Below are 72,089 nucleotides of genomic sequence, written 5' to 3' on the forward strand. Positions count from 1 at the left end.
AGCTAAGGAGAATTATAAAGAGTTGCTCTACTTGCTCTTTATATAACCAAACACCGCTACCTTCAGGGAGTAACCTTAAGGGTACTCAAAGGAATGAAATCTGGAAGATGGATGTGTTCCATTTTGCAGAATTTGGAAAATTAAAATATGTAATCACACCATTGACACTTATTCAGGCTTTCAGTGGGCAACTGCTGTAAGCTCAGAAAACGCTGATTCAGTAATCACACATTTATTAGAAGTTATGGCCATCATGGTTATATCTGCACAAATAAAGACAGATAATGGTCCAACTTATGTCTCTAGGAAAATGAAATGGATTTTTGCTTATTTTACCTTATTCAGTGGGGCAGTCACATCTTGCTTCTTCTGTGGCTGGGACAGGACTGCAGAGGAATAGGCTTCCTTCTTCCCAGAATTACCTGTTCTCCTTGACCCACCTCTACTTCCTGGCTGGTTATCCTGTCTATACTTTCTGCCTGGCTACTGACCAATCAGATTTATTTAAAATATTATAGACAGAATACAGTCCATTGTCCCAAACTACTTCCCTTCCTCTTTTTTTTAAAACAACAACAACAACACCAAAAAAAAAACCAAGAACTCTGAATCTTGTATCTTTTGTTTAGCTTTTCTCCTGACCAATAGCCATAACAACTTGTAACCAACATTCTAAACAAAGGAAAATATCCATAGTCCATTTTTTGGGAATGTGGTCATAGTTTTCCAGGCTGCTTCCTGCTGGTTGGGCGCATTATAATCCTATGCGGACCTAAAGAAAATTTAGAATTATGATCAAGTCCTCACTGGAGTATCTTGTAAGGCTTGATCATCTCAGGAAGCATCGTTTTTTTTCTTTTTTTTTTTTCGAGACAGGGTTTCTCTGTGGTTTTGGAGCCTGTCCTGGAACTAGCTCTTGTAGACCAGGCTGATCTTGAAGTCACAGAGATCCGCCTGCCTCTGCCTCCCAAGTGCTGGGATTAAAGGCGTGCGCCACCACCGTCCGGCTCAGGAAGCATCTTGAATCTGTTCTGGATGTAGAACTCAGACTTCTGAGCCATCTGTTCTTACTGAAGACTTCTCAGGTGGTCTTCCTTGAACAATCCTGATTTTTTCCAAATTACTGTCTCATATAATTGGAAACAATTTCCAAGCAGTTGATAGGTGGGTTTTCCCCCCAAGTTCTTATTTGAAATTCTGGCCAGAATGTCATGAGAAGGTGCACCATTTCAGCAGCTGGCATTCCCTCCCCCCCCAAAAAAGAAGCTGTCTTATACTAGTGCTCTCTGCATCACAATGTCATCTCAACTAGGTAGAACTGTTGCTGTGGGGACCCAGCAACAACTGGAATCTGGTAAATTCAACGATTACTGCAGAAAAGGATCTATAGAAAAATTTATGGTTCATCATGAAAAACGTAAACATCATTCATATAAACATACATTCAATGAAGAATATGACATAGACAAAAAAGGCATGGAGAAAGTAAAAAATTTTCCTAAAGTCTTTCTTCTGTTCCATACCAGATGGCACCTTATCTGAAACAGAAACTCTGAATGTTCCTTTTAACATTATGCTTAGATTTAGAGAAGTACAGAGCCAGTATAAAATGTACAGGATCCAGTTATTGGAGCATCACATACAATTTGGGGAAGAATACATGAAGTCTTCGTTATAATGTTAAGTCTATCACTTTTGTTATAGTCGCTATTTATCTCTCCCAAAAAATTAGCACCAGCCCTTTGTCATGGTCCATTGTCTTCCCATAACTTTTTTATTTCATCAGTATTGAAAGGCACTATAATTTCTGCTTTCTCTATACCTGTTAGTTGACAAAGTCTCAATTTACCTATTAGAATTAATTCAGGGACTTTTTCCACATAAGTTTTTAATTTTTAAATTGATTTATGTGGTAAAAATATGCATTCTAGAATAATATCTTCCCTCTGTATTAAAATTCATGTAGAAGAAATTCTGGAAGTCAAGATGACTAGAATACAACTAAGATTTGGATTCACCCTATCCACATGTGCCTTCTGTAATTTTTCCTCAACTATTGTTAATTACTTTTCTGCTTCAGCTGTAAATTCTCTGGGAGTATTCGAATCTTTCTCAACAACTAAGGTTTTCTTTAAATGAATTATTAGATCAGGTGTTATCCCAACAGCTGGTCGTAGACTAGACATGTCTCCTAACAATCTTTGAAAGTCATTAAGAATCTGTAATCAGTCTCTCCGAAATTGTGCCTTCTGTGTTCTGATTTTCTGTAAACCTATTCTGTAATATAGATAATTAACAGAATCTCCTTTTTGAATCTTTTCAGGAGCATTTTGCAATCCCCACTTAGGCAAGACTTTCTTTACCTCTTCAAACATCCTTTCTAGAGTATCTATATTGAATCAGATAACAAAATTTATCCATGTAATGGTAGATTGTTGACTTAGGAAATTGCTTACAAATTACTTCCAATAGCTGGCTAACAAAGTATTGGCACAGGGTAGGGCTATTGAGCATTCCCTATGGAAGGATAGTCCATTTATATCTTCTAGTAGGCTGAGAATTATTATAAGTAGGCACTGTGAAGGCAAACTTTATTCTTTTCTTGTAAAGTTATAATGAAGAAACAATCCTTTAAATCAATAACTATTAGAGGCCATCCCTTTGGTAACAGAGAAGGCAGAAGAATTCCAGATTGTAGAGGGCCCATAGGTTGAATAATCTCATTGATAGCCCCTAGAACTGTCAACATTCTCCATTTTCCAGATTTCTTTTTAACAACAAATACAGGAGAATTCCAAGAGCTACTAGATTCTTCCATATGTTGAACATCGAGTTGCTCTTGTACCAGGTGTTCTAAAGCCTGCAACTTTTCCTCAGCTAGAGGCCACTGCTTAACCCATATTGGTTTCTCAGGTAACCATTTTAAAGGTAGAGCTGTTGGTACCTATGACGATTTATCAATTGCTTTGTGTTCTTGTAAAGCCCAAATGGCTGTTGTCCATCATCCCTAGTATTTTCTAATATTTTCTTCAGCAGAGGGCTGTTTTCTAGGACAGGGATCTTTAAGATTTCCCCTTAAATAAATACCTTTTTTAAAATTATAATTCCAAACTGGTGTGGGATTGTTTTGTGACTTATGTCTATACCATCCCTTGGCATAAGAGGAAGTGGTGCAGCTCTCCTGCTCTCATACTCACAGACCTGGCTACCTGCCCCCTGCCAACAGGGTAAGTTTTACTGTGCTGCACAGGTAATCTGTTGTTCCCACTCTGACATGTGCATGAACCATAGAGCCACTAATGTCTGCACAGACATCAGGAGTCTGTGCTGATACCTAGGGTCAAGTTACTGTCCAAAGGTTGAGTCTCTGTTGGGGCCATGTAGATCTGTGTAGTCTGTGCTGCCAACCAGGGCCGTTGTGTCGACTAGGCCTAGATTGCTGCCAGGGGTCATGTCTGGGTCTATTACCCTGCCATGGCTGACATTGTGTTGCTTTCCTGGATTCATTTGTCCACCAAAAGCAGTGAGGATAGGGCTGTAGAGTTGGCACTACCCCTCACTGACTGTACCAGTCTGGAGAGCAGGCCTTGTACCTCCTCAGGGTAGCACAGTAGAGCTGTCCCTCCTCGTGCGGGTGTGTGTGAGCAGACCCTGAAGACTGAGTGAGAGAGCTAGCCCCACAATCTGCCACATGGTGGTGTGGGCAAGGGAAAGATACCCCCTTGATCCTCACTCCTCACTGATCAGTACAGATCCCAGCTGTGACTGGATGATGGATTCATAGTCCTTTGCAGCAGCCTGGGCTCAGGCATCACCATGAACCTGGTTGGCAGTGCAGGTCAGTTAAAATGGCATGGACCCAATAGCAGCATGGCCCTTGAAGCCTCATATGTCTCTAGGTGTGAGCCCAGATCCTCGGCATCCACACTAATTTTTGACTTTTATGTCTTCACTACAAGCTAAGTTACATTAATTTTAAAAGGCATAAATGTTTTTATTTGACATCTCTATTTCAAACAGCACATTTGAAAGCAATCAATTAAAGTTAAGTTTAAGATTAAATGGATTTTTAGTGTTTATTTGATCCTGAATTAATCAAAGGTAAAGAAAATATGAACTATAGAAGAATCTCTGAAGACTACAAGCCATGTATGTTTTTTGTTATATTATTTTTGTGAAATATACCATTGCTAATAGAGACCTTTAAAATGAATGTTATGGGCAGTAAGCAAAAGATAAGTTATTACATTGTTTGAGAATTGTGCTTTATAATTCATAGTTAAGTGAGTGGAAGAAATTAATTTTAATATTTAAGTATGGCCTTTCATTAGTACATTTTTTTATGATTAATTCGCATGGTAATTAAAATTCTACTCCTCATTTATATCCCAGATGAACTTTAAGGGAATGTTTTTCATGTTCCTGTAGAATATTCTGTCAAATCTTTCATTCTGATCCACAGTCAAGTGATGCTTCCAGTCTCCAATGGTTCCTAATGGGAGAAGCACAGGATAGCACCTACATAAGTCGCAGTATCGGGACGCAGTTCACTCAAATCACTCTACTCACTACAGCTCACACTGCACATCACTGAGTTCTCAGGAAGGTTGGCTTGATTATCTCTCCTCTCATCACAGAAGAAACCTAAGAGTGGCAACATAACAAATAGATATCACTAGCTACTACCACTGAGTTGTGGCCAATATTTAGAAAGAAAAAAAATACCTAAAAAGTTTTAAAAAATATTAGAATTTTAAAAGCATTTTTACTATGCGCCAATCATTATACTAGAAAAACCTTATACTTCCACAGTGTATTTTGAACACAGTCCTTGGAGTTATATGCTGTTTGGTTTTCATTTTTAAACTGAAAAAAAAAAAATGAGACCCAGAGATTTTTAGCAAGTCCAGTCAAGGTGACACAGAGCTTCAGAGCAGTTATCATTGTGGTTTTACTAGATAGGAATTTGCAATGATCACTATGATAGTTAAAATAAAAATAGCCGTTTGGTTTTCTTAGTTGTCTGAGAGGATGATATTATTGTTTGCATTTGGGAAGGATAATGAGCTATCATGGGTAAGACATTTAGACTTGTTGAGGAGTGAGATGTGAGAATTGATGTTAAGTGGCAGAAAAGACACAATAAAACAGTTTCTGAAAATACAAAAACCCAGCCATATTAAAATATAAGCTAATACTCACAGTAATGATAAGTAAAAAGGGCATCAAGAGGGAAATACTCATTCTTAACCAATATCTTTGTGCATAAAATGAGATCATAAGACGTTTACTGCCTGTTTACTGAATTCAAGTCAGATAAAGTTATTAAGACACCACTATAACTTTTTTTAATTCTTTTTTAATTAAAATTTCCAACTGCTCCCCGTTTCCCATTTCCCTCCCCCTCCTCCCATATATTGCCCCCTCCCCCACTCCCCTCCCCCATCCCCACTCCTCTTCTCCTCCCCCCAGTCCATTCCCCCTCCCTCTCGATACTGAAGAGCAGTCCAATTTCCCTGCCCTACAGGAAGACCAAGGTCCTCCCACTTCCATCCAGGCCCAGGAAGGTGAGCATCCAATCAGGCTAAGCTCCCACAAAGCCAGTTCATGTGTTAGGATCGAAACCTAGTGCCATTGTCCTTGGCTTCTCATCAGCCTTCATTGTCCGCCATGTTCAGAGAGTCCAGTTTCAACCCATGCTTATTCAGTCCCAGTCCAGCTGGCCTTGGAGAGCTCCCAATAGATCAGTTCCACTGTCACAGTGGGTGGGTGCACGCCTCGTGGTCCTGATTTCCTTGCTCATGTTCTCCCTCCTTCTGTTCCTCATTTGGACCTTAAGAGCTCAGACCGTTGCTCCAAATTGGGTCTCTGTCTCTCTCTCGATCTATCGCCAGATGAAAGTTCCTGTGCCATTCTCCTTGGCCTCTCATCAGCTCTCATTGTCCGCCACATTCAGAGAGTCCGGTTTTATCCCATGTTTTTTCAGTAGCAGTCCAGCTGGCCTTGGTGAGCTCCCAATAGATCGGCCCCACTGTCTCAGTGGTTGGGTGCACCCCTCATGGTCCTGACTTCCTTGTTCATGTTCTGTCTCCTTCTGCTCATCATTATAACCTTGGGAGCTCAGTCCGGTGCTCCAGTGTGGGTCTCTGTCTCTATCTCCATCCATCGCTAGATGAAGGTTCTATGGCGATATGCAAGATATTCATCAGTATGATTATAGGATAGGTTCATTTCAGGTTCCCTATCCTCAGGTGCCCCAATGAACTAACTGGGGACATTGCCCTGGGCATCTGGTAGCCATTCCAAGTTCAAGTCTCTTGCCAACCCTTAGGTGGCTCCCTTACCTAAGGTATGAGTTTCCCTGCTCCCCTATCCAACCTTCCTTTATCCCCAATCACCCTGATTCCCCCAGTTCCCCTCATCTTCTCCTTCACACTTTTCTCTCCCCATCACCCCTCATCCCCATCCCACCCCACCCCCAAGATTCCAATTTTTTGCCCATCAATCTTGTCTATTTCCCATAGCTGGGAGGATATCTATATGCTTTTCCTTGGGTTTACCCTCTTGTTTAGCTTCTTTAGGATCACAAATTATAGACTCAGTGGCCCCTATCCATGGCTAGAAACCAATTATGAGTGAGTACATCCCGTGTTCTTCTTTTTGGGTCTGGGTTACCTCACTCAGGATCGTATTTTCTATTTCCATCCATTTGCATGCAAAATTCGAGAAGTCATTGTTTTTTACCGCAGAGTAGTACTCTAATGTGTATATATTCCACACTTTCTTCATCCATTCTTCCATTGAAGGGCATCTAGGTTGCTTCCAGGTTCTGGCTATTACAAATAATGCTGCTATGAACATAGTTGGACAAATGCTTTTGTCATACGATAGGGCATCTCTTGGGTATATTCCCAAGAGTGCTATTGCTGGGTCCAGGGGTAGGTTGATCCCAATTTTTCTGAGAAACCGCCACACTGATTTCCAAAGTGGTTGCTCAAGTTTGCAGTCCCACCAGCAATGGATGAGGGTACCCCTTTCTCCACAACCTCTCCAGCAAAGGCTATCCTTGGTGTTTTTGATTTTAGCCATTCTGACAGGTGTAAGATGATATCTCAAAGTTGTTTTGATTTGCATTTCTCTGATCGCTAAGGAGGTTGAGCATGACCTTAAGTATCTTTTGGCCATTTTAACTTCTTCTGGTGAGAATTCTCTGTTCAGTTCAGTGCCCCATTTTTTAATTGGGTTAATTATCCTTTTAAAGTCTAGTTTCTTGAGTTCTTTATATATTTTGGAGATCAGACCTTTGTCTGTAGCGGGGTTGGTGAAGATCTTCTCCCAGTCAGTAGGCTGCCTTTTTGTCTTAATGACAGTGTCCTTTGCTTTACAGAAGCTTCTCAGTTTCAGGAGGTCCCATTTATTCAATGTTGCCCTTAATGTCTGTGCTGCTGGGGTTATACATAGGAAGCGATCTCCTGTGCCCATATCTTGTAGGGTACTTCCCATTTTCTCTTCTATTGGGTTGAGTGTGTTCAGATTGATATTGAGGTCTTTGATCCATTTGGACTTGAGTTTTGTGCATGGTGATAGATATGGGTCTATTTTCATTCTTCTACAGGTTGACATCCAATTGTGCCAGCACCATTTGTTGAAGATGCTTTCTTTCTTCCATTGTATACTTTTAGCTCCTTTATCAAAAATCAGTTGTTCATAGGTTTGTGGGTTAAAATCCGGGTCTTCAATACGATTCCATTGGTCGACTTCTCTGTTTTTATGCCAGTACCATGCTGTTTTCATTACTGTAGCTCTGTAACCACTATAACTTCTATGCTGATAAAAATCTCACACATGGAGGCAGAGGCAGGCGGATCCCTGTGAGTTCGAGACCAGCCTGGTCTACAAGAGCTAGTTCCAGGATAGGCTCCAAAACCACAGAGAAACCCTGTCTCGAAAAACCAAAAAAAAAAAAAAAAAAAAAAAATCTCACACATGAGGAAGCGGAATTTTAAAATTTGTCTTCAATATGAACAGACAGTAAGTTTACTTGTCCATTAATCCTCTTTAATTCTAGCTTTCAGGAAGGCGTATGTTGTAGAGATAGGAGGATTATGAATATAAGGTAACCGTATTTGCTTAGAGTACACTGAGAAACAAACATTCTCTCTCTCTCTCTCTCTCTCTCTCTCTCTCTCTCTCTCTCAGAAACACACAACACACACACAAATCCAACAAAACAAAACAAAAAATCCCCCCAAAAACCAATAGCATAAGATAAATTAGAGTCCTAACTTCTAACATATCTATTGCCTAGGACAAGACTTCTGACACTCTTTAAAAAATGTGTTGTGTGGACTGAAGGGAAGAAAAGGCATATTTATTTAGTAAGTGAAATTATCAGATTTTTTTTTCTAAAACTACTACAAACACTTCAAGTCTCTTGTCAACTAAAATGCCTGATGCTTCCAAATGTCATCACCTGGAGAAATACTTTAAAAACACATATTATTTCTCCAAAGTACTCCAGGGAACACTCAAAAATTTTTTGCTACTACAGACTAGTAAATTTTACCTTTGCGGAGAAATGTTCCCTGATCATTTCTTGTCCAATTATTCTTTTTTATAACTTCGTCAATATTTGCTTGTGCGTCAGATTTCATGTACTGAAATGTAGCTTGTCTCACAACAGCATCCACATCTTTGTCACTCAGTTCTTTCTCCAGAAAACTGCAGATTTTAAGCACTGAGCCACGTAAGTCCTGAAAAAGTCATGGGTTCAGAAGTTACTGACCTTTTAATGGAGGTGTGAGTTACAGCCCAGTGTGTAACATAAACAGGTAGGATTTACTTTTGGAATGCAAAGATTTCTCAACACATGAAATAATCATAGAAACATGGTGAAGTAAAACTGAAATTATTATTTATTGTCATTGATACAGAATAAACCATTAATAAAACACAGCTCTCTTGAGACTTTGTAGCCTAAGCTGGCCTGGAATTCAGTATTAGTCTAGGTTGCTCTCAAAGTTAGGATGATCTTCCTTTCATAATGTCCCATGGGCTGGGATTAGGGGTAGGAGCTACTACACCCATCTCAATATAATTGTTAAATAAAAGCATCAATTAATGAGTAGAAGAATCCAAGTAACTACATGCAAATCACTGTGCATTCAATATTTTTGGCTAGAAACATAGTTGGTTGAGAAGAATATGATCATTATTATCTGATGTCTGCAATCCACCAGATAGTAGTACTTCCATTTAACACATTACTGGAAAATAATAGGCAGATTATTTAGTCAAGAAAGAGAAACATAACATCTAAATTATAGGTAAAGAAGTAAAAACTTCTCTGTAAAATGGACAGCAATATGACCTCATATGTAACATAAAAACTAGGGAAAGCAAAGCATCTGCTACAACAGTGAGATTTTACAAATCTGTAATATATAAATCAAATCAACACACAAATATTTGTTTAAATTATAAATACTAGTGATGAGTAATGCTGAAGTAAGATAAAAATACATGAACTTTGAAGTGGTAGGAGTAAAATCCTTAAGAATAAATGTAGAAAAGTTTAGAGACAGGTCCATTGAAACCAACAAAACATCAATGAAAGAAAAAGAAACAGAAAAACACCATCATCCTACACTCATGAACTGGAGTACAGTTATTATTTATTTATTTATTATTGATTTGTTTATTTATTTATTTAGCTTTTTTTTAAAGACAGGATTTCTCTGAAGTTTTGGAGCCTGTCTTGAATCTCGCCCTGTAGACCAGGCTGGCCTTGAACTCACAGAGATACCTTGCCTCTGCCTCCTGAGTACTGGGATTAAAGTATGCGCCACCACTGCCCAACTGAGGACAGTTATTTTAAAGAAGCTATACAAACCAATCCACAAATTCTATGTAGTCTATAACAAAATTGCTGGGTTTTTTTTTTGAAAGAGAAAAAAGAAAATAAAGGAAGAAAAGAAAATCTGTGCAAACGTCATATGAAATTTTGACACCTCATAGGAGCTAGTTATCTTCTTCAACCATGTGTTTCCTAAGGATTGCAGTTAGCTTATCAGAAATGGCAGGAAACCCCTTTACCTACTGAACCATCTCTACCCACAAAGAAGTATTTTAATGTCTTGGTGGTTCTAACAGTGTGGTAATGACTTGAATACACAAATGAACCATTAGGACAGAATAGACGTCCCTGAAATAATCTCTAGATAATAATGCTAAAAAGGTTTTTTGATATTACTGCCAAAACTGTTAAATGAAAAAGGTTATTCATTTTAAAAAATGTTCTAGGATAAATCAGATGTCCATATGAAAAAGAACAAAGCTGAATTCTCACCTTACAGTGTATTTCAAACCAATGAAAATTGGCCAAAAATAAAAACAAGGGCCTAAAACTACGATGCTCTTAGAGAGACTTAAAGGGAATGATTTACAGCATAGGATTTCTCAGTGGTGTGTGTAATATGTCCCTACAAGTACAAACAGCCAGAAAAAATGCTTATTAAATTGATTATACTAAATTTACTTACACCTATGTAAAAGGGGACAGATTCAATGAAGTGAAAAGTTCACATATAGAATGGGAACAGTATTTGTGTCATTTATCTGATACAGCATTACCCTCAGAAATCAACAACAACAAAATCAACCTAACTAAAACTTTATATAAACTATCCTCAAAGGAAGTCTAGAACAATTAAACACAGGAGAAAACTGTTCTGTATCACTACTCATTTGGGAAGTGGAAACCGACAAGAAGAGCACACATCTTGTGTCCTATTATGATGACTATTTTTTTTTTTTTTTTTTTTTTTTTTTTGCTTTTTCGAGACAGGGTTTCTCTGTGGTTTTGGAGCCTGTCCTGGAACTAGCTCTTGTAGACCAGGCTGGTCTCGAACTCACAGAGATCCGCCTGCCTCTGCCTCCCGAGTGCTGGGATTAAAGGCGTGCGCCACCACCGCCCGGCTTGATGACTATTTCTTAACAAATTAAAGAAAATCATAAGCGCTGGTGCTGCTTGTAGTAAAAGAGCGGGCTGCGTTCCTGGAACTCAGTTAGCTTATATCCCGAAATAACAACACACAGATTGTATTCATTTAAACACTGCCTGGCCCATTAGTTTTAGCCTCTTCTTGTCTAATTCTTACTTCTTGATTCAACCCATTTCTAACAATCTGTATTCACCATGAGGCCGTGGCTTATTGGGAAAGATTCAGCATGTCTGATCTGGTGGCTGGTTTCATTGCGACTCTCTCTGACTCTCTTTTCTTCCTCCCAGAATTCTGTTCTGTCTTTCCTGCCTACCTGAGTTCACCCTATTAACTAGGCCAAGGCACTCTTTATTTAATCAATGAAAGTAACACATAGTCAGAAGATCCTTGTACACCAGCCGCTGGTAAAATATAAAGTAGTTCATTTGTGAATGGAAACCTATGATGTTTGCTTCACAAAACAAAAGCAGGATCACTGTATGATCCAGCAACTCCACTTCTGGCTTTCACTTCTGATTCCAAACAATTGAAACCAAAATCTTTGAAGGATTTGTACATCTATATTTACAACATCAGTATGCATAACAGCTAAAATGTGGAATCAAGCCAAACTTATATAGATTATAGAACATAAATACAATGGGATGTGCAGACAGAGAGAAGGAATTCTGATATATGATGCAATAAGCCTTGATGTCATTGAGGACATCACAGTAAGTAAAGTAATCAATAAAAATACAACTGCATTTCTCCACTCATGCAAAGTACTAAGCTTAAAGAAATTAATACAGGAAGAAAATAGCATGGTAATTTTCAGGACAGAGAAATGAATAATAATGAGTCATGATTTAATAATCCTAGGGTTCAGCTTGCCAAAAGGAAACTGGATAGTGGAAGTAACAAATCGTTACATAATAAGTCATGATGGTCAAATGGCACATTTCATGTAATAGATTATAAATCATAATTAAGTGTGCAATTGGGGTTAATAACCTGAGTATGAATGTAGTAGTTGCTTATGAAAGATTAATTTTTCCCAGAGAAGTTGCAACATTCTTCATCATGAAGAAGCACTTCCCCCAATTCACGAACAAAAATAATAAATAAGAATGAACACATGGGTTTCCTTTGTAGATGTAAAAATAAATATTCATTAAGAGAAGCTTGAAATTCCTTTCATATTTAATGAAAGCTGAGCTTTTGAGTAGTCTATACATTTAATACAAAAAAAATCAGAGATGGGTTTGCCGCTGGGGACCAGATGGTTTAGTACCCTGCTAAGATGACTTGAGTGTGTTAGTCTCCATCTTTGTCTGTGGTCATTCGTGTAAGGAACTTAGAGTGTTGTGGTGAATAAAATAATAGGATCCTAATACTAAGTGATTACACAAATGGCTTTGATGCACAATGACTGACCACAAAACCAAGAACAGAAAGAACACGAAAAAAAAAATGCAGCTGAAAGAGAGAAAAGATAAGAGAATTCTAGATGCTGCCAATAATGGAATTATTGGAAATAATTTTAGCATAATATTATATTCAAGGAAGTAAAAGACAAAAACTTAAACTGCCTGAACCTAATACTATAAATGAAAAAGAATTTAGAACAGACTGTCTTTAATTTAAAAAAAATGTAAATCTCAGTGAATAATTTTAGTACAAGCTTCAACTCAGATGAACTCAGCAAAATCAAACTTGGAGTCAGGGGTAGGAGCAAATTAACTCTCAGAATAATACAGAATGGAAAGACAAAGATGTTGGCCCCTGTATGAAGAACTATGCCTGTCTTTGGTAAGGTGACGCACAACTTTAATTCCAGGATTTAGGAGGCAGAAGCAGCTGGATCTCTGTAAGTTCAAGGCTACATTGGTCTAAATAAAGAGTTTTAGACAAGCTAGAATTACATACTGAGATGTTATCTCAATAAAAGTAACAAATTAACAAAAACAACATAGGGACTTTTGTATGTGATACAGGCCATTAGACTCCTGTGACGTTCATGTTTTTTATTTTTTTTCTTTTAAAGGATAGTTTCTCAGCAAAAGAGACATTTCCTCAATGCCCCACCTTTCTCTGTTCATAATTCTAAGGCACATTTTATGAAAGAGCAAACTGTTTTTCATATAAATCTAGGAACCCCTCTCTGATTTCCCCCATATTCAGTCTTCAGTGACTACTACATGAGGCATATAATACAGAATTGAATTTTTTACTGTAGACTTTGATCATTTGGAACATACAAAGAAAAAATAAAAACAAATAGGAAGGAAAAATTAAGTCCCTCACATCCCTTGAGGATTTGCCATTAAGTGGATTCTAATGCCTTTTCAGGTAAATTAAAATATCTAGATTCTTTTGCTTGTTTGATTTTACATTTTAAAGGAAAATACATGTGAAAAAAACAAGCATTCTCTTCAAGAGTTATTAGGACATGGATCATAATTTTGCCTTGTATTTAGGTAACTGAAATATGTAGGTTATTTTAGAACCTAATGTATCTCCTTCTAGTAGTAAGCCTCATCTTTTCTCCAATGACTATCCTCATCAATGAGGATGACTTTTTGCTATATCCATACTTTTGTGTCATAAATAGGAATCTTTTAACACAGTCTCATTCTGTCTATTACTCTGTTCTTGAGAAAGGAAAACAGAAATGTTCTGTATAGTCATGAAGTTCCTAGGGATGGCACTTCTAAGTCAATGAATAACCAAACTCATCTGAAATGAATTGGTTTATTGTCTTAGTGTGATAATCAGTGGAGAAGCAAGCATGAAGATTTAGACAAAAATTTCAAAGTTATTTCACAGCAATGGACAAGGAAGACACAAAAATGATTTTAACTTTGTTGCAAATATAAATACTTGAGTATATTGGGAGTTTTCTCTCTCTTAAAAATATTAATTTCAGTTATAATTATGGCATGATGTGTGAGAATTGTCAGTGGGTAAATCCTCATCTTTAACTGGTCTACTTACATTTACCATTTTCAGTTTTAAACTCTTGATAGAGAATGATATTCCAAAGACACTAATTTTGTACCATTGCTGTGGGATTTTTTTATAACTCTTAATGTCTCTTCACTACTTTGGGATTACAGAAATAATCATAAGCATGACCCACAAATCTTGCGCAGTTCTGACTTCAGTCTCACATAATAGTTTCTTGTCTCTCTGCGCCACACCTTCAATGTTCAAGTCCATTCCTTACTTGGTTCTAAGTATTGTATTTGTTCATAAAAATTCCATCTTGTGTTTTGCTTTTAGCCATTTCTTTTTTGTTAATTCATATGTATTAACTTGTAAATCCCATGTTCCTTTTACCCCACAGAAAAGCCATTATCTTCACTTATAGTAGAGACTTTATATGAATACTAACATTTTATTTGGTATTTCTTTAGTAACTAAACTTTCTAGTCTAAAATCTCTAAAAGTTTAAAAATCATAGTGTGTAGCTGCGTGTGTGTGTGTGTGTGTGTGTGTGCATGCATCCATGTGAGCATGCAATATGTTTGCTGCAAGACTGGAACTAGTGCCATGGTGCATGGGTGGAGCTCAGAAGACAAATTTATGGAGTTATTTCTGGCCTTCCAACTTTATGGAGGTTATGATGATTTAATTTGAGTTTCAGACTCACATTGGAAGTCCCTTTACACACTTTGCCATGCCTCCAACCAACACACACAAAAATTTTTTTTAATTTGGGTATTTGCTTTTTGACTATTTGCCTTCTTTGTTAGTGCATAAACTCTATAAAAAGGTAAGTCCTTGTTTACTCTTGTTTTGAAGCATGGCACAGAGAAGTAATTAACTTATTTTTGTCAATCAATATGTCAACAAGAACCTGAATCCTGTGAATTTTATCTCATTTTCTTTGATTTATACAGCATGTTAAGGTACTGTTTACTTGTGAACATTCAAAAATATTCTATAGATTCATCTTCAAGATGCTCCAAGATTATTTTTCAAAACGGGAAAACTTGTTCCATTGGTTAAATTATGGTGTGGCTATAATTGTCCACATTTTATAGGAGTTACATGCCTCACTGTTGTTTGCTGGCCTTTAGTAGTGACTATAGCCTCCCTGAGTATATAGCCAAAGGAAATGAAGTCACCATTCAAAATCTTACTGTAAGTGGCGTAAATAACCAGGCTAGCTTAATATGAAACAGCAATTCTTACTGTTATCTAGTGTTATTCCTATACATCTTCAACATGTACTTGGTCTAGTGTCCATCAACAGATGGAGGAATAAAGAATTTATGATATATTATGTATACAGTATATAAAATAGATGATTATTCAGAAATAAAAATAAAATGTAATTCTGTCATCTACAGTAAAATGTATGAAGTTCAGGACATCAGGTTAAGTTAATAAGCCAGACAATGAGGCAAATTTCTTGTGTTCTCTTATTTGTTAAAACTAAAAAGTCAAACTTAAAGTAGAATTGTGTTTAATAGTGATTGGAGAGGGTATTGGGGAAAGAAAGAATGACAATGCAAGAAGCATGGCAAGATAAGATCAACATATACACTAATCATGGGCAGGACTATAGCATCAGTTACCACTAATGGATGTAACTAACATGTAATAATAAAGTTTTTAATTATAAATCCTTTGGCGCTATGAAGTTTTGGGGTTGCATTTGATACAGGTGGTTGCATAAGAAGGGATCACAAACAATGAGTTTACATGGAGAATAGAGTACGGGGGAGTCCAGTGAATGAGACGGAGGCTGGACATTAGGAATCATCTCCAACAAAAAGCCCAAAAAAGAATAAAAGTATGAAGATAACAGGCAGAATGTATTTCCAACCAAGAGAAGTGTGGTATAAAAGAAATCATTTAAAAATACAACTACCTCATCTTACCTTCTTCATATCTTCATAGCTCAGAAACATAATATTGAAGTCATGTCTGTGTTCATACCAGCCTCTTATGTGGTCAAACCAATTGCTTCCTACTACTGGGAAGAAAAGTAACAAGTAAGAATGCCAAGCTGTGTGTCCATGTAGTGGACAAAAAACTCTGTGTCTCCTTTTCCGGCTTGAAACTTTTAGAAACAAAACAGAGGGCCTGACATGGATATTCATATCCCTATATAAAATGGTAGTGGTTTGATGGAACAATTACCTGACATTCATAGAAACCCATCTATATACTGTTTCTACAGGAGTATAAAAGAAATAATTGAGAAAAAAAGGGCCTGAGGCTGTAGGTGGCTTTAAGGCACACTGGTTCTTTTTACTACTTCTCCACAGAGGTCACATGACTTTGTTTTTTTTTTTCTTATTCACTGTCTGCAGTGGTGCAGAATCTGAATATCATCTTACAAGCAAGATAATGCTCTTGTATCCTATAAAGATTTGTCACAAATGTTGGTTCAATACAATGCTTATTGGCCAATATCCAGCCCGGAAGTATAGGTAGGGTGACCACACTAGGAGAATTCTAGGAAGAGGAAAGGCAGAGATAGTCATCATACAGAGGAAGCAAGATGAAAATTCTGCAATCAGAAAAGGTAACAAATCATGTAGTTAAACATATAGAAGAATTATGGATAAATTTAAGTTGTAAGAGCTAGTTAATAATAAGTCTGAGCTAATAGGACAAACTGTTTATGTAATTAGTATAAGCCTCTGTGGTTTTTTTTTGGGGGGGGGGGCAGACTGAATGAGTATGTGCCCATGTGAGACAGAAACTTCTGCCTTAGTGATGAGCCTCTTGCCTTAATTAATCCACCTATGTAGTAGAATGTACAGTTCCAGAGCTTCATTATAAAGCCATACACAGGCTCATGCAAAACATACAACAACCCTTAGCATTTTATCTGACAGAATGGATTATATTACCTTTGCCACTAGTTGGAAGGAATTGATAGAATATCTGTAAACCAAAATATTTCCTACGTGACATGGCTTCCTAATCCTGACTCCTCAAATGGTGCATAAAGATAGAATACCCAGATGTTAGCACATAGAGGTGACATACAATTGTCACTAGAAGTAAGTTTTTTGTGTTTTGTTTTCATTGTTCTGGTATTTTTTTCTTATTCTTTTCAAAAAGAAATGCCATGCTCCATACTTTATGTTCTGTAAGTCTAATAATTTGGTTTACTGGTCCCTTGTGTGTAATTAATTTCATTCTGGGTCGATGAATTAATACTTACCTCTTCCATCTAGAAATGCTTGCATAAATGTTTCAAATGTATTTGAGGCTGCAGATCTACCCAAGAAATTTGAATAATGAAAGTAGGATGTCAAAACATCTTTAGGATTTCTGTAGATATAAAGAATCTGCAGATAGAATTATGGAATTATTTCTTTAAGCAAATCTTGGTTATGCTTATAAGTTTTTAAATACAATTTTATGGTATTCGATAGTGACAACAAGCATAATTATTTCTTCTAGTCTTTGAGCTGTAGAAGTCAAATAGCTATTTATTTATATTTTAGTATTACATAGAGTACTATAATAAACAACCTTTCTCTATGGCATTTCATATTTAAGGATGTAGTTCAAAAAGTGTTCAAGAGCATGATGTGTACACCCACTGAAACAGTCTACCTGATCTAATGGGAGCTCAGCAACTTCAGCTGGACCTGGAAGGAACAAGCATAGATACAAACCAGTCCCTCTGAATGTGGGTGACTGTCTGTGGGACCACTGGCAGAGGCATCAGGATTTATCCCTACTGCTTGTCCTGACTTTTTGGGAACCTATTCTTATTAAATGGATAACTTGCTCAGCCTAGATATGGTGGGAGGGCCTTGGACCTTCCCAAAATCAATGTGCTTTACCCTCTGTGAAGAGTGGTTGAGGGAGGTAGAGTGCAGGGCTATGTGGAGGGGATGTGAGGTGAAGAGGATCTAGTAACTTGGATTGGTATGTATAATGAAAATCAATAGCTTGTTTTTTTTAAAGAAATAAAAATTTATTAAAAAGAATGTATCTGAATTCTCAAAAAGCAATATTATTTGTAATGTTCATAAATATTTGAACAATAATTTGACTTATGTGATTACAATATATAAAATTTTTAATTAAAAATTTAAAAGTAAAATTCATTACACATGAGGGTCAATTGATAGATATTATGTGATAGCAAAAAAGATAAATCTTAAAATAAAAAACTAATAATCATAATGAAATAACTGGTAATCTATTTATAACCTTCAAATAAAAATGAGCTTTTCCTTCATATCTTTCAGAAAAATAATGTAAACATGAGTAAAGAGCGTAAGTAGGATAAAAACTCACACATCGAAGCAATAATCTGTGGGTGTCTGTCCACAACATTAGCACCTGGGCATCTAGGGCAGGAGGAAGAGCCTATGCCAGCTTTGGCTACATGAAATACTATCATAAGGGAAATAAAGTAAGGAAGTGAGGGAAAGAATAAGAAAGGAAAACCAAAACCCAGAGAACATATCTCTAGGCTTAATGCAAGGAAAAAATTTTCAAATGTGAATTTATTTAAAAGAAAAATAGGACAGGTCCCAGAAACCCCACCTGCACCAGAAGAAACAGGTGAGTATCAGATATCCTGGCTGGAAAGCCCTGCTCTCTAGGCCCTATACCCTGCACTTCTGCGAACCACAGAACCCCCAGCAATCAGGCAGCAGCTCTCTCTCTTCTCAACCATCTCCTACTGCAGGATCCACTGCCTGACCTACACATAAAGGAACAGCAACTCCTGGAACCACAGGCCCAAACTAAACCCAGAGGAAGAGGGCCGAACTGCACCAGAGGAAGAGCAACCACCAGAGCTACAGAACCCACTTGTGCCAATTAGAGGGAAAGATAGGTAGACAGCAGTGTAAGAATACATACAGCAACATAAAGAGCAACATGGCATCACCAGAAATGAGTGGTTCTACAACAACCAGGTCTGAATATCCCAACACACAGATGAAGCAGAAGAAAATCACCCTAAATATAACTTTCTGAAAATGATAGAGGCCCTTAAAGAGGAAATGAAAAGTTCCCTTAAAGAAATGGAGGAAAAAGAAAACAAAAAACTGGAAGAAATCTATAAGTCCTTTAAAAAAAAAAAAGTCAAGAATACCATGAAAACACAACCAGACAAGTGAAAGAAACAGTCCAAGACTTGAAAATTCAAAGAGAGGCCATACAGAAAACACAAACTGAGGGAATTCTGGATGTGGAAAAGCAGTGTAAATGAACAGGAACTACAGGTGCAAGCTTAACCAATAGGATGAAAGAGATGGAAGAGGGAATCTCAGGCGCTGAAGACACAATAAAGGAAATTGATTCATAGGTCAAAGAAAATGTTAAATCTAACAAATTCTTAGCAACCCCCCCACAAAATTCCCTTTGTCATGTATTCATCAAAACACTAAACATACAGAATTAAGAAATATACTAAGACCTGCAAAGGAAAAAGGACAAGTATCATAAAAAGGTTGAACTATCAAAATTACTCCAGACTTCTCAATAAAAATTCTGAAAGCAAAGAGGTCCTTGGCAGATGTTATGCAAACACTAAGAGATCATGGATGCCAGCCCAGGCTACTATACCCAGCAAAGTTTTCAATCACCATAGGTAGAGAAAACAAGGTATTCCATGACAAAATCAGATGTAAACAATACTTAGCCTCAAGTCCAGCCTTCCAGAAAGTACTAGAAGAAAAACTCCAACCAAAAGAAGCTAGCTGCACCCACAAAAAACACAGGTAACAGGTAACCTCATATCAGCAAGCCCCAAAGAAGGGAAGCACACAAACACTACCACCACCACCACCAAAACCAAACAGGACAGCAATTAACAATCACTGGTCATTAATATCTCTTAATAGTAATGGTCTCAATTCACTTACGAAAAGAGACAGGCTATCAAAATGGATACAAAAACAGGACCCATCCTTCTGTTGTATAAAAGAAGCACACCTCAACCTCAAAAACAGTGATTCTCTCAGAGTAAGGGTTAGGAAAGGATTTTCCAAACAAATGGACCAAAGAAATAAGTGGGTGTAACTATCCTAATATCTAACAAAATAGATTTTAAACTAAAATTAATCAAAAGACATGGAGAAGAACATTTAGCTCATGTCAGGCTAGTGTGAGCTCAGGGACTGTTGACTGACAGGTGAGAAACCTGCAAGGGACTGAACTAGATCCTCTACATGTGGGGGACAGTTATGTGGCTTGATCTGTTGGAGGGGGCCCTGGCAGTAGCAACAGGGCCTATTCCAGGTACATGAACCTGCTTTTTGGAGTCTGTTCCCTATAGTGGGATACCTTACTCAGCCTTGATATCAGGGGAGAGGCTTGCTCCTGCCTCTAGTTAGTATTCCAGACATGTTGATTTCTGAAGAAAGGCCTTACTCCCTCTGAGAAGTGGATGGAGAATGAAGATGGGATAAGTGGAGGACAGGGAAAGAGGATAGAGGGGGAACTGGTGTTTGTATATAAGGATGAAAAGTAATTTTTCAATAAAAATATAAAAAAATAGCAAGAAAAAACAGTTTGATGACACTAAAATTAAGAATGTTGCTGATAAAAACACTCATGAAAGAAGCAATGAGGATGAGCTAAAATAGATTCATATCTAGAAGTGATAGAAGGCAAACTGAACAGAAGAATGTAATTAAATATTAGGGTAATGAGAGACTCTTTTCACATAATCAAACATAATGATGGCCAATAAACATCCAACATTGGCACTCCCATTATGAGGATGAAGATGCAAATTAACATACATTTGAGACACCTTTTCTTAGCTGCCATGTTGATAAACATCTAAAAGTCTGATATGTCACGTTACTAGGGAAACACTACGAAGTCATCTATTGTGCATTTCTGCAAGGAATGACAAAAACACTTTCTTCAGAATTACTGCACCACCTTTGTAAGTGGAGTACTCTGGTCACTGCGGCTCTGCAGCTCTATTCATTGGTGTGAGTTCTAGGGAAGCTGGTGGAAGAGTACTAGGAGACACACTCAAGAATGTTCATAGCAGCTGCATCACAGTGGCAAAATATTGGAATAGACTAATTATTCAGTACTTAAAGAAGGCATTTCATGGGTACAGTAAGTCACTAAATTCTATGACATACTTTGACTTTTTTGTTCTTGAAAACTTTTGGCACCAAATAATACGGGAGGTGGGTAGAAAAGATACGAGGCGATGGCCTTTTGGCAAAGTCCACATTATGAATATTGTACTCAAAGAATAGTGCTCTGTCTGTGATTTGGATGTATTTAGTGTTGTTCCTGTGGCCCTCAAAATAAATCAGGTTGAGGATCTGTTGTGTCCAGATGGTACCTGTAAGAACAAATAACAATCCCGTTTTCAGTGCTGAAGTAGGTTTTTAATAATGAATACCAACAGTAATGTATCCGTTTTACAAATAATTTGGAGCTCTCTTTTCCTTTAGCACCCCAGGGATGCTTGGACATGCCCCCTTTTCATTTTGCTTTGTCTGTTTTAAACACTCGAGTCAGTAAGGCTGAACTCTACAACTCTTTGTTCCCTTTCTCCCTTACAAAGATGATAGTGATAATCCAGATGATTCTTGTAGTGTCTGTGTGTTCTATGCTTCATGTTGAGTGCTTTCATTAATATCTAACTACTATTGACATATAACATTTGCAGATATTAACAGGTAAAATGCAGTATTACTACATGTGGATACATACAGTGTGGTCAGATCACACCAGGGATAGTGACATTTCTGTATTGCTGACAGTTTTTTTCCTGTTTGGAGCCTTCTAGCTCATTTCTTAATTTTCATAAGATATATAGAAGATTACAGAATGCCACTTTATGTCTGTTTATGGGCAATTCTGACTCATTTCGGAAATCACTTCATTATTTGCTTATATTTTAGAACTGAAAAAACCTAATAGAATTAATGTTTCCATTTTCTACTCCTTATCTTGCTTTATACTCTCAAATACTTCTTGCCATATTCCTAGTAATTGGACATAGCACACCTGTAGAAAGAGGAAACCAAAGATTTCAGTGTTATTGACATTTGGTCTCTGGACTATTAGATCATCATACAATGGAAGTATTTGGGAAATACATGCAAAATTTCAATTCTATTCCTTTTAAGAATGGATCCCATGTGATCAAATACTGTCGTGCTTAGGTTTAGCCTTAATTACTAATGGATATCCCAGATAATTCATTGGTGGCAGTGTAGATTTGATTAACCCTTAATAATTAATGGCTATTCCAGACAATTCCCTGGTAGTGGTATATATTGGATCAACCAGTCACTACTCCCAGTGAGGAGTGATGGTGCACCATATGAAGCAGAGCCTGAAATCTTGAAAGAGCTGATCATGCCAAGACATCCCAGACTCCAGGGCTTCTGACAATGAATGTGTCAATATCCTGTGTGTCACAATATGAACACTCATCGCCTATTTCAGTCTTTCTGAGGACTTCCAGAAGCACCCAGCATCTCATCAGCATCTGAGTTATTTAGTTATTATCTACAGTGAACCAGTGACTGCCTTACAGGTTCCTCTAAGTTTTGTAGGACATTAAACATCACAAAGACAGAAAGCAAAGTAGGATTTGATATCAACAAAAATATTTTTGCTAAGCATCCTTATTTACTGAAATGTTCAAGTATGGATACAAAAGCTTGTTATTATTTACATGGACAGTGGGGGTGGTGTTATGAATCTTAACACCTATAGCTTTACTATATAGTCTGTGTTAACCACTGAAATAACTTACACTAACACATAAGTTCCACCTTCTGCTGAAGAAGAAGTACCTTTACAAAAGGAACTTCAGTTCATCTTCATGTGCAACAGAAAACAGGAGTCAAATGGGAGTGCTTGTGCTTGCTTGTCCTGATTAGCTTCACAAACCTCAAGGCTTCTACACTTCCAGGAAGCCTCACTGTTTTAAGATTTTTTTTTTTTTACTATTTTTAAGAATTTTAAGTACATTACAGCTGTCTTGGTAATTTTGTCAACAGAATTGCATGCATTGGAAATTTAATCATTGTCTGAGATAAAGTCTCTACATAATAAAGCACGTATCTTTTGCAGAAAAGGTTTTTCATTATCAGACCTGTTCAACAGGCTAAGGAAACATGTCATCATTTACCAACAAGCTGCTGCTGGCTTCATATTTGTTTCCCACACTCCAGCATTTTTCCACAATAAATTACAATATATACATGGCAAGTGTTTTTATCCATAGAGACTTGTGATTTATTTACTTTTTGACCATACATTGTTCTAAACTATAGGTTGCTGTGATTACAGATACTGATGTGTGATGGAATTTAGGATATGCATGGAGACAAATCATTGGACTTGTATGAGGGGTTATCTAGATTAGGTTCATTGAGTTGAACTGCAGATCTAAGTTGACAAGGTACCTTCAGCAGCCATTGGGACTTCTCCAACATGATGATTTATTCTGGTGCAGCAGTGAGAAAAGAAACTAATATTGTTGAAATGACAGTGTGTGGAAAGTAGAATATTTATGCACTTATTATCAAACCAATATACAGGGTGGTGATGGAGCCCAACTTTAATCCCAGCACTTGGGAGTCAGAGGCAGATGGATCTCTGTGAGTTTGAGGTCAGCCTTGTCTACAGCAATAAGTTCCAGGACAGGATCCTAAGTGACAGAAAAACCCTGTCTTGAAAAAACAAACTAAATAAACAAACAAAAAACAAAACGAAAACAAAATCTATAAGGCCTATTTGTGCCACTCACCAGATTTCGGGTATGTGACTATGAAGACATCATCATCTCTAATTTCCTGATTGTCGATGTTTTCCACTATGTTCATTTTAACTAAAGACCTTTCAAAGTTATAGCCTTTGAAGTTAAGTAAATGTTCACCTTTATTGTCCATATTTATTTACCTAGAAGAAAAATTTATAAAATTTTCTTAATTATCATAGTATTTTTCAATAATAAATAATGCTTTTCAGTGGTCAACATGTACGAAGCACGACAAAAATGTCCCTCACATATTAATATTTTCTACAATAATCAATTACATATCCTATATTATTTAAATTTACAATAATCTTATGTTACTACATTTTTATTATCACTGTATAATATATGAAGAAACAAACATAGAAGGAAGCAAGAAGTTAGTAAGATTTTTCTATAATTTCAGATGTTCTATTAACAAGCAGATGAGGAAATTAGGGTACAGAGAATGCAACCAAGTTTTTCAAGGTTGTCCAGTTGATCAACTTACAAAAAAGACAGCAAACAATTGGGACAGAGTACGTGTTTGTAACTGAAGAGTTTTTTTGTATAATAATTTTTTATTCCTTATTTAGGGGCTGTATTATACAAGCCCATCTTTTTTTTTTTTTTTTTTTTTTTTTTTTGGTTTTTCGAGACAGGGTTTCTCTGTGGCTTTGGAGCCTTTCCTGGAACTAGCTCTTGTAGACCAGGCTGGTCTTGCGCTCACATAGATTCACCCGCCTCTGCCTCCCAAGTGCTGGTATTAAAGGCGTGCGCCACCATCGCCCGGCTCCATCTTTCTATATTGTATGGCAGCCATAATTCTGAGCAACCTTCAGAGCACAATTTGTACCTGTCACATGGAAGGTGGTCACCTAGCCTTTTGAGAAAACCAGACCTTATCCTAAACAAAGGGTTAGGATATGCTAATGTCACTCTGAGACTTCTATGGTAATTTAAAAGGTTGCCTGGGAAGAGGTGGTAATTCAGTCTATGTGAGAGAGCAGCAATAGTTGCAGATGTGACCTAACTCATTCTCCCCTGCTATGCATGAGACAGAATGCTAATGAACTTCCCCCTCAGTTTACCTTTTGATATGAAAGTTGTTTGAATAATAAATACGGGTGACCTTGAGGATTTGAATGAACCCTGAGACTCCCTCCTGATATTACCATTTGAACTGTTCATTTATTCCCATGCCTCCACTTTGGTTCAAGAAATAGTTTATATTTGGGCTGGACTCTGACATAGTGGTATCCAATGTGGGGCTGATCGTGGAAACCTAAAGATCACTGAAGAAGTGACTAGACATATGGAGGAGAACATGAGTATCCAGTGAGAAAATTTCACCACAGGTAATGAATGAGTAATGAGCACTCAGAAATGAAGAATAAAATATAAAGAAGCATAGAGTAAAACAGGAAAAAAAAATAGGAATAAAAAATTTGTAAATCTATTGAACTATGGGTGAAGAAAGAAGCATTCAAATAGCTATATAGTTGATTGGAGCTATATTAAAGGATAAGAAGAGCAAGAGTACAGCAACATCAGATACAAGAATTTTTAGAATTTATAGAGCAGCTATGCCCTTGGTTTTCTGAGTACAGGACTTTAGAAAGAAGTTGGGATAAAGATTCAACAATATTAGTGTAATTGTGGACCAGAAAGCTTCCCTATAGATACACTTTATTTCTGGATCCTAATACAGGAAAAGTTGGACTAAAATCCTGTACAGCAGGAGATACTTCCCTCTGAGTCAGTTAGAAGGGAGACAATACTCTCTGCACCACTAGAAGAGTTGCAAGATGCTGTTACAGAACTGAGTGTTTACAATCAGTCAGAGCCTAGTGAATTAGAGAACTATGAAGAGGAATCTTCATCTTCCTCATTAATAACCAGCAATGCTGAGAGACAGGGAAATGATAATGAGGCTCGAAGGAGCTAAAAGGCTTGATAAAGTTTGTAACCTCACTATAGCAGAGACTAGAAATTCTGTGGATCCAGGATTCTTGCCAGAAGAGTAATTCTCTTCCTAGCATAATAACTGGTTTAGATTCATCTATGGTACAAAGAGCTCTAAAGGTTAGGCAAATTCCTTATACTAGTAATGAATCTCCTTTATAAGCTTGTATCAGAGATGCTACTAACAGAGGGTAAGAGATGCAAGAAATTCAATTGTTTTTCATAATAGAACAAAGAGACGCTTAAGGAAATTTTCTTAGGATACACACTCCCATTTAAGTTACTCATCATTTAAGTTACTCAAACAATTTAAAACTGAATGATACTAGTATCCAATGGCCCGTTTTACCCAGATGCTATTAGAAAATATAGTAAATGACACTCTGAAGCCAGGGGATTGGAAGAAGATAGCCAAAGCTTGCATGTCAGAAGGAGACTATTGTTGAAAACCAAATATGCGGAGCAATGTCAGGCCACAGCTGAGAGAAACAGAGCTCAGCAGAATCCTATTTCCTATTAAATGCCTTCAGGTGAGAGACCTTATACAGGGGCAGATCAGCAGTTAGACTTGATGTGGTAGCATATGTTCAAATTTGTGTAGCAGCCAAGAAGGCCTGGAATAAACTTCCATTGTGAGAAGAACAGACTCAGAAGTTGTCTAGTGTGAGATAGGGACCAGATGAATTATTTCCAGAATAACACAGGCATCTATTAAGTTGATTGGAGACACAGAAGCAGGCTTGGTAATAATCAAACAACTAGCCTTTGAGAACACTAATGCTGTATGTAAGGCTACTCTAAGAACTTTTAGAAAGCAGGATATCATAAGACATTATATCTGAATTTGCACAGATATTGGCCAATTGTATACACAGGAAATGGCCATAGCTGCTGTGTTGCAGAGAAAGACAAATAATGACATCCTTTCCCAGAAGAGAGATCTAGGTCTAGGAAGAATGCAAGCTACAAGACTTCCTGGAAACTGTTTTGGATGTGGTCTGATGGAGTATCAGGACAGACAATATCCTGATAGGAGAGTAATCATGAGCACAGAACGAGATCTAGGATTATGCAGGATATGCAGGGGAGAAAAACATTGAACTAGTGAGTGCATATCTAAAAGAGACAATCTAGGAAATTCTCTTTCAGGAAATGGATTCAGGGGCCAGCCTTGGGACCTGAGACAAAATTATGGGGCAATCCAACAACCTGTTCATCCACAAGGAAATTCATTTAGGACCTTTTTAGAGCAACCCCAGGAAACACGGGACTTCACCTCTGTTCTTCCATATGCACTGGTCTGAACCTGAATTGGGGATGCAAGCTCTCCTTACTGTTGTTTATGGGCCCTTACCAAAGGGCACTCTAGGGCTGTTACTAGGAAAAAGTTGCACATTTATGCAAGGAATTATTGTTGCTCCTAGAGTCATTGGTGCTGATTTTGAGGGAGAGATCAAGATGGTAACTCACTCACCAAGTGGAGTTTCTGTAGTAAAAACAGGTAAGAGGCTTGCAAAATTAATTCTACTTCCTGCTATGCAAATCAAAAATCAGATAAGGAAATATAAGAGAGGAAAAGATGGATTTGTTTCATCTGACCCCAATGGTCCTCAAAGATGACAACTCACTTAGTTTACAAACGGAAAAACAATATCTGGTCTTCTATATCCTGGCACAGAAATTTCAGTTATAATTACTGGCCAGTGGCCTTCTAACAGAGACTATGACACATCTACAGGGAATTGGTCAGACTTGAAATCTTGATCAAAGTAGTAATGAGCTGCAATGGAAGGATGGAGACTGCCATGAAGGAACTTTCCAGCCATATATTTTTCCTCATTAACCAGTAAATTTATGGGGCCGAGATATTATGTCCAGAATGGGGGAATATTTACATTCCTCCAGCAAGCTGTTACAAATCAAATGTTTCAATAAGGATTATTACCTAATCAAGGTCTAGGCAAGGAAAATGTGGAAAGGACTGATCCTATCATACCAGACAGTAGACCTCCTAGGGCAAGATTAGAGATTTATTTTTAGGAGAGTTCACTGAAAAACCTGCACTCAATGCAGATCTAGACCAGGATTTACAGAAACAGGTCAAGGCCTGTAACTTAGGCCAAATTAGGCCTAAGACAACAAACTGCAAGGGAGCAGAACAAAGTCCAAGAGCATTGAACTATCTCCAGGATCATGGAGTAATCAATGGGGTAGCTAGAACTGTGGCACTAGCTCTACCATAAGGAACAACCATCTCAGTTTTAGATTTACTGACACATAGAAGCTTAATCAACAAAATCTCCAGTAGCCCCAATCACACCCATTAAAGGAAAAGATGAGTAGAAAAGGTAAGAACACATACAACACCACAAAGAGCAACACCAGTAAAACCTAAAGACCCTACAACAACAAGACTTGAACAACCAACTATAGATGGAGCAGAAGAAAATGACCTAAAAATAACTTCAGGAGAATGTTTGAAACTATGAAAGAGGAAATGAGAAATTCCCTCAATGAAATGGAGGAAAAGACAAACGAAAAATGGAAGATATCAGCAAATCCCATAAAGAAAACCAAGAAAAAACAATCAAACATATGAGAGATACTACTCAAGACTTGAAAATTGAAATAGAGACAATAAAGAAAACAGAAGCTGAGCGAATTATAGAAAAAGAAATCATGAGAAAATGATCTGGAACCACAAATGCAAGCATGAGTAGCAGAATACAAGAGATGGAAGAGAGAATCTCAAGCACCGAAGATACAATAAAGGAAATAGACTCATCAGTTAAAGGAAACATTAAATCTAAGAAAAGCTTAACCCAAAATATCCAGACCCAGGTGTCTGGAAAAATGATGTGCCTATATGGTTAAATCAGTGACCTCAGATCGAAGAAAAATTAAAGCTGCCCAACAGTGCAGAAACAGCTGAATAAGTCGTTAAAAAGAAATCAGGAAAGTGGAGCTTGATTCAGGATTTAAGGGAGGTAATGCAACCATGCAGCCAATGGCAGCATTACAAGGACTGCCTCCTTCTACAACAATAACAAAAGGCACCCATAAAAATATTTTATACTTAAAAGATTGTTTATAAACCATACATTTAGCACCACAAGACTGCAAAAGATTTGCTTTTGGTATCTACTCAGTTAATTTAGGAGAGCCAATGAAAAGATATCAATGGAGTGTCTTACTTCAGGGTAAAGCAAACAGTGCCACCTATGTCAGAAGTTTGTAGCTCAGTCTGTACAAAATGTTAGACATCCATTTCCACAGATTTATATTGTCCATTATATGGATGACATCCTGCTTGCCCATAGAGATGAAGGAGTTTTACTGGAGACATATGAACTACTACAACAGAGCCTTAGTCATGCAGGCTTAGTTATTGCTCCAGAGAAAGTGCAGAAGCACCCACCTTTCCAGTATTTAGGTCATATGTTTTATCCCCAAAAATAAGACTCAAAAATGAGAAATTAAGAAGGATAGTTTAAAGACACTAAATGACTTTCAAAAGTTGCTAGGAATATTGATTATAGCCAAACATGGCAGGCACGCATTTTACCCACAAAACTAGCTCCTACAGTGCTTTTAGGGCAAAACAAGCCACTCTTATGGATGCACCTTCTGTATCACCACTAAATCTTCATTTTGAAGCAGTAGTATGCTTAGCACAGAAAAGCAGAATAGAATCTAGGAAATATTTTGGCAAGGAAATGACTGCAATCAATGTTCCTTACACTAAGCAATAAATTGAGTGGTTATTTCAAAATATTAATTCTCGGGCAATTGCATTTGCTCAATTTCAATGGCAGATTAATAATCATTTCCCATCTGACCATTACTGCACTTTACCCAACTGCATTCATTCCTTTTTCCTAAAATGGGAGCAAAAGATCCTACAAAGGATGCTTTGTTAATTTTCACTGATGGCTCTTCTAATGGGATGATTGCTTATATGACTAATGATAAAGGACATGCAGTGCAGACAGAACCAGCTTCAGCTCAAATAGTCAAGCTGTGAGCTGTGGCTTTAGTGTTTCAAAATTTTGCAAATGAGGTGTTTAATTTATATACTGACAGCCATTATATTTCAAATGCACTTCAGGTGGTAGAGACTGTTTCTTATATCGGGACTAGCAATAAACAAGTTAGGATGCTGTTCCAACAGATTCAAGAGTCCATACAACAAAGAAACTGCTTACCTGAACAAGTAGGACCCACAGAGAAATGACTGCTGAACTTGCCTAAAGGTGACACAGTCTGCAGGGGTTCCTGCTTCATGAAGAAAGAGACTGACAAAATGCCAATATATGTGGAACTGTCTTTGAAATTTCCTGATTCATGGAAAAGTTTGTTGGATACTATATGTCTGAAGGCTGAAGATGGATGCCCCAATGATACATAAGAACTTTGGGTGACTTTCCAGGCAGCACACACATAACTATCATTTTTAAGATAGCCGATTGACTTTTGCTTAAGGAAGGTCAAGATTGCAATAGTAGAGGTGACAGGGTGGAGAACGGGGCTGTTATGACTGGTTGTCAGAGCTACTTGTCATTCTGGTACGTTCTTGGGTGACACAGCATCTTGTGGCCTTTGCACTTCTTGTGGTCCTTTTCTGGCTCACTGCTCTCATTATCCATCCCTTTCCTTCTTACAATCTTTATTCACTTGGTACAATATTAAGCCTTCCCAGACTGCACTTATTTAAAACTGCAAGTGTGTGTGTGTGTGTTCTAAACACAGAGATGTCAACTCAGAGACTGTGAATGTATATATAGTAATAACTGTGTATAGATATGACATATTAACTGATATTTATACTTTGACTAGGTCACATTTGAACAATTGCTGGAATTGAAGAATTGAAGAGAGGAAAGCCCGGACATTGTGTTTACTAACATTTGCTCCTAGATGTCCTTCCCAAGAAATACAGAGACTGTCAAAGGAAGACATAGAGGCTGGTAGTCTCAGGCAGCTATGGAAATCTGTGGGAAATCTTAAACATAAGCAGTACCAGATAGTAGCAGTAGAGGGCGGTCTTTCACCAGGGACAAAGTTGTAAGTATCTCAGTATCAGGTGAAGTTGCTTAAAATATTTAGTTAAAATAAGCTGTTCTCTTAGTCTCCTCATAACTCATTCTATTTCATGAAATGGCAAATATATTTGGCTTTGATATCACTGGATTTGTGGAATGGCTATTTTTAAATTTAGATAGTTCCTAAATGTCTTTCAGTAGCATAATTCATTTTCATAAAATATTTAAATTTGTAGTTTTAAATTTTGATGTCAGGTAAGTGATCAGTAACAATAATGTGGTTAAAAAACTAGCTGCAACTAACTCAGGTGGTCTTACTATTTAGTATATTGGATTTTGGTGCTATATCCTATCCTTTGGCCTTCTGAGTACACTCTGCTCTAGAAAATCTCTTGCTTTATCATTTATAATTAAATGAAGAGCTCCAAATTACTGAAGAATTTCTAGGCATTAGAAAACCTCCACTGAGGTTAAGCTGCCCTGGCATCATAGCACACTAAGCCTATACAATGCATGAGATACCAGAATCTTAAGATTTTATTTTTTATTTTAATTTCTAATTCTATGTATTTGTGTGTGTGTGAGTGTAGTATTGTACATGGAGTGCAGCACTCATGGAAGCCAGAAGAGGGCATAGATGCCATGGAGCTTCAGTAGCAGATGGTTGTGAGCTGCTGGATGGTTGTGTCCTGGGAAATTCATTTGGGCCTCCTGCAAAAGCACTGTGTCCTCATAACCACTGAGCAAATCTGCAGCCCTGGTGTGGGAATTCTATGAAAAAACTAAAAAAAGTACTTATTTGAGAACTTCATATTTGTTTCCCTCTAAAGATGAGACAGAAAACTCGAGAGGGACATAAGAAAGGACAGATTCAAGGAAAACGACTCAGATTTAAAACAAAAGCTGGAAAATCTCAGATACTTAATGGGAAATAAAAAGATAGGGATTGTTTGCTAGGTTACTCAATTTAAGTATGCTTTAAAAGATTACTTTACGATGTATTTAATCCCCAATTATTTTTAACTTATTTTTAACCTATTTTAATTATTTTTAACTTATTTTTAATCCTCTTACTAGTTTGGTCATATAAATGTACAATTCATTTTAATTCTTGTTATGGGTTCCGATGCTTCCTTTCCAGTACACAGTGACTTTTGAGAGTACAGTGGTAATCAGGTATTGACTGGGCTCCAGGTGAACAACATTGCTAACTGACTTTTATGTTTCCAGTTTTAGAAAGTGATTCAGTGTTTCTGTTAGAATATTAAACATGTCTTTTCTGCTCTTTACTTTTGACTTTGTTTTTTTTTGGGGGGGGGATTGGAGGGGTGGTTTGTTAGATCATAGCTGTGCATTTAAAAATTACAGCTGTCCTAAGGACTTTACATATACCAATGTATATAACATCACTGTAACGTAGATGGTTATTGTTCCCCTGTTTCTAATGAGGATGCTTACAGTGAGTAGTGAAGTCAGATCTGTAATGTAACAGTTCATCCAGCTCTTGGCCCTCTGTAGCCTCTTGAAGTAATCTGACTGATACTCCAGCCCTAGTTCTCATACTTTTTAAGGAGTTTTACTAATTTTTTTTAAGAGTTCATACATGTATACTATGCATTCTGATTATTGTCACTACCTTCACCTTTTCTGATCCTCCGCACACACCTATCAACCCACTTTTACTTATTTTTTTTTTTTTTTTGGAATTGAGACAGGTCTTCTTATAGTGCATCCCTGCCTGACCTGGAACTCATTATATGGACCAGACTAGCCTCAGAAATCACAGATTTAGGCCTGCCTTTACCCCATTACATTCTTAGTTTTTATTTGGTTATTCCAGTACTCTGAATTTTATTTAACCTAATTTATTTAGTTTAGATTAGTTTAATATGCTTTTGTTTGAGAACCAAATTTGGAAGCAGCACAAACAATGAAAGTTTCTGTAGTAATTGGAGCAGCAGGCCGCTTCCCACCACCCAGCTCCCGCACTGCTAGCTTTACCCAAAATTGCAACAAACAAATTGTATTCTTTTAAACACTGCTTGGCCCATTAGTTTTAACCTCTTATTGGCTAGTTCTTACATATTGATCTAACCCATTTCTGATATTCTGTGTAGCCCCACGAGGTGGCTTATCAGGGAGATCTTAACCTGCATCTGTGTCCAGTGGGAGAATCTTCGCGACTGCCTGACTCAGCTTCTTTCTCCCAGCATTCTGTTCTGTTTACTCCACCCACCTAAAGGTTGGCCTATCAAATGGGCCAAGGCAGTTTTTTATTAATTAACCAATGAAAGCAACAGATTAGAAAGAAATCACTCCCACATCAAGTTTCCTTTTTTCTTTTAATATCATTAACTCTATGAAAATTTTTATATATGTATACAATGAATTTTGACCATGTTTTCCTCCTCTATTCCCCTTAACTCCCCCCAGATCCTTTACCATCATGTTCTCATCATGTCCTTTTTAATTTTTTTCCCATAACCCATAGAGTTTAATTTTTGTCTTGTATATTTCTGGATATAAGAGCAGCCACTGGAGCATGGTCAACTTACCAAGTGACACACCCTTAAGAAACTGACACTCCCTCATCCAAAAGTCAGATACAGTAGCTCCTCAGTCAGGTGTGGTACAGCTGGAATACTAACTCATAATAAACAAGGGTTTTCTTCTTGTTGTTGTTTTTGCTTTTGAGACAGGGTCCTTCTCTGTAGTTTTGGCTATCCTGGAACTCACTATGTAGAACACTCTGGCCTCAAACTCACAGGGATCCACCTGCTTTTGCCTACTGAGTGGTGGGATTCTTTGCTCATAGCTCTGTCTTTCTTTTCACTTCTTCTTTGGCCCCCTGGTGTTCCTCAAACCTCCTCCCATCTATATCATTATGAGTCAGCATTTTTACATTTGATAGAGTCCATCAGAGAATAACATTTTGTTTCACTCTGTTTTGCCTTTATCTAGAATTATCTTTGTGACTTGACTTGAAAATATATATTAGTCATTTTTTTACATTTTAGATCATAATTGTCCATCAGGACTTTTCATTGTTATCTTGAAAAAAATCCAGGTTTTGTTTTCTACATTGAAATGATGATAAGAGAAAGGGTTGACACAATGGCTCAGTTGTCAAAGATACTTGCTGCCAAGGCTGAAAAACTCTAACTTCAGGAAACACCTCTTACAAAGAGAACTGAACTCTATAGCACACACACACATACATATGCATGCACAGATAAAACAATAAATCTAATTTTTTAAAAAAGATAACATAATATATGTAATTAATTTCTAGGTTATAATTCATAGCCTGTTTTCTTCTTGATGCTTTTTCACGGCCAGGAAACAGGCTTCTCAAGTGTTTACAGCAGAAAAGATTTTTGCATGAAATATTTCAGTGATTTTGCATTTATACATTTTTCTTTTTTTGAGTTCTTTATTATTATTATTTCCACCTCCTCCCCTCCTCCCATTTCCCTCCCCCATCTGCCTACTTTCCCTACCCCTCCCTGTCCAGTCCAAAGAGCAGTTAGGGTTCCCTGGCCTGTGTGAAGTCCAAGATCCTCCCCCCTCCATCCAACGTCTAGGAGGGTGAGGTTTTTCTGATATTGAACTCCGATAAGGTTGAAGAATTTGATTTCACTTAAGTCCTTGGTATAAAAGGCCTTAGTACTTTATTGTCTGTAATTAGTTGAATAAAACAACTTCTTTGCATTGTTGATTTTGATTTCTTGTCCTTGTCTCAAACTTGTTTTATAGTTTACAAACTAATGGAGTGGGCCATAACTTGTGTGAATTACTCTACATACTTAACATCTCTTAATACATTTAAATTTAAAACAATTGTTTAAGGCAAGTAATATTATTAACCCCATGAACCCAAATGCCTGAGAAATTAGTGATTAGCCCGAGAATATTACAACAAGGAGCTCACTGCAGTTCACTGTGTTTTCAACTGTTGTGTCAAAGGAAAAAGATTTCTTTTGCTTCAATATTTCACTGTTGGGTGGGCTTTCCTCTGTGGTGAGACAACAACATGGCTGTAGTCTGCTGTGGTGCTCGAGCAAAGCCATTGCCACACTGTGGCCAGAAAGCAGAGTTGAGGCAAGAAGAGGCCAGGAACAAGCTATACCCTCTGTGACATAGATATCAGATAATCTGTGACATAGATATCAGATAATCCACAAAAGACTGATCCACTGACAAGGTCAGAGTCCTTCTGGCCCAACCGACTCAGTAACTCCATCTACCAGTTGATCCCACACTTTGAACAAATGAGGTGGTGTTTTAGGGGGTGAATTTTCAGGGGCCGGGCGATCTTCTGTTATCATGAAATGAGTACCTCCTCAACGTGTAGTGAGCACCTTCATATGTAACAAGCTTTTAAACCAAGGATTTTCTTGTTAAATATTTCCACTAACCCTCCATCTCTGACAAAAACCTGTGTAAAGTGGCCTGTAGGGGAAATGTTAGATTCTGGTCAGACAACTCTTATATGTGTGTGTACATGAGAATCTTCTTATTTTTCCCAATAAACAAAAGAATTGTTGAAAGACTTAGAAATTCACAGAAACTGTGAATAACTTAGAAAAATGTCTTAGAAACAAATCAATTATAGGCTACAATATGGTGTCAATTATTAAAGCAGGAACAATCAAGTTAGAATTGTAGGATGCTGAAATTTCAGATTACAAAGAGAACACATCTATTTGGCGTAGAACAAAAGTCTCCAAATGGATTGGATACTGAGTAATTTAAAAAGGTGTGAAATTTTCTAACATGAATTTCAGTCCTGCAGTCTCCCAATGAGTCTCCCTATCTTAATCTGTATTCAACAGTGAAGCCACATGCTCTAACCTTTACATGTGTTATATGATCTAGCTTAATACTCTTCCTTGCTTGTTTGTAAAATTCATCCTGTAGAAAAGTCAGTGAAATCCTTAGCAAATATATATTGTTGATGAAGTCATGGTCATGTCAAGGACCAATGCTTCAGCCTCATAGAAATGGCAAAACCTTTTTTGGTGTAGCTCAGAGGGGCATCTAAGCCTGTCCTGGGTATGGGTGTGAATATTTGCAGTGAGTAGAGAACATAACACCTGGAACTTTCTAGATGACCCTCTCCCACACCTCATATTTATGGTCTGAAGACTGAAACCCTACAAAGACTTCTATGCCTACTAAGATTAGTCAAACCTGCCTCCTTGTTCAGGTGTGTATAATGACACTGTCTCCTGCTCTTACTGTATTCAAAATCTCTGCCTCCCTATTCAAGTGTGTACCATAAAGCCACTGAGATTCTGGGTTGCTGAGGTTTCTCCATCAGAGAGCCCAGTTTCCCTGATTCCAGTTTTTCTGTGTGTGTGTTTGTCTTTTCTTTTTCCCCTCACCCTTGTCATATCCATCTTCCTAGCCCTGGCGCCAGCCTTCCACACTATCCAGCCTCTGCTTGCCTCTGCACGTCAATAATCACCCCTCTCCCAAACATACCTTTCACTGGAAGTTGTATTCACCTTAAAATTCCTTCCAAAATGCTGCCCCTACTGCTGGGAACCCTTCTGATGTAGGAAGTCCTTTTGTATATGTGTTGGTTTTATTGGTTAATGAATAATGAATCTGTTCTAGGCCTGTAATAGGGCAGAATAGAGCTAGGCAGGGAAAACTAAACAGAATGCTAGGAGAAAGAGGGCAAAGTCAAGTAGACAACACGTAGCCCCATAACCTTGCCAGTAAGCCACAGTCACTTGGCAATACTTTAAAGGTATCTTGTCTTCAAAATTTGTTTCTAAGAATATATTGTTTTGGAGAAAGTTGTTTCGTTTCCACAGAGTATGAGAATCTACAGATTCCTTCCAGACTAATTTAGTTTGATGGACCAAGAATCCTGTAATGTAGCCATGAACATGCCCCCAAAAATGTATTTCTGTTCTTGATTACAGTATTATGTTTATTCAGCTCATTAAAAAATGTAATGTATAACTAAGAAAGAAAAGTTAATTGATAGTTATCTATCATAGTCAATGTTGTAGTGATTTTAGTTAGGTTTTCTAGATACAGAGAAATATATTTCATTTAGATAGGTATTATTCAAATCTTTCAAAGACTAATAGAATATGGCATTTAAACATTTCAAAAACTTAGGACTTTTTATGACAGTGAGACACATCTGCTGCTGGCAGCACCAAGTTACTTCAAGAGGATGATGGCCACCAAAGAGGCTCCTTATGACATGAGTTAGCCATTTGGGTATGAAACTGTTCTTGACTAGACTGCTTAATTCTATTCTGTATGACATCGACATACAGGACCCCCAGGACTTGACTGCTGAACTTGTGTAAAGGTGAGATGATCCTTCGGGGTTCTTGTTTCGTGAAAGAGTCTGCTAGACATTCTGCAGGACACAGAAAAAAAGTGACTGAAAAACTGACAATATGGGGGCAACCATCTTTGAAATGTCCTGCTTCATGAAAAAGTCTGCCAGATACTAAGGGTCAATATGCTGAAGATGGGTGCCACAATGTTACAAAAGAACCTTGGGTGATTGTCCAGGCAGTGAAATATTTCTGTCAGTTCTAAAGTTTTGGAGTTGCTTACAATGCACTTTCTGTTTACCTAGGTAATATTATATCCTTCTTGGGTCTTTGATGGAAATGGTGAATAGATAGTAATAGTTTTCATTGGTTACATAGAACATAAAGTAAATATAAATTTTATAACTGTAATTCTTGCTTGATACCTGCTTTATTATATGTAATTTTATTATGTTAAAGTTAAAACCTTTCTTTTTATTTGGACGGAAAAGGGGAGATGATGTAAGAAGTCCTGCTGTCTATGTGACATCAGGAGCTTGGGTGCAACCTAGGGCAGTTAGTGTCAAAGGGTTGAGGTCTGTTGGGGCCATGTAGATCTGAGAATCCTGTGCTGCCTTTCAGGGCCATGGTATCCTCTGGGCCTAGATTGCTGCTAGGGGCCATGTCTGGGTCCATGACTCTGCCATGGCTGCCGTTATGTTGATGTCCATGATTCCTTTTACCAACAAAAGCAGTGAGGATAGGACTGCACAGTTTTGTTGGTCCTTCCTTTTTGTTTAAACAGAAAAGGGAAAATGATGTGGGAAGTCCTTCTCTCTATGTGTTGCTTTTATTGGTTTATGAATAAGGAAACAGCTTTAGACCTATATAGAGAAACAGAGTTAGGCAGGGAAAAAAAAGCAAAATTCTGAGAGAAAGGAGGTAGAGTCAGAGAGAAGCAATGGAGCTCCACTGAGACAGATAAAAGTCAGAACTTTAGCTGGTAAGCCACAGCCACATGGTGAGACACGGATTAATGGTGATGGGTTAAGTTAATACGTAAGAGTTATCTAGTCAGAAGCTAGAGCTAATGGGCCAAGCAGTGATTTAATTAATATGGTTTCTGTGTGATTATTTCAGTTCCGGGCAGCTGGGACAAATAAGCAACTTTCTCATCTAACAAATTGGTACCAACGTGATGAACTAAATCGATGTAAAACCTGAGAAAGTTTAAAAAGTAATCTGAGACACAAAAGAACAGAGGTAAACATGTTTTGGTAGCAGCAATTTGTTGGCTGGGCTCTGTTTGCTCTAAACAAGGTCACAGATCCTTTAAGAGAGGTTTTCTTGATTCAGCCAGAGAGGAAAAAAGCCACGTCATTTTGAAATGCCTGGGCCATCCTGCCAGGGAAAACTCTGACTGTTTCAAGCAGGAGTTCAGCTACAGAGTTTTTGAGTGGGGTTTGTGAGCAGCATGCTGCGGCTTGCTTGATGGCAACTTGGACCGGATGTATGCATGGAAGTGGGAGGTGTATGTGACTCTCAGAGGCAGCGAGCAGCTCTGTCATGCTGGACTGTGTAGTGCAAGCAGGAAATGCTGTATTTTCCCTAGCAATAACACAGCTTAAATTTTTAAGAAGCCCTTAGCATTTTAAGTAGCATTCCTGGGCACTAAAGTATTCCTGATATACAATAAGAAAAATTCAGATGAAAATGAACACTAAATGTAAATAGGCTTGAGAGAGAGAGAGAAGAAAAAGAGTATAGAGAGTTATAAAATGAATAAGGAGGGTTATAAAAAGAAGTAAATGGTTTAAAATAAGTTAAAGTCTTTAAAGAGACAGAGTAATGATGGAAAATTCACAGAGACTCCGGGTTATGTATATTATTGTAATTTTTTTGAATTTTTTACTGTGAAGGAGCTAAGTACAGGGAGAAATTTCATTATGTGGGCACTAGGCTGAACCAGCTTGTATATTATAAAGGTATATTGACTGTAGAATTTGGGTCTAAGGATATGCTGCCTTGGAAAAGAGGTTCTTTTGTCTCCACAGAGGATAAGAACCTGTAGATGGCTTCCAGACTAATATGACTTGATTAACCAAGACACCCTCAAATGTCACTGTGAATATACCCCCCAAAATACTTCATCCAATAAATAGCAGGAAGCAGTTTGGAGAGAAATAACTACACATATATTCCCAAATATTGTCTATAAAGGTTTGTTTACATTTAAAGGGGGATATGCTATAGAGATAGATACTTTGCATTGGTTTAGATCTTGTCTATTGATACAAATTTTGGTCAATTCTGTTATATATGTATATTTCTTCTTTTGATTAAAGTATTGTGTTTGTTCAGCTCATTTAAAAAATAAGTGTAATATATAATTAAGAAATAGAGTTTAATAGATAATCATCTATAATAGTCACACTTATAGTCATGTTAGTTAGATTTTCTAGATGTACAGAGATGTATTTCAAATATGTGTTATTCAAACCTTCCAAAGACTACAGAATATGGCATTTAAAAGGTTTTAAGAACTTAGGACTTTTCATGACAGTGAAACACGTCTGCTCCTGGCAGCACCAGTTACTTCAAGAGGAAAGTGGACATTGAAGTGTCTCCTTCTAGAGTTTGCTAGCCATTCGGGCAAGAAACTGTTCTTGCCTGGACTGCTTAACTGGACATGCAGGACCCACAGAGAAATGACTACTAAACTTGCCAACAGGTGATACAATCCTTCAATGTTCCTTCTTCATGAAAGAGTCTACCAAACATTGTGCAAGACACAGAAGGAAATGACTAACAAACTGCCAATATAGGTGGAACTGTCATTGAAACTTCCTGCTTCATGGAAAAGTCTATTGGATGCTAATGGCTTGTGGGCTGAAGATGGATGCCCCAATAGTACAAAAAACTTTGTGTGACTATACCGGTAGCATGATGTCTCTGTAAATTCTAGAGTTTTAACAGTTGGTTACAATAAAGTTATTGTTTATTTAGGTAATATTCTATCCTTCTGGAGTCTTTGATGGAATTGAAGAGTAGATAGTAATAATAGATCTTTCCTTAGTTATTATAAGAGATGAAGTAGATATAATTATTGTAGCTATAATTCTTGTTTGATACCTGTTTTGTTATATTTAATTTTGCTATGTTAAAAGTTAAAATCCTCCTTTTTTATTTAAAGAGAAAAGGGGAGATGATGTGGGTTTCCTCTCTGTATGCTGTGAATACCATTGGTTAACAAAGATTACTTTGAGCCCATAGCAGAGCAGGGGTTTAAGAGTTGGGTAGGGTAGATAAAACTGAATACTGGGAGGAAAAAGGCAGAGTCAGAGAGAAGTCATGGAGCCACTGCCAGAGATAGATGTGCTGAAATTTTGCTGGTAGGCAATGATTTTGTGTTGATGCACAGATTAATGGTGATGGGTTAAATTAATATGTAACTGTTAGCCAATAAGAATCTACAGCTAATGGGCTGAGCAGTGATTTAAGTAATATTGTTTCTGTGTCATTATTTCAGTTCTGGGTGGCTGGGACAAACATGCAGCTCCCTTCTTACTATACCCCTCATTGACTGTACCAGTCTGGAGAGCAGGCCCTGGTTCTCCTTAGCGTAGCACAGGAGCTGTCCCTACTCATGCAGGTTTGGGTGAGCAGACCCTGAAACCCTTTGCCCCTTGTTTCTCACTCATCAATACAGACCTTAGCTGTGATTGGACCACGGATTTAGACATAGTTCTTTGTAGCAGCCCTAGCTCAGGTGTCACCATGATTCTGGTGGGCAGTGCATGTCACTTAAATGGCATGGACCCAACAGAAGCATGGCTCTTGTACTCCCATTTGTCTCCAGGTGTGAGCCCAGATCCTGGGCTTCCACACTTAAGCCAACATATGTCTAATCTTTGATTTTTATGTCTTTACTGCAAAATGAATTCTGTTATATTATTTTTAAAAAGCATACATGTTTTATATGATATATTTCTTTATTTCACATAGTACATTTGAATGAGTATATTGATTTTGAAAGCAATTAATTAAAGTTAAGTATAAGAGTAATTGGATTTTTAGTGTTTATTCTATCCTAAATTAATTAAAGGTAAAAAAAATGTGAACTATTGAAGAATCTCTGAAGACTACAAGCCATTTCTTTTTTGTTTTCCGTTAAACCATTTTTGTGAAAGATACCAATGCTAGTAGCTACCTTTGAAATCAATGTTATGGCCAGCAATCTAAGCTTAAGTTAATTTTCTCATTCAAGAATTATGCTTTATATTCATAGTTAAATGAGTGAAAGAAATTAATTTTAATATTTGAGTATGGCCTTTGATTAGTACATTTTTATATGATTATTTCACATGGTAATTAAAGTTCTACTCCTCATTCATATCCCAAATGAACTTTAAAGGAATGTTTTTCATGTTTCTGTAGAATATTCTGTCAAATCTTTCATTCTGATCCACAGTCAAGTGATGCTTCCAGTCTCCAATGGTTCCTAATGGGAGAAGCACAGAATAGCACCAACATAAGTAGCAGTAGTGGGGCACAGTCCACCCAACTCCCTCTACTATCTACATCTCACACTGTTCATCACTCTCAGGAAGGTTATGTTGGCTATCTCTCCTCTCATCACAGAAGAAACTTCCAAGTAGCAACGTAATAAATAGGTATCACTAGCTACTACCACTGAGTTATAGACAATTTTTAGAAAGAAGAAAAAAAAGAACACCTTAAAAGTTAAAAAAAAATCAGAATTTTAAAAGTACATTTTACTATGTGACAATCATTATACTAAGAAAACACTTAGATTTCAAGCACAGTACATTTCAAACACAGTCTTTTGCAGTATAAGCTGTTTGGTTCTTCATTTTTAAAGAGAAAAAAATGAGACCCAGAGGTTTTTAGCAAATTAGATCAAGGCTACATAGATCTTCAGAGTGGTTATCATTGTGGTTTTACTGAGTAGAAATTTGAAATGATCACTCTGCTAGTTAAAATGAAAACAGCCATTTAGGGTCCTTAGTTGTCTGAGAGGATGATATTATTGTTTGCATTTGGAACGGATGGCGGGCTATCATGTAATGTGGAAGGGTCTTCTTTTATTGTGATTTCATTGGTTAATAAAGAAACTGCCTTGGCCCACTTGATAGGCCAGCACTTAGGCGGGTGGAGTAGACAGAACAAAATACTGGTAGGAAGTGAGGCAATCGCCATGCCTCTCCTCTCTGGGTCAGACGCCATGAAGCTCCAGCCCAAGATGGACGTAAGTTAGAATCTTCCTGGTAAGCCAAACCTTGTGGTGCTACACAGATTATTAGAAATGGGTTAGTCAAGATGTGAGAGTTAGCCAAAAAGAGGCTGAAACTAATGGGCCAGGCAGTGTTTAAAAGAATACAATTTGTGTGTTGTTATTTCAGGTTTAAAGCTAGCCATGTGGGATCCGGGCGGGATGAAAAGCAGGCCTGCTCGTCTCCTTCTACAATCATGGGTAATACATTAAGGCTTGCTGATGAATGAGATATGAGAATCAATGTTAAGTGGCAGAAGAGACAAAATAAAGGAGTTCTTGAAAAATATAAAAACCCAGAAAAATTTAAATATAACCTAATTCTCACAGCAATGATAAGTTAAAAGGGTATCAAGAGGGAGATATTCATTCTTACCCATATCTCTAGTCATATAATGAGATCATAATAAGTTTATTGCCTGTTTACTTTATTTAATTCATGTCAGATAAAGTTATTAAGACATCACTCTAATTTTTATGATGAAAAAAATCTCACACATGAGGAAGCAGCATTTTGAACTTTGTTTTCAATATAAGCAGACTGTAAGTTTACTTGTTCAGTATCCTAGGAAAATAGTAAATAATATTGGTCTTGTCTAAGCAGTGCATCACCATGTCTATAATCCTAGCTTTCAGGGAGCATGTGCAGTAGAGGCAGGAGGATTATGAATTTAAGGTAGCTGTGGTTGCTCAGACTACGCTGAGAAACACACATTCTCTCTCTCTCTCTTAGAAACACACACACAAACACATACACACAAAGACCCAACAAAACAAAACATAAAACCAAAATAAAGCAAAGACAAACAAACAAACAAAAACAACATCAAGAAAACAATAGCATAATATCATTAGAGTCTTAACTTCTAACACATCTGTTGCCTAGGACAAACTGCTGACATCTTTTAAAAATTGAGTTGTGCTGCCTAAAATGTAGGAAAGTCATATTAATTTAGTAAGTGAAATCGTCAGATTTTTAACTAAAACTACTACAGACCCTTCAGGTTCTGTGTTTTCTAAAATGCTTGATGCTTCCAAATGTTATTATCACCTGGAGAAATACTTTAGAAACACATATTATTTCTCCAAAGTACTTCAGAAAATCTCAACGTTTTTTTGTTTTGGCCTCTACAGACTAGTCCATTTCACCTTTGCGGAGGAATGTTCCCTGATCATTTCTTGTCCCAATTTCCTTTTTTATAATATCGTCATAATTTGCTCGTGGGTCAGATTTCATGTTCTGAAATGTAGCTTGTCTCACAACAGTATCCACATCTTCTTCACTCAGTTCTTTCTCCAGAAAACTGCAGATTTTAAGCACTGAGCCCCTGAGGTCCTGAAAATGTCATGGGTTAAGAAGTTACTGACCTTATAATGGAGGTGTGAGTTACAGCTCACTGTGTAACATGAGCAGGTAGGATTTACTTTTGGAATGCAAAGATTGTTCAACACATGAAAACATCATAGAAACAGGGTGAAGTAAAACTGAAATTATTATTTATTGTCATTGATACAGAATAACCCGTTAATAAAACACAGCTCTTTTGAGACTCTATAGCCTATGTTGGCCTGGAATTCAGTATGTAGTCTATGCTACTCTCAAAGTTAGGCATGGTCTTCCTTTTGTAGTGTCCCATGGGCTAAGATTAGAGGTAGCAACTACTACATCTGTCTCAATATCATTGTAAAATAAAAGTATCAGCAAATAGCAGAAGAACTCAGGTACCTCCATTCAAATACACTGTGCATTCAATGTTTTTGGCTAGAAACATGTTTGCCTGAGAAGAATATGATCATTTTCACCTGATGTCTGCAATCAGTCAGATGCTACTATTTTCATTTAACATACTACTGGGAAATAATATGCAGATAATTTAGTCAAGAAACAGAAACATAGCATCTAAATTATGGGCAAAGAAGTAAAACTTTCTCTGTAAAATGGACAGCGGTATTTTTTCATATGTAATACAAAAACAAGGGAAAGCAAAGAATCTGCTAGAACAGTGAGATTTTACAAAACTGTAAGATATAAATCTAATCAACACACAAATATTTCTTGAAATTATAAATACTAATGATGACTAATGCTGAAATAAGATAAAAATACATGAACTTTGAAATGGTGGGATTAAAAAAAACTTAAGAATAAATGGAGAAAAGGTTAGAGACAGGTCCATTGAAACCAACAAAACAGCAATGAAAGAAAAAGAAACATAAAGGAACAGAACAGCATCCTACACTCATGAACTGTAGGACAGTTATTATTTATTTATTTATTTATTTATTTATTTATTTATTTTTTGCACTAGAATTTCTCTGACTTTTGGAGCCTGTTCTTGATCTCATTCTGTAGACCATGCTGACCTTGAACTCACAGAGATACCTCACCTCTGCCTCTTGAGTGCTGGAATTAAAGCGTGTGCCACCACTGCCCAGCAGGACAGTTATTTAAAGATGCTATACAAACTAAACCACAATTTTTATGTAGTCTGTAACAAAATTGTTTTGTCTTTTCATTTTTGCAAAAAAAAGGAAGAAGAGAAATCTGTGCAAAATTCATATAAAATTTTGACACCTCATAGGAGCTAGTTCTTTCTTTTAACATGTGTGCCTCAAGGATTGCAGTTAGCTCATCAGGACTGGCAGGGAACCCTTTACCTACTGAAACATTGCAACCCACAAGAAGTATTTGAATGTCAAGGTAATTCTAACAATATGGTTATGACTTGAATACAGAAATACACCAACAGAACAGACTAGACTTTTCAGTAAATAATTTCTCACTTATAATGGATAAGTGATTTTTGATATGCACTACCAAGAATATTAAATAGGAAAGGTCATTCATTTCTACAAATGTTCTTGGGTAAAACAGATGTCCCTAAGCTGAATTCTCAATTACAATGTATTTCAATCAAATGAAAATTGGCCAAACATAAAAACAAGGGCCTAAGCTATGATGCTCGTAGAGATACTTAAAAGGAATGGCTTACTGCACAGGATTTCACAGTGGTGTTCTCAATATCCCTCCCCAAGTACAGAGGCATAGGGGAGTGATTTATATCATAGCCAACAAGGGGAGCTCACCACTTGTGTCTTATTATGATGACTATTCCTTATCAAATGACAGATATTCCTTATCAAATGACAAAATCATAAGTGCTTGTGCTGCTGGTAGAAATATAAAGTGGTTCATTTGCAAAGGGAAACTTATGATGCTGGCTTCACGAAACAAAAGCCCAATCACTGTATGATTCAGCAACTTTCACTTCTGATTCCAAACAACTGAACCCAAAATTTCTGAAACATTTGTGCATCCGTATTCACAGCGTCAGTATGCACAACAGGTAAAATGTGGAAACAAGCCAAACTTATATAGATTATAGAACATAAATACAGTGGGATGTGCAGACAGAGAGAAGGAATTCTGATATATGATGCAATAAGCCTTGATGACATTGAGGACATCACAGTAAATAAAGTAAGTCAATAAAAATACAGCTGCATGTCTCTACTCATGCCAAGTACTAAGCTTAAAGAAATTAATGAAGGAAGAACATAGCGAGGTTATATTTAGGGCTGAGAGGAGAAAAATAGAAGTTATGCTTTAACCATCCTAGGGTTCATCTTGCCAAAAAGAATTTGGATAGTGGACATGACAAATGGTTACATAACAAGTCATGATTGTGAAATGGTGCATTTCACATTATGGATTTTGAAATCATAATGAAGAGTGCATTTGGGGTTAATAACTCGAGTGGGAGTATAGTAGTTGTTTATGACAGATTAGTTTTACCCAGAGAAGTTGTGGCATTCTTCATGATGAAGAAGCACTACCCCCAATTCACGAACAAAAATAATAAGAATGAAAGTTGAGCTTCTGAGAAGTCTATACATTTAATACAGAAAACAGAGATGAATTTACATCTGGGGACCAGATGGTTTAGGGCTCTGCTAAGATGACTTGAGTACATTAGTCTCCATCTTTGTGTGTGGTCATTTGAGGAGAAAACATAGACTGTTATTTTGAAAAATAATAGGATCCTAATGCTAAGTGATTTACAGAAATGGCTTTGATGAACAATGACTGACCACAAAACCAGGAACAGAAAGAACATGAAAAACAGAACAATGCAGCTGAAAGAAAGAGAAAAATGATGATAAAGTTCTGGATGCTGCCAATAATGGAGTTATTGGCAATATTTTAACATAATATTATATTCACGGAGGTAAAAGATAAAAATATAAAATGCCTCAACCCAATCCTATAAATGAGAATGAATTAAAAACAAACTGTGTTTAATTAATAAAAAGTAAATCTCAGTGAATAATTTTAGTACAAGCTTCAACTCAGATGAACTCAGCAAAATCAAACATGGAGCAAGGAGTAGGAGCAAACTCTCAGAATAATACAGGATGTAAAGTCAAAGATGTTGGCCCCTGTATGGAGAACTTTGCCTCTCTTAGGTGAGGTGACACACACCTTTAATTCCAGGATTCAGGAGGCAGAAGCAGTTGGATCTCTCTAAGTTCAAGGCTAGACTGGTCTAAATAAAGCATTCTAGACAAGCTAGGACTACATACCGAGATGCTATCTCCATAAAAGGAATAAATTAACAAAAATACAGTGTTTTGTATGTGAAACAGTTCATTAGACTCCTGTGACTTTCATGTTCTTTGTGTAAGATAGGTTTTTAACAAAAGAGACATTTCCTCAATCCTCCTTTTCTCTGTTCATAATTCTGAGACACATATTTTTGAAAGAGCAAACTATTTTTCATATAAATCTAGGAACACCTCTCTGATTTTCCCCATATTCAATCTTCAGTAACTACTAACCTAAGGCACATAGTACAGATGCAATTTTTTTATTGCAGACTTCAACCAGTTGGAATGTACAAATGAAAAATAAAAACACATGGGTAGGAAAAATTAAGTTCCTCACATCCCAGAAGGATTTGCCATTAAGTGGATTCTGATGTCTATTCAGGTAAATTAAAATATCTAGATTCTTTTGTTTGTTCATTTTAAAGGAAAACACATGTGGAAAAGACAAACATTCAGTTCAAGGAGTTATTAGGACATGAATCATAATTCTACCATGTATTTAGAGAATTGAATATATAGGTTATTTTAGAACCCCACAAAATGTATCTCTTCCTAATAGTAAGCCTCATCTTTTCTCTAAACAATGACTGTTCTTATCAATGAGGATAAATTTTTGTTATATTTTTATATTCCCATAAATAGGAATTTTTTAATACTGCATTCTATCCAGGATGTTGTTCTTGAGAAAGGAAAACAGAAATGTTCCTGTATAGTCATGAAATTCCTAGGGATGGCTCTTCTCACTAGTTTCATTTCATTCATTGGGGTAATAATCATTGGAGAAGCAAGCATGAAGGTTTAGACAAAAATACAATGTTTCGCAGCAATGGGCAAGGAAGATACCAAAACTATCTTAACTTTGCTGGAAATATAATTGCTAGAGAATATTGGGAGTTTTCTCTCTCTTTAAAAAATATTGATTTCAGTTATAATTATGGGCATGATGTGTGAGTATAGTCAGTAGGTAATTCTTCACCTATATTTTGTCTACTCACATTTACCATTTTCACTCTTAAACTCATGGTAGGGAATGATATTTCAAAGAGACTAATTTTGCTCCATTGCTATGAATTTTTTTATAACTCTTAATGTCTCTTCATTACTTTGGGATTACAGAAATAATCATTAGCATGACCCACAAAACATGCACAGTCCTGACTCCGGTCTCACATACTAGTTTCTTGTTCCTCACCCCACACCTTTGATGTCCTTTCCTTACTTGTATTGTACTGAATTGCTTCAAATAAAATTATTCTTGTGTTTTGTTTTTACCCATTTTCTTTTAGTTAGTTTATATATATTAAGTTGTAAATCTCATGTTACATTTACTGCCCAGAAAAGCCATTATCTTCAGTTATACCAGAAAACTTTATATGAATGCTGACATCATATTTGACATATCTTTAATAACTACCCTTACTAGTCTAAAATCTCTAAACATTTAAAAATTGTAGTGTGTATGTGTATGTATGCATGTGAGCATGCAACGTGCTTGCTACATGATGGGATCTTGTGCCATGGTGCATGGGTGAAGCTCAGAAGACAAATTTAAAGAGTTATTTCTGGTTTTCCATCTTTATGGAAGCTGTGAGGATTGAATTTGGTTTGTCAGGCACACATTGGAAGCCCCTTTACCCACTTTGCCCTGTTACCAGGCGAGATACACTTATGGATTTTTACTTTGGTATTTGCTTTTTGACTGTTTGCCTTCCTTGTTAACTCATGGAGTCTTCAAAAAGGTAAGTCCTTGTTTACTCTAGTTTTGCAGCCTGTCACAGAGAAGACCTTCACTTATTTTTCATTAATCAATATGTCAATAAGTACCAGAGTTTGGTAAACATTAACTCTTTTTCTTTGATTTAAAGTAACCGTTTAATTGTGAACAATCAAAAAATATTCTCTATATTATCTGAGAATTGCTCCAAGATTATTTTTTTTTAACAAAACAGAACTTTTCCCGTCAGTCAAATTATTGTCTTTGGCTCTAATTGTTCACATTTTATAGTAGATACATGCCTTGCTGCTATTTGCTGGCCTTTAGTAGTGAGCATGAGAAACTATAGTAAAATGGGTTATCATGTCAGCTCTAGCCTCCCTGAGAAAATAGCCAAAGGAAATGAAGTCACCATTTAAAACCTTACTGTTATCTAGTGTTATTGCTATACATCTTCAGCTACAAGACATGGACTTGGCCTAATGTCCAGCAACAGATGAAAGAGTAAAGAATTTATAATATATATCATATACAATAATAAAATAAAATATATTATTATTTAGATATAAAAATGACATAAAATTCTGTCATCTGCAGTAAAATGTATGAAATTAAGGACATCAGGTTAAGTTCATAAGCCAGACAATGAGACAAATTTCTTGTGTTTTCTTATATGTTGAAACTTAAAAGTCAACCTTAAACTACTTTTAATTGTTTTTGTGTTTAGCGGTAATTGGGGAAGGTCTCAGGGGGAAGAAAGAATGCCAAAAACATGACAAGATAAGAATAATGTATATTCTATTCACGGGCAAGAATATAACATCAAATTCTACTAATGAATGTAATTAACATGTGATAATAAAGTTTTTAATTTTGGAAGCCATTGGTGCTGTGAAGTTTAGGGGTTCCCTTTGATACATAAAAAAGGATCACAAACGATGACTTCACAGGGAGAAGAGAGTACAGAAGAAGTCCAGTGAATGAGGTAGAGGCTGGACATTAGGAATCATCTCCATCAAAAAGCCCCAAACAAAATTAAAGTATGAAGATATCTTGGAGAATATGCTTTCAATCTAGAGAAGAACTGTGTAAAAGAAATCATTTTAAAATACAACTTACCTTCTTCATATCTTCATAGCTCAGGAACATAATATTAAAGTCATGTCTGTGTTCCTACCAGCCTCTTATGTGGTCAAACCAATTGCTTCCTACCACTGGGAAGAAAAGTAACAAGTGAGAATGCCAAGCTGTGTATCCATGCAGTGACCAACAAACTTCGAGCCTTTTGTTTGTTTGTTTGTTTGTTTTTTGTTTTGTTTTCGAGACAGGTTTCTCTGTAGCTTTGGTGCCCGTCCCGGAACTAGCTCTTTTAAACCAGGCTGGCCTCGAACTCCCAGAGTTCTGCCTGCCTCTGCCCCCCCGAGTGCTGGGATTAAAGGCGTGTGCCACCACCGCCCAGTTGAGCCTTTTTTTCTGGTTTGGAATTTTTAGAAATAAAATGGGGGGCCTCAAATGGACATCTATATCTCTATTTTTAAAATGTTTAATAGTTTACGAGAAACAATTACCCGACATTTATAGAAACCTGTCTATATAATGTTACTAAAGGAGTATGAAAGAAATAATAGATAAATAAAGGGCATGAGGCTGCAGGTGGCTTTAAGGCACACAGGTCTTTTTCCTTCTTCTCCACAGAGGGCACAAGTCTCTGTTTCTCCTCTTGTTTAATCTCAGTAGTGGTCAGAATCTATCATCTTACAAGCAAGTGAAATTCTGATTCCACTTGTGATGTGATGTGGGATAATGCTCTTGTACCCTGTAAAGATTTGTCACTTGTATTGGTTTAATAAAATGCTGATTGGCCAGTATCCAGGCAGGAAGTATAGGTGGAGTGCGCGCACTACAAAAATTCTGAGAAAAGAAAAGGCAGAGATAGTCATCATACAGAGGAAGCAAGATGAAAATGCTGCACTGAGAAAAGATACCAAGTCAAGTATTTGAATAGATAGAAGAATTATGGGTTAATTTAAGTTGTAAGAGTTAGTTAATAATAAGCCTGATCTAATAGGCCAAAATAAATTAATATGTAATTAATATAAACCTCTGTGTTTTTTGGGGGACTGAATGACTATGGGCCCATGTAGAACAGTAACTTCTGTCTACAGTGTTGAGCCTCTTGCCTTAATTAATCCACCTATGTAGAGGAATGAACAATTCCACTGCAGCAGCATAAAGTCATACACAGGCTCATGCAAAACATTCAACCACCCTCAGCATTTGCTCTTACATAATGGATTATTCTACTTTTGCACTAGTTCGAAGTAATTGATAGAATATCTATAAACCAAAATAGTTTTTACATGACATGCCTTTGTAATCCTGGCAATCCTCAAATGGTACATAAAGATCGAAAAGCCATTTGATATCATAGAGTTGACATACCCTTGTCAGTAGAGATACGTTCTTTGTTTTTGTTTTTTGTTTTTCTGATATTGTTTTTCTTGTCTAGTATTTTTTGTTGTTCCTTTAAAAAAGAAATGCCCTGCTCCATTTCTTTAAGTTATGTTCTGTAAGTCTGAGAATTTGACTTACTGTTACCTTTTGTGTGATTCATTTGAGTCTGGGTTGATTAATTAATACTTACCTCTTCCATCTAGAAATGTTTGCATAAATGTTTCTATAGTATTTGAGGCTTCAAGTATAACCATCAAATTTGAATAATGAAAGTAGGAAGTCAAAACATCTTTAGGATTTCTGTAGATATAAAGAATCTGTAGATAGAATTGTGGAATTATTTCTTTAAGCAAATCTTGGTTATGCTTATAAGTTTTTAAATACAATTTTATAATATTTGATTGTGACAATAAGTGCAATTTTTTATTCTAGTCTTTGAGCTATACAAAGTCAAGTGCTTATTATTTATATTTTGGTGTTCCACAGAGTACTGTAATAAACAACCTTTCTCTATGGCATTTCATGTTTACGAATGTAGCTCAAAAGGAGGTCAAGATCATATGGGTACACCCACTAAAACAGTCTACCTGAGCTAATGGTAACTCACTAACTCCAACCCAACATGGAAGGAATAAGCATATGTCCAAACTAGTCCCATTGAGTGGGGCTGACAGTTGTATGGCTGGAGCAGTCTGAGGGGCCAGTGGCAGTGGCACCAGGATTTATTCCTACTGCTTGTACTGGCTTTTTGGGAAACTTCTCTCTTTGGATGGATACCTTGCTCAATCTAGGGAGAGCTGAGAGGGCCTTGGACTTTGCCCAAAGCAATGTACCTTGTTCTTTCTGAGAAGTGGATAGGGAGTGAACAGTGGTAAATTGAGTGAATTGGAGGAGGGGAGGGATTGGAGATAAATCTGAAAACAAAAACTAATAATCATATTGGTGTAACTAGTTATCAACTTGTAATCTTTAAAAATGAGTTTTTCCTTCATATCTTTCAGAAAATTTATTTAAACATGAGTTGAGAGCTTAAGTAGTATAAAAACTCACATAGAAATAATAATATGTGGGCATCTGTCCACAACATTAAAACCTGGGTATCTACTGCAGGAGGAGGAGATCATGCCAGCTCTGGCTACATGAAATACTCTCTTAAGAAAAGGAAATAATGTAAGGGATGGAGGAAAAGAATAAGAAAGAAAAGCCAAAACCCAAAGAACATATCTCAATAAACCTCTTAAAGTCAAGAATACCTTGAAAAAAAAAAACAATCAAACAAGTGAAAGAAATGGTTCAAGACTTGAAAATTCAAAGAGACGCAATAAAGAAAACAAAAACTGAGGAAATATAAATGTGGAAAATCAGTGTAAATGAGCAGGAACTACAAATGCAAGCATAACCAACAGAATGAAAGAGTTGGAAGAGAGTCTTGGGCACTGACTATAAAATAGAGAAAAAAGTTTCATCAGTCAAAGAAAAAAATTAATCCAATAAATTCTTAGCACAAAACATCCAGGAAATCAATGACACCATGAAACGACCAAACCTAAAAATAATAGGGATTGAAGAAGGAGAATACCAGCTCAAAGGCATAGAAAATATTCATCGAAATCATAGAAACCTTTCCCACCCTAAAGACGGAAATGCCTATGAAAGTACAAGAAACATGCAGAACACCCATTACATTAGACCCCCCCCCCAAAAAAAAAGTCCTCTCGCCATATAGTAATCAAAACACTAAACATACAGAATAAAGGAAAGAAAATATTAAGATCTCCTTGGTAAACTGGGAGGAGGGTATAAGGGAGGAGTTGGAAAATAAAAACATGATGAATCAACAAGACCGAGTTAGGGGTGAACAATGAGGAAGATATCTTTATAGAGGAAGTTAGGGAGAATAAACCTGGTACTAGAGAAATTCTCAGGAATCCATGAGGACGACTCCATCCCAGACTCCTAGTAATAGTGGAGAGGGTATCTGAAAGGGCCTTTTTGTTTATTCAGATTAATGACTACCCTAATTGTCATCATAGATTCTACATCCATTAACTGATGGAAGCTGATGCAGTGACCCACAGTCAAGCACTGAGCTGAGTTCCTGGAGTTCATTTGAAGAGAGGGAGGACAGATCAAAATAACAAAGGATGTCAAGACCGTGATGGAAAATCCCAAATTGACACCTCACCTGAACAAGTGGGTACTCTGAGACTATAGACTGACAGGTGAGGAACCTGCATGGGACTGAACTAGACCCTCTAAATGTGGGTGACAAATATGTGGTTTGATCTTTTGGAGGGGGCCTGGCAGTCACACCAGGACCTATCCCAGGTGCATGAATCTGCTTTTCAGAGTCAGTTCCCTATATTGGGATACCTTACTCAGGCTTGATATTAGGGGTAGGGGCTTGCTCCTGCCTCAAATTAGTATTCCAGACCTTGTTATTTTCTGAAGGAAGGCCTTTCTCCCTCTGAGAAACGGATGGGAAATGGGAAGAGGGGAGGTAGGGAATGGAAGAAAAGATTAGAGAGAAAAGCAGTGTTGGTATATGGAATGAAAATTAATTTTTAACAAAAAATATGAAAAATAACAATGAAAAGAAAAAATCAGTTACATAAAACTAAAATTGAGAATGTTGTTGATGAAAACACAAACAATGGGGATGAGGCAAAATAGATTCATATCTAGAAGTGATAGAAAGCAAACTGACCAGAAGAATGTAGTAAAATATTGGGCTAATGATAGACACTTTCCACACAAACAAAAGTAATGATGGCCAATAAACATCCAACATGGTTGCTTCCATTATTAGGATGAGGATCAACTTAAGATACATTTGAGACACCTCTTCCTAGATGCCATATTGATAAACATCTAAAAATCTGATATGTCACGTTACTAGGGAAACGCTAAGAAGTCATCTATTGAGCATTTCTGCAAGAAATGACAAATACACTTTCTTCAGAATTACTGCACCACCTTTGTAAGTGGAGTACTCTGGTCACTGTGGCTCTGCAGCTCTATTCATGGGTGTGGGTTCTAGTGAAGCTGCTGGAAGGGTACCAGGAGACACACTCAAGAACGTTCATAACAGCTGCATCACAGTGATAACACATTGGAATAGCCTAATTATTCAGTACTTAGAGAAGGTATTTCTCGGGTACAGTAAATCAATAATCTCTATGACATACTTTGACTTTTTTGTTCTTGAAAACTTTTGGCACCAAATAATACGGGAGGTGGGAAGAAAAGATACGAGGTGATGGCATTTTGGCAAAGTCCACATTATGATTATTGTACTCAAAGAATGGTGCTCTGTCTATTGTTTGGATGTTTTCAGTGTTGTTCCGGTGGCCCTCAAAATAAATCAGGCTGAGGATCTGCTGTGTCCAGACAGTACCTGTAAAAACAAATAACAATCTCCTTTTAGATCCTAAAGTAGGTTTTAATAATGAATACCAAATGTCATCCATTTTAAAAATAATTTGGAGCTCTCTTTTCCTTTAGCACCTTAGGCATGCTTGGACGTGCCCCTATTTCATTCCCCTTTGTCTGTAATGAACACTCAAGTCAGTAATGATGAACTGTACAACTCTTTGTTCCCTTTTCACTTACAAAGATGTCGTTATTGGTAATGAGAATCCAGATAATTCTTGTAGTATTGTTGAAATGACAGTGTGTGGAAAGGAGAATATTTATGCACTTATTATCAAACCAAAATACCGGGCAGTGGTGGCACACACCTTTAATCCCTGTAGTCACAAGCCAGAGTTAGATGGATCTCTGTGAGTTCGAGGCCAGCCTGGTCTACAAGAGCTAGGTGTAGGGCAGGTTCCAAAGTGACAGAGAAACCCTATCTTGAAAAAACAAACCAAATTTGTGTGAGAGTCCCCTGTGTGTGCTATGATTAACATTAATGAATAAAGAAACTGCCTTGGCTTGTTTATAGGGCAAAACTTAGGTAGGTAGTGAAGACAGAACTGAATGCTGTGAGAAAGAATGGTGGTGCCCAGGACATGCCATAGCTCCTCTGTAGGAGATAGAAGTTCCGAAACTTTGCTGGTAGGCCATGACCTTGTGGTGATATACAGATTAATAGAAGTGGATTTAATTAAGATGTAGAGTTAGCCAATAAGAAGCTAGAGCTAATGAGCCAAGCAGTGATTTAATTAATACAGTTTCTATGTGATTATTTTGGTTCTGGGCAGCTGGGACAAACAAGCAGATCCCTGCAACTCAAAATAAAACAAACAAACAAAAAACAAAGACAAATGCCATATGACCTATTTATGCCACTCACCAGATTTTGGATATGTGACTATGAAGACATCATCATCTCTAATTTCCTGATCATCCATGTTTTCCACTATGTTCATTTTAACTAAAGTTCTTTCAAAGTTATAGCCTCTGAAGTTAAGTAAATATTCATCTTGTTTGTCCATAGTGATTTACCTAGAAGGAAAAATTACAAAATTTTCTTCACTATCATACTATTTTCCAATAGTGAGTAATGCTTTTGAGTGGTCTACATGTGCCAAGCACCATTGAAATGTCCCTCACTTATTAATATTTACTATAATAAGCACTTACATATGCTATATTATTTAAATTTAAAAGAATCTTATGTTACTACATATTTATTATTACTCTATAAAATATGAAGAAACAAACAGCAGGAAGTTAGAAAGATTTTTCTCTAATTCCAGATGGAAAAGGTGATCTTAATTCTAAACATACAGGAAATTAGGGTATAGAGGATGCAACCAATCAAGTTATTCAAGGTTGTCCAGCTCGTCAAGTTAGAAAGAAGACAGCAAACAATTGGGGTAGAGTACGTTTTTGTAACTGAAGTGTTTCTTTGTAAAATAAATTTTTATTTTTTATATAGGGGCCATAATATACAGGTCGATATATCTACATTGTATGGCAGCCAAAATTCTAAGCAACCTTCAGGGCACAATTTCCACCTGCCACATAGAAGGTGGTCACCTAACCTTTTTAGACAACCTGTTTCCATCCTAAACAAAAGGTTAGAATATGCTAACGTCACTCTGCTCCTTCTATTGTATTTTAGGAGGTTGCATGAGGAAAGTTGTTAATTCAGTCTATATGATAGAGCAGCCATAGTTGTGGAAGTTACCTAACTTATTCAGACCTGCTACCCAGGAAACAGAATGATAATGAATTCTCCCTCAGATTTCCTTTTGATATAAAAGCTGTTTGGATAATAAATGTGGGTGATCTTCAGGATTTGAATGAGCTCTTAGACTCCCGCCTGATATTGTCCTGTGAACTCTGCCTCAATTATTCCCATGCCTCCACGCTGGTACAAGAAACAATTTTGTTGTGGTTGAACCCCGACATAGTGGCATCCGATGTGGAGCTTATCAGTGAACTCTAAAAAACACTGAAAAGTGACCAGATGTATGGAGGAGAATTTGAGGAACCCATTAGAAAATTGCACCACAGGTGGATATGTGAGTAGTGAGCATTCAGAAATAAGAATAGAATTTATAAAAGCATAGCATAAAGCAGGACAATAAAATTGGGAGTAAAAAGTTTGTAAATATATTGGACTATGGGTGAAGGAAGAAGCAATAAAATAGCATACAGTTGATTGGAGATATTTTAAAAGATAGAGGAAAAAGAGATCAACATCAGATACAGGATTTTAAAAAAATTTATAGAGCAGCTATATCCTTGGTATTCTGAGTGCAGAACTTTACATGCCATAACATGGAAAGAAGTTGGGATAAAGATTCAACAACATTATGGTAATTATGGATCAGAAAGCATCCCTGTAGTTACAATTCATTTCTGGATCCTAATACAGGGAAGGTTGGACTGAAATCCTGTACAGCAGGAGACACTTCCCTCTGAGGTAGTAAGAAGGGAGACAATACCCTCTGTACCACCAGAGGAGATGCTAGATGCTTTTATAGAACTGAGTGGTTACAATCATTCAGAGCCCAATGAATTAAAGCATCATGAAGAGGAGTCTTCATCTCCCTCATTAATAACCAGCAATGCTGAAAGACAGGAAAAATGATAATGAGGTTCAGAAGGAGCTAAAAGGCTTGAAAAAGTTGGTAACCTCACTATAGCAGAGACTAGAATCTCTATGGATCCAGGACTCTCTTCCTACTGTAATAACCGGTTTAGATTCACCTATGGTACAAAATGCTCTGAAGGTGAGGCAAATGCCTAACGATAATAATGAATCTCCTTTAGAAGCTTGTATCATAGAAGCCACTAACAGAGGGGAAGAGATGCAGAGATTTCAATTGTATCCTGTAATAGAACAAAGAGATGCTCAAGAGAATTTGCTTAGGATACATACTCCCATATCATTTATGTTACCCAAAGATTTAAAAACTGACTGAGCATAGTATGTCCCAATGGTCCCATTTACCCAAATGCTAGTATAAAATATAGCAATAGAAGTACTGCCCCCAGGGAATTGGAAGCAGATAGTCAAAACTGCCTGTCAGGAGGAACCTATCAATTGTTTAAACCAAATTTGCAGAAAAATGTCACGCCACAGCTGAGAGAAACAGGGCTCAGCAGGTTCCTATTTCATATGAAATGCTTGCAGGTGAGGGACCTTATACAGGGGCAGATCAGCCATTAAATTTTGATATGGCAATGTATGCCCAAATTAGTGCAGTGGCCAAGAAGTCCTGGAATAGACTACCATCATCAAAAGAAAAGACTGAGGAGTTGTCTAGTATAAGACAGAGACCTGTAACGGGAAGGGCTGCTTGTTTGTCCTGGCCGACCACAACCAAAATAACCTCACAGATATTGTATTAATTAAATTACCGCTTGGCCCATTAGCTATAACTTCTTATTGGCTGACTATTGCATCTTAATTTAACCCATTTCTATTAACATGTGTATCACCATAGGTCGTGGCCTACCAGCAATGTTCCAGCACTTCTATCTCTGGTGGCAGATTCATGGCATCTCCCTGACTCCTCCCTTCTTCTTCCCAGCATTTAGTTCCATCTTCCCAACCTACCAAAATTCTGCCTTATGAACAGGTCGAGACAGTTTCTTTATTTATTAACCAATGAAAGTAACATGTAGACAGAAGGACCTCCCACACCAGGGACCAGATGAATTATTTCAAGAATTTATTTCCAGACTAACACAGGCATCTAATAAGTTGATTTAAGACACAGAAGCAAGGCAGTTAATAATTAGACAGCTAGCCTTAGAGAACGCTAATGCTATATGTAAGGCAGCTCTAAGACCTTGTAGAAATCAGAATAACATTACAGATTATAACTGAATTTGCACAGATATTGGTCAGTCACATATACAGAGAATGGCCATAGCTAATGTCTTACATAGAAAGACAATTAATGATGTCCTGTCCCAGCAGAGAGATCTAGGCCCAGGGAGAATACAAGCTACAGGACTTTCTGGAATCTGTTTTGGATGTGGTCTTATGGGGCATCAGGTCAGACAATGTCCTGATAGGAGAGTAAACCTGAGGACAAGAAAAGAACCAAGAACATATAGGAGATGCAGGAGAGGATAACATTGGACTAGTGAGTACAGATCAAAAGGAGATAACCTAGGAAATCCCTTTTTAGGGACCAGATGCTGGGGCTAGCCTCAGTCCCTGAGACAGAATTTATTATGAGGCAATTCAGCAACTTCTCCACAATGAAATCCATTTAGGACCTTTTTAGAACAACCATAGGAAGTGCAGGGCTTGACCTCAGTTCTTCCATATGCATGGTTCAGACACCCAAAGTGGGGATGCAAGCTCTCCCCACTGGAGTTTATGGGCCCTTATCAAAGGGCACTGTAGGTCTGTTACTAGGAAGAAGTTGCACCATTATGCAAGGAATTATTGTTGTTCCTGGATTCATTGATGCTGACTTTGAGGGAGAGATCAGGGTGATGACTCACTCACCAAGTTGAGTTTCTGTAATAAAAGCAGGTCAGAGGCTTGCACAATTAATTTTACTACCTGATGTGCAAACCAAAAATCAGGTTAAGAAAGATAAGAGAGGAAAGGATGAATTTGTTTCATCAGATGCCCATGGTCTTCTAAGTGGCCAAAGACAGATACTATTACACAACTACAAGGAATTGGCCAGACTCAAAATCCTGAACAAACAGTAATGTGCTGCACTAGAGAGGGCCATGAAGGAATTTTCCAGCCATATAGTATTCCTCATTTACCTATAAATTTATGGAGCTGAGATATTATGTCCAGAATGAGGATATATTTATATGCCCCCAGCACAGCTATTACTAATTAACTGTTTCAACAAGGATTATTGCCTAATCAAGGTCTTAGGCAAGAAAAATAAGGGAAGGATCGAACCTATCGTACTGACGGTATACCTCCTAGGGCAGGATTGCGGTATTTTTAGGAGAGATCACTGAAAAACCTGCACTTCATGCAGACCCAATATCCTGGGAAATGGTGAGCCTGTATGGGTAAATCAGTGGCCTCTAACAAGAGAAAAATTACAAGCCACCCGACAGTTATTGCAGAAACAGACGAATAATGCACATGTTACACAATATAATTCACCATGGAATTCTCCAATTTTTGTCTTTAAAAAGAAATCAGGAAAGTGGGGATTGATTCAGCATTTAAGGGAGGTTAATGGAACCATGCAGCTGATGGGAGCATTATAATCAGGGCTGCCTCCTCCTACCACAATACCAAAAGGCGCCCATAAAATTATTTTAGACTGAAAAGACTGTTTTTATACCATCCCTTTGGTGCCACAAGAGTGCCAAAGGTTTGCTTTTAGTATCCCCCTCAGTTAATTTCAGAGAGCCAATGTAGAGATATCAATGGAGCATCTTACCCCAGGGTATAGCACAGTGCCGCCTTATTCCAGAAGTTCATAGCTCAGGCTATACGAAATGTCAGAGATCAATTTCCACATTTTGTCCATTATATGTATGATATCTTGGTTGCCCATAGAGATGAAGGAGTTTTACTTGAGATGTATGAACTACTACAACAAAGCCTTAGCCATGCAGGGCTAGTTATTACTCCAGAGAAAGTGCAGAGGCACCCATTTTTCCAGTTTAGGTCATATAAAAAATTAAGCCTCAAAACATATAAATCAGGAAGGACGGTTTAAAGACAATAAATGACATTCAAAAGTTGTTAGGAAATATACAACATCTGAGACCTTATCTAAGGTATCCTATGGGAAACCTTGAGCCTCTCAGTAATATCCTTAGAGAGGACAGTCATCCAAATTCCAGCAGACAGCTTTCAGAAACTGCCAGACATGTTTTCTCCCAGGTAGAGCAGGCTATGCAAGAACCACAGGCACATTATGTTAATTACAGCCAAACGAGCAGGTGTGTATTTTACCCACAAATCTAGCTCCTACAATGGCTTTAGGGCAAAACAAGCCACTCATATGGATGCACCTTCCTGTATTATCAGGTAAGATATTAAATCTTTATTTTGAAGCAGTAACACACTTAGCACAGAAGAGCAACATAGAATCTAGAAAATATTTTGACAAGGGACTGGATATAATCAATGTTCCTCAAACTAAGTAACAAATTAAATGGTTATTTCAAAATAGTGATTCTTGAGCAATTGTGTTTGCTCAATTTCAAGGCCAAATTAAATAATCTTTTCCCAGATGACCAGTTGCTGCAGCTTGCACAACTGCTCTTATTCATTTTCCCTAAGGTGGTAGTAAAATGCTTTGTTAATTTTTACTGATGACTCATCTAATGGGAAGGCTGCATATGTGGTTAATGGTAATGGATATGCGGTGCAGTCAGAACCAGCTGCGAGTTGTGGCTTTAGCACTTCAAACTTTTGCAAATGAGGCATTTAATCTATATACCGACAGCTGATACATTTAAAGTGCTCTTCAGGTCCTTGAGACCATCCCTTAGATTGGAATAGCAATAAACAAGTTAAGATGATATTCCAGCAGATTAAAGAGAACATACAACATAGAAAGTTACCATGTTTTCTAGGACATATCAGAGCACATTCAAATCTTTCTGGTCCATTAACTGAAGGTAATACTTTAACTGACAAACTTACAAAAATAATTGCTCTATCACAAGTTGAGCTTGCTCAGCAGTTGCATGCTTTGCACCATCAAAATAGTTTAACTTTAAGAAAGCAATTTAAATTAACCAGGGAAGCTGCTTGCCAAATTGTTAAGCAATGTGAGATGTGCCCACAATATTTACCTGTACCTTATTTGGGGTTAAATCCCCAAGGACTGCTTCCTAATCATATATGGCAAATGGAGGTTACTCATGCTACAGAATTTGGAAAATTGAGATATGTGCATGTCACAATCGGTACATATTCAGGATTCTTGATGGCCACTGCACAAACTGGAGAAGCTGCTAAACATGTAATAATTTGTTGCCTAAAATGTTTCTCATACATGGGAACCCCCAAATATGATAAAGACGGACAATGGATCTAGATATGTTAGTAGAGCATTTCAATGATTTTGTACCCAATGGAATATCATACATAAGACCAGCGTTTCTTATAATACTCAAGGGCAAGGAATTGTGGAGTATGCTCATAGCTCCTTGAAAACACAACTTCAAATGATATAAACAAGAGAATTGTATCCTCAAATGCCAAATAATGCTTTAAATCATGTACTGTTTACTCTAAATTTCTTGAATATGGCTTTCCATAAGTGATCAGTGGTGGACAGATTATGGTGTAATAGTACAAATACCACCTTTGCTAAGTCAAGGTGGAAAGACACTTGCATTGGAAAATGGAGTGGACAAGACACTATATTAATATGGGGTTGAGGGCATGACTGTGTTTTTTCCCAGTATGGAGATCAAGCAAGATGGATTCCAAATAACTGGTTTGATGTGTCCAACAAAAAAACACCAGACCTGATGACAGCATAGCTGATAATGCCTCAGCAGAAGAGTTGGAATGAAAGAAGATGGAGAAAAAAACCTATGGTCCAGCCTTTCCCACGCCCAGAGAGAGGAGTGACTCTACTCTTCTCTGCAGAACCTGCTGTACTATTCTGCACTGCAGGATATGGAGCTACTTCTAGACACTCAGAACACAGACCGAGAAGCCCTGCTGCAATGACCTTACTGAGGTGACGACAACTTGCTTACAGTCTGAATCTTGTGTGCTTTGGAGTTGAAATGCAGACTGAACATTTGACTGTTTTAATCTTTGGAACACCGAACTAATATTGATTAAAATACTGGACCTGAGAACTAAGACCTAAGCTTTCCCTTTAGTTAAAGAAGGTCTCAAAATAAGGAATGACTGAAACCCCTCTGTACTTAAGAGGGGGCAGCCTTTGATTTTAGCCATTCTGACAGGTGTAAGATGGTATCTCAAAGTTGTTTTGATTTGCATTTCCCTGATCGCTAAGGGGGTTGAGCATGACCTTAAGTGTCTTTAGGCCACTTGAAATTCTTCTGTTGAGAATTCTCTGTTCAGTTCAGAGCTCCTTTTTTTAATTGGGTTAATTAGCATTTTAAAGTCTAGTTTCTTGAGTTCTTTATATATTTTGGAGATCACACCTCTGTCTGTTGCAGGGTTGGTGAAGATCTTCTCCCAGTGGGTTGCCTTTTTGTCTTATGACAGTGTCCTTTGCTTTACAGAAGCTTCTCAGTTTCAGGAGGAGGTCCCATTTATTCAATGTTGCCCTTAAAGTCTGTGCTGTTGGGGTTATATGAAGGAAGTGGTCTCCTGTGCCCATATATTGTAGGGTACTTCCCACTTTCTCTTCTACAGGTTGACAACCAGTTCTGCCAGCACCATTTGTTGAAGATGCTTTCTTTCTTCCATTGTATACTTTTAGCTCCTTTATCAAAAATCAGGTGTTCATAGGTTTGTGGGTCAAAATCCGGGTCTTCTATTCAATTCCATTGGTCGACTTCTCTGTTTTTATGCCAGTACCAAGCTGTTTTCAATACTGTAGCTCTGTAATAGTGTTTGAAGTCAGGGATGGTAATGCCTCCAGATGTTCCTTTATTATATAAGATTGTTTTGGTTATGCTGGGCTTTTTATTTTTCCACATAAAGTTGATTATTGTCCTCTCAAGATCTGTGAAGAATTTTGATGGGATTTTGATAGGGATTGCATTGAATCTATAGATTGCTTTTGGTAGAACTGCCATTTTTACTATGTTGATCCTCCCAATCCAAGAGCAAAGGAGATCCTTCCATTTTCTGGTATCCTCTTCAATTTCTTTCTTCAAAGACTTAAAGTTCTTGTCAAATAGATCTTTCACTTCCTTGGTCAGAGTTATCTCAAGATATTTTATACTATTTGTGGCTATCGTGAAGGGTGATGCTTCTCTCATTTCCCTCTCTGTATCCTTATCCTTAGTGTATAGGAAGGCAACTGATTTTTTGGAGTTGATCTTGTATCCTGCCACATTCCCAAAGGTGTTTATCAGCTGTAGGAGTTCTTTGATAGAGTTTTTGGGGTTGCTTATGTATACTATCATATCATCTGCAAATAACGAAAGTTTAACTTCTTCCTTTCCAATTCGAATCCTTGATCCCCTTATTGTCTTATTGCTATTGCTAGAACTTCAAGCACTATATTGAAGAGGAATGAAGAGAGTGGACAGCCTTGTCATGTTCCTGATTTTAGTGGAATGGCTTTGAGTTTCTCTCCATTTAATTTGATGATAGCTGTCGGCTTGCTGTAAATAGCTTTTTTTATATTTAGGTATGACTCTTGTATTTGCTGGAGAGGATGTGGAGTAAGGGGTACACTCATCCATTGATGGTGGGAATGCAAACTTGTGCAACCACTATGGAAAGCAGTGTGGCGGTTTCTCAGGAAATTTGGGATCAACCTATTCCAGGACCCAGCAATACCACTCTTGGGAATATACCCAAGAGATGCCCTATCATACTACAAAAGTATTTGTTCAACTATGTTCATAGCAGCATTATTTGTAGTAGCCAGAACCTGGAAAAAACATAGATGCCCTTCAATAGAAGAATGGATGAAGAAAGTGTATAATATATACATATTAGAGTATTACTCAGCAGTAAAAAAAAATGACTTCTTGAATTTTGCATGCAAATGGATGGAAATAGAAAACACTATCCTGAGTGAGGTAACCCAGATCCAAAAAGATGAACATTTGATGTACTCACTCATAATTGGTTTTTAGCCATAAATAAAGGACATTGAGCATATAATTTATGATCCTAGAGATGTTAAATAAGAAGGTGAACCCAATGAAAAACATATAGTTATCCTCCTGGATAATGGAAGTAGACAAGATTTCTGGGCAAAAATTGGGAGCTGGAAGGTGGGATGGGATGGGGGAAAGGGGAGATGGGGAGAGACAAGTGAGAAAGGGAGGATGGGGAGAGCTTGGGGGAATGGGATGGTTGGGATAATGGAAGGATGGATATGGGAGCAGGGAAGTATATATCTTAATTAAGGGAGCCATTTTAGGGTTGGCAAGAGCCTTGACTCTAGAGGGGTACCCAGGGGTCCAGAGAGATGTCCTCAACTAGGTCCTTGGGCAACTGAGGAGAGAGAACCTGAAATGGCTCGATCCTATACTTATACTAATGAATATCTTCCATATCACCATAGAACCTTCATCTGGCAATGGATGGAGATAGAGACAGACACCCACACTGAAACAATGGACTGAGCTCCCAAAGTCCAAATGAGGAACAGAAGGAGGGAGAGCATGAGCAAGGAAGTCAAGACCACGAGGGGGGCACCCACCCACTGAGACGGTGGGGCGATCTATTGGGAGCTCACTAAGGTCAGCTGGACTGGGACTTAAAATGCATGGGATAAAACCAGACTCACTGAATATGGTGGACAATGAGGGCTGCTGAGAAATCAAGGACAATGGCACTGGGTTTTGATCCTACTGCATGTACTGGCTTTGTGGGAGCCTAGCCTGTTTGGATGCTCACCTTCCTAGACCTGGATGGAGGAGGGAGGACCTTGGACTGCCCACAGGGCAGGGAACCCTGACTGTTCTTTGGACTGGAGAGAAAGGGGGAGTGGGGGAAAGGGGAGGGAAAAGGGAGGAGGGGAGGAGGCAGAAATTTTCAATTAAAAAATCAGCAAAATAAACAAAATTAAATATAAAAAAATTGAGGCCAGCCTAAGGCTTTAACTACAGCTAAGAGACTGGCACTTGTATTGATAACAAAAGTGTCACTGTAGTCATTGTGCTCTTACCCGTCAGAAAAGCTTTCCTTGTCTTTTGATTAATATGGATTTGAGAAGATTGTGATTTGTAAATTGTGGATTTATTGTTAATTCCCATTCTAGAATTATGACATTGACCTGACAATGTTTGTAACTGTTTATAAGATGTTGAGACAAGTTTGACAAACCCTATAAATGTTTGGATTTAATGCATATGTTAAGAATTTGAGATTTTGATACAATGTAAAAAATTTAAGAGTTACTTTAGACCAGCTGAAGAAACATTTTCAACTTAGGCAACCCTCCTCTCCTTTAATGGGAGACTATGTAGTCTTTAGGAACATGATTATTCATAAAATATTATTATCTCTCCTGACTAGAAAGTATGGCTCCAAGATACAGAACCCCAAGGTATTATCTCCCTTAATCTCTTTTTTTCACAGAGGTCAGCAGGCAGAGATGAGTTTGAAGCTTCTTTTGCCCAGATGCCTAAGACAGGAGCTCACATAATTAGGATGTCTGTTTCCAAAGACAAGAAAATTCGGCTAAATGAAGAAGTGTTTGCCTAAGGCAGATATGATAATCTGTCCTGTTGAAGAAGTGTAGGTTTAATTAAAATTAATAAGAGAGAGTGGATTATAGGTGTTGTATAATACAGGTCCATATTTCTACATTGTATGGTGACCAGATTCTGAGTGACATTCAGGGCACAATTTGTATTTGTCACACAGAAGGTGGTCGCCTAGGCTTTTGAGATGACCTGATGCCATCCTAAACAAAGGGTCCGGATCTGCTTATGTTGCTCTGCTCCTTCTATTGTCATTTAGGAGGTTGCTTGGGGAGGAGATGGTAATTCAGTCTACATGAAAGAGTAGCCATAGTTGTGGACTTAACCTAACTCATTCAGATCAACTACCCAGGAAACAATGCTAATGAACTTTCCCCTTAGTTTTCCATTTGATATAAAAACTGTTTAGATAATAAGTGCAGGCAATCCTCAGGATTTGAGTGAAACTTGAGACTTTGTCCTGATATTACCATGCGAACTGTGCCTCAATTATTCCCAAGCCCCCACTCTAGTTCAAGAAATTATTTATGGGATGGAGAAATGGCTCAGTGGTTAAGAGCACTGACTGCTCTTCCAGAGGTCCTGAGTTCAATTCCCAGCAACCACATGGTGGCTCACAGCCATCTATAATGAAACCCAGCGCCCCCTTCTGGCCTGCGGGCATACATGAAAGGAATGCTGTACACATAATAAATAAATAAGTCTTTAAAAATAAAAGAAATTATTTATATCAGGGTTGGACCCTGACATCCTTATACTTTTGTTATAAAAATAATAAATTCCTTAAGGACTATCCTTTGAGTCTTTTCTTCCTAGGAATTAGATAACTTGATCTCTCTGTATAGTATTTCTGAGACTTGGCATCTGAGAGACCATTTCTTTCTTTTTTTATTTTATTTTATTTTATTTATTTATTTATTTTTTATTGAAAAAAATTTTCGGCCTCCTCCCCGCCTCCCATTTCCCTCCCCCTCCTCCCGCCCCTCTCCCCCTCCCCCCACTCCTCTTCTCCTCCCTCTCCAGTCCCAGGAGCAGTCAGGGTTCCCTGCCCTGTGGAAAGTCCAAGGTCCTCCCCCCTCCATCCAGATCTAGGAAGGTGAACATCCAAACTGTCTAGGCTCCCACAAAGCCAGAACCTGAAGTAGGATCAAAACCCCGTGCCATTGTCCTTGGCCTCTCGTCAGCTCTCATTGTCCGCCATGTTCAGAGAGTCCGGTTTTATCCCATGTTTTTTCAGTCACAGTCCAGCTGGCCTTGGTGAGCTCCCAATAGATCGGCCCCACTGTCTCAGTGGGTGGGTGCACCCCTCATGGTCCTGACTTCGTTGTACATGTTCTCCCTCCTTCTGCTCCTCATTAGGACCTTGGGAGCTCAGTCCGGTGCTCCAGTGTGGGTCTCTATATCTATCTCCATCCATCGCTAGATGAAGGTTCTATGGTGATATGCAAGATATTCATCAGTATGGCTATAGGATAGGTTCATTTCAGGTTCCCTATCCTCAGGTGCCCAAGGAACTAACTGGGGACATTGCCCTGGGAATCTGGTAGCCACTCCAAGTTCAAGTCTCTTGCCAACCCTTAGGTGGCTCCCTTAACTAAGATATGAGTTTCCCTGCTCCCCTATCCAACCTTCCTATATCCCCAATCATCCCGTTTCCCCAAGTTCCCCTCATCCTCTCCTTCACACTTTTCTCTCTCCATCTCCCATTACCCCCATCCCACCCTACCCCCAAGATTCCAATTTTTTGCCCGGCAATCTTGTCTATTTCCCATAGCCAGGAGGATAACTATATGTTTTTCCTTGGGGTTACCCTCTTGTTTAGCTTCTTTAGGACCACAAATTATAGACTCAGTGGCCCCCTATCCATGGCTAGAAACCAATTATGAGTGAGTACATCCCATGATCTTCTTTTTGGGTCTGGGTTACCTCACTCAGGATAGTATTTTCTATTTCCATCCATTTGCATGCAAAATTCGAGAAGTCATTGTTTTTTACCACAGAGTAGTACTCTAATGTGTATATATTCCACACTTTCTTCAATCATTCTTCCATTGAAGGACACCTAGGATGCTTCCAGGTTCTGGCTATTACAAATAATGCTGCTATGAACATAGTTGAACAAATACTTTTGTCATATGATAAGGGATCTCTTGGGTATATTCCCAAGAGTGGTATTGCTGGGTCCAGGGGTAGGTTGATCCCAATTTTTCTGAGAAACCGCCACACTGCTTTCCAAAGTGGTTGCACATGTTTGCATTCCCACCAGCAATGGATGAGGGTACCCCTTTCTCCACAACCCTGAGAGACCATTTCTAATAATTTTTTTCTGCTCGACTAAGGCCCATGATCTTTAGAAATATTGTTCCTGTAGAGTCACAAATATTGTAAAAAAAGTTTATAATGATATTATACTTTTCAACAGAAGAATTTAAAATAAAAATATAGTGTTAATACTTTTTAAAATTTTGATACAAAGTACCATGTTTCCATATGACATTTTTGTACACACTTTTTGGGGTGATCCTCCCACATTCCTCCAGATCTTCCTACTGCCTTTCCCTGCAGATGTCCTCTCTCATTATTCTTCTTAACTGACATAAGTGTTTTATTATCCTGATGTCTTCCTGTTTTAAAACACCTTTTTCTCTCTTACTGCCTCTTCACTATCTGCATGACTTATGTTATATTCATATGTCTACACATGTATAAAAGCTGGAAACTAGGATCTGTGTATGATATAAATATAATTTGTCTTAGTGAGCCTGAGTTACCTCACTTAATATTATACTTTTCAGCTTCATTCATTTTCCTTTGAATTCTATAATTTCATTTTCTTTACAACTGAATAAAATTCCACTTTCATTATCCATTCATTAGTAAATAAATAGTGAGGTTGTGCCTATTTCTTTACTATTGTAAATAGAGTATCATTAATAATAATATCTATAAAACCCCATTAAGAGAAACACTTTCTTTTTGTTCGGGAGAATGAAATCTCTAATTTTACAGTTAGGCAGTTCAATGACCTATCTATGGGACCCCCTAAGAAAGCAGGCTACTTTAATGCATGCTAAAGAGATAAGATGAACAGTTAGCCTTTTATTGAGAAAATGTACTTTTCCTTTGCAGAATTCCAGCTTTCTAGGCCAGTTTCTATAAGGTACCATGAGTTTCTGTTGGGGCTGCTCAACTATTCTTTTTCTTTTTCTTCTTTGTTTGTCTTTTACTTTCAGAAGCTAATCAGAAGTAAATATGCTTTCTCCAGTACTGTGGGCCTTTTCACTCATGTCTCAATTTCCCACCCTGCCATGCTACTGCTTGTTCACCAAGTGGTTGATTTCTGTCTTGTCCCAACTCATAAGGCATGCCCTCTTCCTCTTCTCTGCCTCCTTCCTCCAAGCAGCTGCTGAGATTTATAGCTTGCCTGCTGTGGAGTTTTTCTTTTAAACTAATTTAAGGAAATTATCCTTTGGTCTGTGCTTAAATTCTTTTATTTTTTGAGACAAAGACTCCAGAGAGGGGACTGTGATTTTCCCAGCAACAACATGAGAGATTTGGTAGACTCCCCCAAAATTTCTGGTAACACATCAATGTGTTATACATAGAACAAATCTATATCTCTGTGATAGCATGTTGACTCTCTTGGGTATGTGTGCAAGAGAAGTAGAACTGTCAGATTTTAGTTCTATTATTAGAATTTTTGAGAACACTCCATCCTGATTTCCATAGTAACTTTACCAGCTTACACTCCTACTAACAGTGACTAAAGGTTCCTCTTGTTTTTACATTTTTACTATACACATCCTAACCAGTGTGTGTAGTAAAAATGTACAGTAAAAAGGAAGGAAGCAAGTGGGACATGGTGTGCAGCACATAAATGGACTGATGAGCTCTCCATAGACTAACCCAGGGGCAGCTGGAGAGCATCCATCTGTGGTGTGTGTCATGGTAGCAAAATAGTAGTTCCAGAGGCAAAGGGAAAAACAAATTTCAGAAAGCAGAGGAGAAGGGGACTCTAGAGTCTGTTCCAGAGGCTCAGCTTCAATAAAGGATTCCTGTTGCGGGAGGTCCTTCTGCTCCTCCAGCCAATATCCGCTGAGATATCATCCCATTAGGACATGGTCTCTCTCCCTTTAAAAAAGCAGCCACTTCCCTCCTTGCTCTCTCTTACTTCCTGCTCCACTTCCAGCGACTAGACTCCCTTCCTGATTGTGCAGAGGGCTGTTGTCTGGGACGGTGATCTGTAAGTTTTTTCCCCTTTAAATAAATAACCATTCTATTAACCATAATTCCATACTAGCTTGGGATTGTTTGTGACTTACGCCTTCGCCTTCATCTGGTCCCAACGTTTGGTTTTAGGACCCCCCTCCTTCCCCCGCTTGGCTGCCTGCCACCAGTTCGGCTCAGTGCGAGTCCTCTCTCCCTCAGCCGCAGCCTGTGCCTTGTGGCCTGTGCCTTGCAGCCTGTGCCTTGTGCGTGGAGCCAGCAGTTTAACATAAATCATCATGCAGTGGCTTTTCTTGCTGCAGTTCTTTATATTTTCCCTTTAGATACCTCAGATTGACTTCAAGTCCCCACACAGCCTATCGTTTGCTTCCCCACGTGGATTTACACTCCACAGGCCCACATAGTCTCTGCCCATGTGGTTTGCTCTTTTCTGAGTGATTTTGAAATCTCCCTTGCAAGCGTGGCGCTTGAGTGGCGCAAACCAGAGCACGCAGTTGCTGGTTGCCGAAAGCTGCAACACCTTGGGGTGACTCTGTCACATGGGTTACTCTTCTCTACCCCTGGATTCTGGGATTATGGTTCTGTGTACGGAATTGATTCAATTAAATTTACTTTGTTGAGCAACTTGCATTTCCCAGTTTTTAACAAATACTAGGCGGACACTGAAACAGGATCCCGTTTTCTTCATGACTTGGCAACAGTGCCACCTGCTGGATAATAGGTAATATGGCAGTTTTCGTTTTCAACACAAATTTTACTGTTTTGTTTACTAATACAATGGGTTATATCATGCAAGGTTTATATGACTATGGGGATAACTTAATTTACTGGTTACTAGGTTTCAGTATTCTTTTGAATATTCTATCATTTAGGAAGAATATGGCACTCCTAAGAACCATAGAATCTTTACTAGAAACTCATGCAGGTCAGGAGATTCAGGATGCAAAAGAGACAATAATAAAAAGACTTGAAATGATTGAAGAAATTATTGGAGCTGGTGAACAGAGTAAGAAGGCACAAGGACAGGAACAATTCCACCACCAGCTATTAGAACTGGCTTACCCAGGGTTTTAGCCACGTACCCTGTAATTTATTCTGATAAAGCGTCAACTTCTAAAGGCTCAAAGGAAGTCAGAGAAGCTAGATGGATGCCAATATCAATGAATGATCTAAAATAAATTAAGCAAGCTATTGTTAATTTTGGCTTGCACTCTGCATAGTTAAGGAAATGATAAGGACTTGGGCTTCTAATGCTAGAGCTAACCCCCACAATTTCCATCAGTTAGTGTCTGCAGTTTTAGATAATGGACCTTCCTTGATGTTTGGAATTTATTTCAGAGAAGAATCCAAACATATGGGACAGCAAGGAAGAGCAACAGGTGTGGATGTTTCCCAAGATCAAATTCTTGGTGCAGGAAAATATGCTGATCCACAGGTCCAAGCTCTTTATGACGATGAAGTACTGTGTCTATGTCATAGCTTTAAATGCTTGGAATAGGCTACAAGATCCAGCAAAAAGGGTTGAATCATATACCAGAATTAGGCAGGGACAGAGAGAACCCTTTATTGACTTTTTGCAAAGATTAATTAAAGCTCTGGATACAGGGGTAACAGACCCAGAAGCTGGATGAATACTTCTTGAATCTCTAGCTTTTGAGAATGCAAACATAGAATGCAAAAAGATAATTGGGCCTTTGAAGTCTAGATCAGCACCTATGGATGAATGGATTCAGCATACGATGAATGTTGAGACGTTTAGCTATAATGATGAATCTTGGGTAGGAGAAGCAATTTCCAAAGCAATGAGGAGACATCAAACTGCCAGGTGTTTTAATTGTGGTAAATTAGGACATTTGCAAAGGGATTGCAGGCAAAGAATTTCTAGGAATAATATCTCTTCTGGGAATGACAAAAATAGGAGACCTCGGCCTTCAGGTATATGTAGGAGATGCGGAAAAGGCCGCCATTGGTCCAACGAATGCAGGTCAACAACAGACAGACAAGGCAACCCAATACCATCAAGAAACTACTTGAGGGGTCTCTGCCAGGCCCCCAAGCCA

General features: G+C 37.7%; 2 protein-coding genes across 2 annotated transcripts; both read right to left on the minus strand.

Annotated features, from left to right (window-relative positions):
• Window positions 1-4,370: 4,370 nt before the first annotated feature.
• On the minus strand, window positions 4,371-23,860 carry LOC130869972 (amine sulfotransferase-like). Its single transcript, XM_057762505.1, has 6 exons — window positions 23,719-23,860; window positions 21,083-21,291; window positions 17,173-17,299; window positions 15,875-15,969; window positions 8,567-8,753; window positions 4,371-4,492 (listed from the first exon to the last, which is right to left on the minus strand). Exons 1-6 carry the CDS (start codon window positions 23,858-23,860, stop codon window positions 4,371-4,373), a joined length of 882 nt encoding a protein of 293 aa, XP_057618488.1.
• A 17,519-nt stretch (window positions 23,861-41,379) lies between these two features.
• Window positions 41,380-55,508, minus strand: LOC130869970 (amine sulfotransferase-like). The gene is given in 6 exon segments (XM_057762503.1): window positions 41,380-41,501; window positions 43,443-43,629; window positions 49,735-49,829; window positions 51,260-51,386; window positions 54,258-54,466; window positions 55,367-55,508. Coding segments are annotated over 6 exon segments (882 nt in total).
• Window positions 55,509-72,089: the final 16,581 nt, after the last annotated feature.

The sequence above is a fragment of the Chionomys nivalis genome, chromosome 2, assembly GCF_950005125.1.
Source record: "Chionomys nivalis chromosome 2, mChiNiv1.1, whole genome shotgun sequence".
In the NCBI taxonomy this organism is placed as follows: Eukaryota; Metazoa; Chordata; class Mammalia; order Rodentia; family Cricetidae; genus Chionomys; species Chionomys nivalis.

Excerpts from the sequence above, each read along its gene's own strand:
- LOC130869972 (XM_057762505.1), bottom strand. The coding sequence starts at position 23,860 with ATGGACAATAAAGGTGAACATTTACTTAACTTCAAAGGCTATAACTTT. Across the intron at positions 8,754-15,874 it reads GCTATGAAGATATGAAGAAG|GACTTACGTGGCTCAGTGCT; the intron begins GTAAGATGAGGT and ends TGACTTTTTCAG. Across the intron at positions 4,493-8,566 it reads GGGAACATTTCTCCGCAAAG|GAACCATTGGAGACTGGAAG; the intron begins GTAAAATTTACT and ends TTCTCCCATTAG.